Source organism: Sinohyriopsis cumingii, chromosome 7 (genome assembly GCF_028554795.1).
Source record: "Sinohyriopsis cumingii isolate HCF-2022 chromosome 7, ASM2855479v2, whole genome shotgun sequence".
Taxonomy (NCBI): Eukaryota; Metazoa; Mollusca; class Bivalvia; order Unionida; family Unionidae; genus Sinohyriopsis; species Sinohyriopsis cumingii.
This window is the reverse complement of record NC_142967.1, coordinates 91,441,310-91,513,398: the sequence shown is the minus strand read 5'-3', so window position 1 is coordinate 91,513,398 and position 72,089 is coordinate 91,441,310. Positions and strand designations below refer to the sequence as shown.

Below are 72,089 nucleotides of genomic sequence, written 5' to 3'. Positions count from 1 at the left end.
TCTAGACATACGCGGAATAGAAGAAGTGTTATTTGTTCTGATCAAACAACATCATCAAGAACAGCTAGGACTATTGCGGGGGTATTTTCAAGAGTATATTTCTTCCAGTGATAAAATCGCAACTCATAATAAAATTATCATCACGTTAGAAAAACTAAATAAACTCGCATCTATGATGGAAAAACTACATCAACTAGTAATTCAAAATCTTCTTCTTAAAGTTAACATGAAAGAAAGAATAAAATTTGCAATCCTGTATAATATTATCGAGGGTGAAATTCCAAATTTTAAACTTCCTGGATATAACGCACCTGCGCTACGAGAATCAGTCCAAGATCTCATCAATGAATCCTACAAAAATATTCTTGACGCGTACGAGAAAACAAGACCACAGCCGGTTATTCTCAAGCATGACAACAGTACAGCATCCGATGGTAGACATATCTCACCGGGAATTGTAAATATCACAGATGTGGTCGCGGTCAATCTTGTATGTGACGTCATCGACGGTAGCTACAGCGCATCAGATAATACTACGGCGACGCAGGGGTTTATCCTGTATACGTTTACACCAAAAGATCCACCGGGTTTTTTGATTGTGCAAGAACCAATCAATGTGGTCTATCTGCGGTGTAATAATCCGTGGTTGTCAACGATAAATTTCAAACTCGTCGACCAACGGGGAAATTTGTTGGATTTGCGTGGTGAGACTGTGAGCATAAACTTACTGGTGAAATCCTAGGCATTGGGAACTCAAAAGAGTTTCACATTTAAAAAATTGCAGTTGTGTATAATGCACGAGTATATCCATGTCCGAGTTCGCATACATGACAAACAAATTCTCAACGCGGCAATCAAGACCGCATTTGATTTCCCGGAACAGTATTCGGATGTCGAAATAGTCGTTGACGACCAAGTCGTTGACGACCAAGTCGTTGACGATCGCGAAGACTTCTTGTTGACACGGCCGCAACAGGAACAGTTACAGAAGTATCACACGATCACAGTTTTTTGTGACCAAGAACACATCATGAACTATTCTCATTCATGTATTTCCGCAGAAACACTCAAGCAAATCCTGAAACGCTAGCGTTTTCGGGAACTCAAAGAGTTCTGAGAAATCTAAGGACTTGAGAAGTCCCTTGGACTTCCTGAGAAATGCTTGCATGAGAACCCCAATGGGGTTCCCCAGAAACGCTAGCGTTTCCACGAGAAACTCAAGAGTTTCCATAGTAGAATTTCAAAGACAAAAAAAAATAATACTTTTTTTTTACCCTAGAAACGTTAACGTTTCCGGAAACTCACAATGGTGTTTCTGCGGAAATGTGAAACATTTCTCACGCTAGCGTTTTTACGTTAGACTTCCAGGGAAGTCTCTGACTTCTCAGAAATGCAAGCATTTCCAGAAATGCTTAATGTATCCAGAAGTTCATTGGATTCTGAAAAGTCAGAGACTTGAGGAATCGGAGATGAGAAGTCGGAGACTTCCTGGGAATTCTTTATTTGATTTTTTAGCAGTCGTACTCGGGAATTAATTAATTTTCGAGTCTCATACTCGTGTGATAGTGTGCGACGAATACTTTCAACTGCACGCGTCAGTGGAATAAATTCGGATATTTGTTCATTGGTGATCTCGGCAAGTGATCTATAAATGCAATTTTGCAGCATTTTAATGAACCTATATCGGGAAGGAAGAGTATTCTTCTTCGTTGATAGCTCATTCAAGGATTCAAAATCCGACATAACTGTGGCCGGGTCTGTTAAAATATTAAAACCCCGCTGTTTCAATTTTTGAATTTCATCAATTACGATTTTTATGTTTTCGTAATTCATATTATTATACCATTTTTTTTATCTAATACGGAAAAATGAAAACATTTTTGAGTCTAAAGACTTTCTGGAAATGTTTCACATTTCTCATGCAGAGCATTTCTCGTCTTTGACTTCCGAGTTGTCGACGTAACAAAATGAGATTTTTTGTTTTAGTCGTTTTGAAAATGCTGTTTTGTTAATCCCAACTGCGACACGCTGTACAACAGGTGAACAAATATCGTAATACTTCGCGGCGGCATACATCGACGGGAATACTATTTCGTCACCGGTCTGTGTATTATGACCCCGGACAGGTCTTACAGTTTTTTTACCACGTCCTGTTTTACCCGACAGGCAGTTCTTGCTCTGGGTGACCATGCGAAGATTGTCTACGGAGTTATCAAGAGGGTTACCGTTAATGTGATCAACAACAAAACCTTTCTTGATTGGTCCATGAAAACATTCATAGACGAAACGATGACATAAATATCTCTTTCCGGGCGTGACAGTAAACCGACGATAACCATTGTTATCAACTCCACCAACTGGTCGTCTTCGCGTGCAGTGTCGCACCGTGCCATCTCGGTTTGCCTCATAATTTGGAATAGTTGGATGTGCAACAAATTCTTGTTCGGGAACAAATTCTTGTTCGGGGACGAATTCTTGATTCATTATACTATAAGCAAATCATTTGTCTAATTCATAATTTGTCTGAAAACTTATTTATGTAATCACGCTCATGAAAATCAACCGCGGAAATATTATTTTTTTTAGTATAATATCGTTTAAGCTCGCGGTATCGTTTCCCACCGCAACGTGCACATAATTGTGTTTTTCCTTTAACTCCAACGTGGCATCGGATACACGGTATTGGTCCTAAACTTCCATTTCTTACTTGTTGGGCGTGTTGTCCGCAGTATTCCCCCCTGCAGGGTTTGTTACACGGAGTTGATGAATTAAGTCGAAGCCAGCAACAATGGTTCATTATATAATATATTTGTCTATTTAAATACTTGTCGTAATTATAATAATGAGTTTTGAAAGACTATCCAGAATAAAACCTGGAAATCTCCAATTTCCCCGAGGTCGATTCGATCTTGACCGGTTAACCGGCGATGTACGACGAAGAGAGTTAAAAGAACTGCTTGGTGTTATCAAGAATGCCAAGGAAGAGTTTCGTCGTGATGGTGCCGCACACACGTGGTCGACATATAAAATTATCCCCGACGCGAGCGTTATCATTGATGCTACCATGAACGATACAATCGCGCGTAACATAATTGGGTATCTCGACGATAGAAGATATTTCATACAGATAAAATTTATTATCAAAGTGGTCAACGAAAACGACGATGACACGTGGATTATCCGTGATAAAAATGATCCTATCCTTGACATTAAAAGGAAAACTATTTTGTTGAGCAATAATTCTAGACCAGGAATGTTGACGGGGGTTGATATACCGTATTACGCCAGATCGTATCCAGTAACTGCAGTCGTTTACGGAATATATCCGATAAAGAAACCAAGTGTAGATAAACTCACGCCAATGAAAACATCAGTGGTGTTAAATTGTGTAGCTGAGCGAGTAATGGAACATTTTAAAAACGCAGCACGTGGAAATGGTCTAACTGAGATCAGAAAAAATAAAATAACAACATGGGCTAATCGAGTCAAAGATGTAGGGGCGTCAATTAAGGATGTTGCCGCGCTAGAAAAATTATTAAGATTTCCTATAACGGTATTATCGCTAACAGGCGAGGAATTGTATAAATCGAAATACAACCGTAGTGGAGCTTCAATAACAATTATTGATCATAACAGCCACGCCTGGACGGAATCAGTTAAAATATTTCCACGCGATCGTGTTATAAGGTATTATTCCGCGGGTATGTTTGATTGTATTTATCAAATGAGTAAAACCGATCCGGTATCGGTATGGTTGTTTAGAAGTTCTGAAGTTGGTGATTATGACCAGTTCGTGACCCCGAACGGAGAAATATATAGAACTGTGGAGTTACAAAATGAAATGAAAGCGCTCACAGAAAAATATTCAACTGAGCAAGTTGATCAATTACTAACTAATTGTTTTACTGTTCCAAGTGTTGCCGCACATATAGCACGACAAAAAAATAATTGGAAACCAACCATGAAGAGTTTTCTCGAGAATGTTCAGCAGAGTTGCATCGAATACGGACACGGCGGTTTATGGAATAGTGTATTTGTTAGTGATAATATGGTATCGGTGGATATGATTGCGTGCTATCCAGGAAGTTTTCTTGGCCGTGGTGAATGCGCTGAATACTTTGCGCGGTTTGGACATCCCACAAATTTAATGACAAGAGTAGCTATTAACGGACCTTTACCTGATTTTGACCTGACTGGATTTGCTCACGTGGAATCGTTCGAATTTGCAACACGGTTACATCCTATTAATTATGCTTGGTTTGGCAGACATTTCCACGAAAAGAAATGGGTACCGTTTTCGCTGTTGCGATTTATGGTTGATAAAGGAATATTAAAATCTATTACTGTCAGTACGGGGATTATTTGTTACTCAAAACAAACCTCAGTTTGGTTACCAACTGCGGACACGTCCGAGGAAGAGCGCAACTGTAAAGATCTCGGCCGAAGATTGATAGGTAAATTTACTCAAGGCGGAGCATATGATCATAAACGACATCACAGTCGATTAATTATGGATGAGGAAGAATTAAATTTCATTATCGCTGATACTACTGCGAAAGATACATTCTGCTCCCGCGAGGACATAATAATCCCGGACGGAAAACGATTAGGAACAGTTGTTAGTTATATAGACGGTGATTCAGCTCAGTATACTCATTTGAGATCCTCTATGCTGGCTTATGTTTCTATAAATTTACTGTCGATGGTGAATAGAGTTCCCTTCGTGGCAAGAGTTGCGACAGATTCGTTTTATATTCACGAAGACGATTTGACTGTGTTAGATTTGCCAGAATCTGATGGTCAATGGGGAACATGGCGAGTAAAAAAAGAAGAATTACACTCGTACTGCGCATCAGCTGATGTCGAAATTAAAGATGAATATCGGAAATCAACAGGGATGTCATGGACACCTTCATCGGGACCTTCTGTGCACGATCCAATTGCTAGACACAGAACAGTTTATTTGAACGGACCTGGAGGCTGTGGTAAGACAACTCGTGCAATCGAACTATTCCGCGGTTCTGATTTGATCGTGCTAACACCAACACACAGACTTGCCAGAGAAATGATACAACGGGGGGTAAAGGCCTGCACTTATCACGGCTTTTTCAAATACAGCGGCGGTACATGGACTCCTACGCGAATGGGAACGAAGTATATCCCGGAGAAAATCATCTGGGATGAAATAGACACTGTGCCGCTGGATACATTACAACGGTTCCTGACGTGGTTGTTAACGAAAAATACCGCAGTTGTGATGTGCGGCGATCATGGTCAACCACCACCATTTGTCGGCGAATCTCCCCACGAGTGGTTACGAGGGTTTGTTGATTATTACGAGGAAATGCGTGATGACATCAGAGCGCTTGATGACACATTAAAGGAGTTTAAAAAACTAATTAGGCTACAAACCAATAAAGTCCAATGTGAAATAATGCGTGAAATAATTCCAGAGACTTCATTTGATAACTTTTTAACGGCGTGGAAACCAGATGATTTAATTGTTGCAAGTAGAAAATCAGTCAGAGATACACTTCAGCGGCGACTATTTCAGTTACAGCGGCAGAAATTTCCAACGCGGGAAGTGCCGTTATGTTACAGACCAGATGATACACGATTGCAGAATACTGATGTTGATATTCCCGGAAAACCAGAGAAACAAAATTTAGTATTGAATGATATAGTAACAGTTAACGTCGATGCGGTCGAAGATGCATTAGCAATAAATAAATCACCGTGGACACTAGGATATGCTATGACGATTCATTCAGCACAAGGATTAACTATTTCTGATACAACTATTTGGATCGTTGATGACCGCATTGAATGGTCAAATTTAGTTTATTTAGCCGTGTCCAGAGTAAGAAAGATGGCTCAGTTACGAAGAATTGCATTAGATACGTCAACGAAGTCAGCCGTTGTTGAGTTAACGCAAAAAGATCAAATAAGAAAAAAATTAGACAGTTACCGACAAAGCGACAAGAAAAATAATAGAGAGTTTAACCTAGATATCAACGCTGTGTTGTCGTTACGTGAGCGTCAGAATAATCACTGTGCGAGTTGTAATTGTTTATTGCTGTGGCAGTATTCGAAAAACGACCCAAGACAATTTACCGTGGATAGAATAGACAGCAATCGCGGTCATACGCGTGAAAATGTAATGCTGACCTGTCTTGAGTGTAATCGACGCAGAGGTGTTGCTGCAGTTATTTAAGTGATCGAGGTGGTAATTGTGTATCCGCGGGGATCACCTGAAGTTGCTCGCGTGTGAATCCACGCTGAGGAGCAGTCGAATCTAATCTGTAGATTGCGTTTCTCCCAGTTGATCTGGTTATGCTGGATATCTTGTGTGTGGTAACACTCCATGTTGGATCGGTTGCTCTTTTTTTTCCTCCTTCGAGTTCGCCGGGTTCGTATAAATACCTAACGGTGACATTACCCAGCAACGGGGACGCTAGCGTCGTTGGCTGCGTTGAAACACGCTCACTGACGCGGGGTATATATTTTTTTGTGATTGCATTTACAGGTCTCATGTTTGTTGTTCTGGTAATTTCATTATTCAGTGCGTGGATCACGTTTGGCAGTCTTGCAACCCATTCACGAGATCTCGTATCGTAAATGAATTCCCTCGCGTACTGGTATCCGAATAATCTCTCAGCGAGTGTTCTATTAAATCGCTCAACAATTGCCTGATCCCGGTGAATTTCAGTATGTCCTCGTCGTATGGTAACGTTATGCTGCTTTGTCAGTGATGACACCGCGCCCTGAAATTCCTTGCCAGGATCAACTTGTAATAATCGTGGCCAGTTTAGAGGTCCTCGTTGATAAATTCGCGAAAACGCAGAGGCAACTTCGGACGCTGTTTTAGTCGCTAACGGTTCTGCTTCTTTGTATCTACTGGCAACATCAACTACTGTTAGCGCGTATTTGTATATTTTTCTGCGGACAGTATCATGAGGCAGGAATAGTATGTCAGCCTGATGAACTTCATTGGGGGTACTAACATCAAAATGTGCAAAATTGATTTGTCGAGGTGGTGGTAAGTAGATTTGCCATATTGCTTGTTTTGATAGCCAATTTTTGGCAACCTCGCGTGTTACTGATGCCGCGTTGGCGAGTTTATTAATTGCTGCATTACCTCTCCAGTACCCGGCCGGGGAATAATAAATCGCTTCCATTGTTATTAATTATCCAGCCCCGATTACTAATTTAGATTTCATCGCTGATCTTACTAACCAATTAGCGAGTGACTCCTTAAATGATTTATTTTTTATGGCGCTTAGTGCATGAATTAATTTCACATCCGCGATATGCCTGTCTTGTAGATCTTTACTTCGATAAGCAACATCATGTATGTGACACGCTGCGTCGATAGCGTTTATCGGATACTCTCCCGGTTTTGGTTTAGACTGTTCATCAAGTCTGATATCTAGTCGTGTCCCTGGACCGCAGTAATTGTATCCTGGGAGATGCTTTTCTCCGGGATATTTAGCCCAAGGGGTACCTGGAAGTCGTCCGAGGGTTGCTGCGATGTCACCACCTTGTTTTTTTTTTGAAATCTAAATTTTTTTGTGCCACATTGCGCACACTTACCAGAAAGTGCTTGTCTGTTATTTTTTGTTGTAATGGTTGTTATGTCGTTTGTAGGGGTTCGTGCCTTACACTTCACACAATATAGATCCATAATTATTATTCCTTATATACAAATGGAGATCACTGATTTTTCTGCAACGCGAAGGAAAGAACCAGTCAAGCATAATTCAGTGCTACCAAACTCTATTAGGATGATCATCATAGGACCGTCAGGATCAGGTAAAACACAGCTGTTGCTGAACATGATAATGAAGTGGATGAAATGGGACAAACTATACTTGATAGCTCCGTCTGTGGATGATCAACGTTGTTATGATGTTATAAAAGATTTTAATGAGAGTGCAAAAGCGCTGAGTGAAGACGGCGAGGATGTTGTTGAATTTATAACTGATATTGAAGAAGCTCCGTCCGTGGAAGACCTTAACGGGGAAATAAATAACCTAGTAGTGTATGATGATGTGATGCTGGACAAGCAAAAAAATCCTGCAAGAATATTTTCACGAGGTCGTCATAAAAACACCGATGTCATTTATGTTACTCAACGTTACACACAAATACCAAAAGTAATCAGGGATAACTGTAATCTTCTTGCGATATTCAGTGGAGTTGATGTTCACACGCTGAGAAATATTCATCAAACCTGGTGTGGTGGCGATATGGATTTAAATAAATTTAAAAATTTCTTTAGTCGCGCTCAAAGAACCCCGCATGGATTTGTAACAATAAATTTACACGACCCGCGGACACGATACCGTATCGGACTTGATACATTGTATGGTTAACGTGAAAAACTCGAAGAGAGCAGCCCCGGCGGCGACAACAAGTTGAGGGGGGGGGGTCGCGTTTTTTTGTCTCGTTGCTGTTGTAGGATTAGCTTTTTTTTAAGGCTTATTTTATCATTTGGCGGTCTCTAGACCTTTGTAGGATTCGCCCTCCCTGCTGCTATATATTATTTTCTTTCTATGTTTTATCAAATGAATGCATTTCCAAAACTAACAATAAACATTTGAAATAGATCTTTTTGTCTGAATTTTTATTCATCAGTATCATGTACAATATAAAACTCTTTTCTTTGTTGACTTCACATGAGTGTCAAGCTTTGTGTGGCTTTGTCAGGCTGTGTGCTGTATCGGAGAGTTTTATTTCATCAAATGACAATAGTCTTGTATCTGAGAATTCACTTTTTGATATTGGTAATTTATCCTACCCTATTTCAGTTCTTCTGAAAATGAAATGTGATTTAAAGATCAAATATTACACAGAAAATGTTTGTTTTAATATATATATATATATATATATATATATATATATATATATATATATATATATATATATATATATATATATATATATAAAGAATACAAATCATATGGTGAATAACAATCCTTTCAAGTGCACTGGATCCAGCAAGGGATCACGTTTGTCAGGGATTGATTAAGATAAGTGCAATAAACTGACAACAAACAGTGCAAAACTAATATCTAGCTAGCCTGAGTGCTTTTGGCTCTTTAATGAGTCCTTTTCAAAGGCAAATACAAGACATAGACAAGACAGAAAAACCAAGTAGCAACTTCAGGAGAATAAATTACAACTTTCATTTATTATTACAAGATCCGGAGTAATCAAGTGGCAAGGCTTAGAATAATCACTAGGCACTTTAAGAAGTCCTGGAATAATCAAGTCTATATTCACTCTAACATGGTCTGAAATAATCAAGTCAATAATCGGTATAAAGGCCTGGAACAATAAAGTCAGTAATTACTGTAACATGCCTGGAAGCATCATACATGTATTGTATTGGGGGAGGGAGGAGGAAAAGAGAGATCACTCACTGTACTGTGATGGATATTTAAATTTGTTTTGTGTGCTGACTTTTGCAGATGAGTATAAGTTAGGGGCCGTCTATTTAGTACATACACATGGAGGGTGAGGGTGGTTAACCTAAATGCATACACTTGCGTATTGGGGGGGGGTCTACTGATAATATTTGTACGCATAGGAAACGGGTGTGTGTGGTGAAACGACAATAATAATTTGCCTAATACGTAACCTGTTTGGGTTCAGTTGGCATTTGAATTTTAGCGGACACTAGACAAACTTTTTAAAGTTATGCAGTTTCTTTCTTTGATGCAGCCAGATAGACTGTTTTATTAAAGACATTAATATTATTAATCCTTGATCGTTTCTGCATGCATTAAATATAGGCTGTTCCATAGAAGTTTGGTGTGTGTATGTGTGTGCATCAAGCGTATGTATGCAGGTGGGGTTGTTAAAAAGTATGCATGTGTACAGGGAGTGGGAGGGGTCATACTTTGCCAGAGTTTTGCGTACATGCTAAATGGATGGCTCCTTATGTATATTTAATTTCATTGTGATTGACCCTTGCCATAATTGAGGGAAGGAGTTTGGGCATACCTATTATGTATATTTAATTTGCTTTGTTTGTTAGTTTTATTTTATTTTATTTCATGCTATTGTAATTTAACATTGTATCTTGGCCTTGACCTTGTCCAAAATTGAGGTCATTTTTGCTTGACCCAAATTGACTTTTTTATATTTTTCATTGTAAACAACTAATACATAGCTAAATTATTCTCTTTATGTTTGGTTTTATAATCAGTATTATTATTAACAGAAGAAGTAAATATATTTATTTGGGTCAAGTTTTGGAATTTCCTAAGTGAATTGTATGTAATCCAGATTATTACTTTGTAAACACGAGGATCATTCTAGAAATTTATTTTTCATTTTAATGTGGTTTTTTTTAGAAAATGCTAATTGTGACCTGAGGTCAAGTAGAGAACTATATATAATGTAACTGAGAGGATTTTATCAGTTGCTTTTAAGATCTAGCAGACTGCTCCAATGGCCTAGTAGTTAGAGCATCCACCTCGGATGCGGGAGGTCGTGGGTTCGATCCCTGGCCAATCAGGATAATGTGACTGGGTGGGACATAATGCTACATGTCTGTGGCATCATGCCTCAGTGCTAGACATCACTTTAAACTCACGCTGCAGAGATCGTAGCAATATGACTGAATTTTTTTTATTAAAGCTATGTTAAAAATCCAAAGTACACACACAAACGTAAGATCTAGCACCTTGAAATTGTATTATATGTTGTGACCAGTAATTTGAGGCTGAATTTTATTTCCTGAAATTATTGAATTCAGGTTATTATTTTTTCTTGAAAAATAAAAGTGTTCTGATAAAATTCTTGGATAGAGACATTCACTGGAATTTATAGATTATTCAAACATGGAATTATATTTCTGTGAGTCAACAAAAGACTTGGCACATCAATAAACTAGGAGCTGTAACAGACATGTCATTGTCTTCACTTTTTGGATTTATTCTGGACTTGACTGAGTTTTATTTAGGACTTTAAATTATTAGAACATGTGTGTATAATTCTTGGATTATTTTGTGATTTAGTTCACAATAACATATGTTCTTTTTTCTCATTTTCATTTTGTGTTCTAGAGAATTACATTGTTACATTTTACAAGCTTGTTGTCTTTCACTCTTTTCTGTTACTTATTTTAAGAGCATAGACTCATAACCAGTGCCAGATTATCCTAGTAGCAAAAGTAGCATATGCTACAGGCCACACACTTTCAAAGGCCCCATGCTAAATGCTTTCAAGCTATCAATTACCTACATGTAAATAATACTATTACTGAAATGTCAGACATATTTGTCGTATTATCGGGCTGTATAGAAAATGAAAAAATACAATTACATTACTGTGCAAGTTAAAAATTTATGTGTTTTAATATTTATGTGGGTTTTTAAAAATTTAGGACCCCTTTATAACATGTGCTACAAGCTCTGCACTAGCTTTATCTGGCACTGCTCATAACACTACATTACTGTCTTTTTTTATAAACAACATATTACATAGCTAAGTTTTGCCAGTGATTGTAGATTATATATTACTGCCTCGCTTGGCGCTCAGCATTAAGAGGTTAGTGTTATGACTGGTCGGCCTGATGTCTGTATAATGTGACTGGATGGGACATCATGCTACATGTCTGCGGTATGATGACACCCCAATGCTAGACATCTCTATAAACTGTTATTATTTGTGTGTAAACATGTTTATTTGGTTTTGAGTTCTAGATGCAGCCTTGATTCTGACCTCAGCAAATTCTAAAACAAATTTTACAGCTTAATGGAAATTTTTACTAAGATGACCCCCATCTTGGTCCTTTTATTGTGTCTTATATTTTTGTATAAGGGAGAAGTAAACAGAAATTCTTACTTCCTATCCTTAACTTAACTTGTATTCAGTTTTAATTTGAGAGGATTTATTTATTTAAATTATTAACTGGAATTACAAAGTGCTCAATAATACTGTAGAAATAAATTACTATTTTGGGATTATTATGAATGCATGTAGAGACATTTTGGATTATATCATTGTGATACATCAAGACTTAGCTCATCAACACAATTCTAGGCTGTTGCAGGCAGTTGGTACATCAGCACTTTCAAGATTGGAAATCATTTGGAACAGCAGTGGAATTCGTTTGAAAAACTGTATATTTTTAGACCTGTGATATAACTTTTTGGACCATTTGGGATTTAAACCACAATACTGTAAGTTCTTTACAAATTGTAAATTTGTATTCAAGGGAGATATATTATTTCTTGAATTTTCACTCTTTATCTGTTACTGACTACTGGATATATGCTGAATGAAGTACTTGGACAACTTAGATCACCTTCTCATGTTTGATAAAATACTTTAAAGCAGCTTTTATTTCTTCATCATCTTCAAGATACTGATACAAATGATACAAATGATAACAGACATTGAAGGCATCCCCATCTTGAGGATGAGGTAATCATCCTTGAAAGTTGTCAACACAGAATTAGTTTTTTTAAGATATACATATAACATCCACTGGAATAACCCCCATACATGTGAAATACAAGTCTATGGAGCAATAGTAAAATTCACTGTAGACATTTAATATCTTTCTACTATTCATGTTATGCAACATCTCCCCTCTAGGTCATACAAGAGCTTGGAATAGCACCCATAACTGTGAAATGCAAGTCTATGGGGCAATAGTAAAATTCACTTTAGACATTTAATACAGAGGCGTAGCTATGAAATTTTGCGCCCGGGGACGAACTATAAAATTGGCGCCCCAGCCCCCTCCCCTCACATTTTTGAATATTACCCTTGTTTACTTATTATAATGTAACGTTGTAAGCCTCATTTTGGCGCCCCTGTACCTTGGCGCCCGGGGACATATGTACCCCCCTGCCCCCCCCCAGCTACGCCTCTGATTTAATATCTTTCTACTATTCATGTATTGCAACATCTCCCCTCTAGGTCTCTCCTACCTTGAAAATAGTCTTTTTAGAACTAAAATTTGCATGCAAGCATCATGAAACAACTTGGAATAACCCCAGTAAGTTGTGTGGGACCATAGTAACAAGATACTTAGAACTTTAATATATTTAAAATATTCCTTTTCTGTAACAACTGCATTGTTTCCTACCATTATGGTGGTTTTAACATTATTAAATTTCCAAACATGTTTTGCATGCATTGTGCAACAACTTAGAATAACCCTCATAACTGTGAAATATAAGTCTGTGGGGCAATATTAAAAATACCTTTAGAAGTTTAATGTCTTCCAAATATTCATTTTATGCAAGAACTCCCCTCAAGACCTCTCTTACCTTTAAAGTAGTCTTTTTCAGAACTAAATTCCAATATGGTATGAAAGAATCGTGCATCAGCTTGGAAAAAAACCTATAACGTGAAATATAATTCTACATGGCAATTTTTAAAATCTGTTTACCGGTAGATCTTTTACGTCTTCCATATATTCTTTCTCTGCATCAAATCCCCTGAATACCTTTCTTACCATTAGTAAGGGGGGGGGGCCGATTGGTCTAAAGCACTTAATGTTACGGATCACTGCCATCTCACCTTGATCTACATGGGTTTGAGTCTCAGACTTAGCCAATGTGGATACGTGAGAAAGCTTGCCAGTAGCTTCTCATGGGTTGTGGTTCTTTCCTTAGTTTTCCTGGGTTCTTCCTCCACCATTTATACTGACTACCATGTATAACCTATCTTGTGCTGAAAAATGGTGTAAACCTTATACAACAGCAACAACAACCTTTATAATGGTCTTTAAATGATTACATTTCCAAAAATGGTATGCAGACATCATGCAACAACTTGGAAAAAATTGGGGGGAGGGGACAGTACCAATCTGTTTAGAAATTTAATACAGTCCAGATATACTTTACATGAAATGAATCTCTTTAAGACATCAGGCAACAGTTTAAAGCAGGTTTCATACTGGTGAAATTTTTCAATGGGCCAAATAGATCTTTCCTACATTCAAGCTTTTCTTTTAGGACTAAAGTCTGAACATTTCCTTAAGACATCATTAAACTGATAGGTGTAACCTTCATTACTCTGAAATATTTCGCTACCATCAGATATAAAGATTCCTAATTGATTATCGATTTTGCAAATAGTTATGTGCAACATTCTTAAATAAAATGTTTTGATTCAGTCTTTACTAGAAATACAAAATCAAACTTATTACAAATATAATACATATAAATAATATTAATAGTTAGATTTTAAAAAATAGATTAAAATTTAAATATATTATTTTTTTAAATATTTTTCAAACATATTTCATTACAATTATTCAAAAAATTCCATGAAAAAGAAAAATCAGATTAAATATAAAATTTGTAATTAAATATATAAATCTTTGAAAACTAATATGAAAAAATTAGCAGAGAAGTTCTTAGAATTTACAAAGGTAAGAGTCTTTATTATTATACTTAATATAATATCAAAGTACACACGCACACACACACACACTGATTTATTTGGAATTCCAAGTGCCAATGGGTATTCCAAGTTGGAGCCGACGACTATGAAATTTCTCGAGAAAGAGCGCAACAATTTGGAATTCCAAGTTGTTGCGCGCAATTTCTCGAGAAATGGCCTATTCCAAGTTGGGGCCCAATACGTTCATATTTAGCAATGGCTACCAAGGACGTTGTAGGGTTGCATGATAAAGCAAAGACCGATATACATTTTGCCTACTATGAGCCGCCAGCAATTGACTTACTTTTACCTAGGTCGGAAGGAACTAGGGAAAAACTTGTACGTAAAACAAAAGAGAATCCATTTGTTCCTCTTGGTGAGTTCCACGGTTTTCACTCTGTCAAACAAAACGAAGTTTTTTGACTTTGACAGCTGAGAGTCCATTTTATGTTTAAAACAAACAGAGCAATATTGTTATTGATGTTCGTCTTTGATAAGTGCCAAGTAATTCCATAGTTTTCTGTAACTCTGGCGTTACATCCATTTAAACCCATCGCATAAGAGTTGCAATAAGAGCCCCCTTTTTGTGAAGAAAGTTTAAAACTTGAAATTGCAAATAATGAATGCAGACAACAGAGTTTTTACTTTTTCAGGAATCAGGAAGCAAGCAGGCACGGTGTTTGCCCTGAAAATTTCGTTTGGTTTGAAAGAAGACAATACTTTGTAATTGCTTATATAGTCATTAGTGTCCATTTCTTTGTCATTAAAGATTCTGTTCCCTACTTGAACTTTGAAGTTCTGCATTCGTCATTTACCATCGCATTTCACTCAACAGAAATGTATGTCAAGAAAACTTGAAAATGCATTCACTTGTTTGTGTCATGATTTGATTCAGGCAGGAAAGCACACCAGAATCAGTTTAGTCCAACTAAATCAGTTAAACCTTAATTAGTCCTACATGTAAGACCTCAATGGTGATATTTATGTTTTTGGTGTCTGGGTCTTGCTGCCTAACTAAAGGCACTATGTAGCCTGTTTTGATGCTGATAACATCGTAACAAAAGTCGAATTTTCAGGAATATCTCACACAACTGGCAACCAGTAACAACACTTTTCTACAAAGTAAAGACATATTGTTTTAGTCAGATTTTACTTTCTCTGATGTCTTTTCTCACTTGTTTTCTCAACATTTTTATTTTTTGTCTGATATTATCTGGATACTTGATTTTATGCAAGAAACAAACAAACAAGCACCCTGTCAGTTGCAACAATAGAAGTTAAACTGGTTTACCATATTTGTTAACAACCTAAACATGTTCTTTCTCATTTTGTATGGCACCAGACAGTATTAATAATTTTAGACTGGACATTTAAATCAGTTGTTTGTTTACACAAATATTTGCACAGAGACATCAGTCTTTTGAGCAAAGCAAAATGCATAAATGGTAATGCATACTGGAAGAAAAAATTGGGTCTTTTACTGTTTTAATTGAGTTAATAATATTAATACAGTTTTAATTGAGTAAATAGTATAATACACAGATGCATTGCTTATCTGGGACACAGAAATAAATGGATATTTTTAGTACAAGCTTGGAGTGTGAGAAGGTTGTATATGAAGTCCTTTCCTTTTCTCTTTTTAAATGATTCATTACCAAGAATGAATGAAAATGGTGGAACTGGAATCTTTGTTGACTGCTAATGACTTGTGTATTTTTGCTGTTACTGTTTTAGAATTAGAAAGAAAGACACGCTGGAGTTGTTTTGTTAAAATGGGGTCTTACTGGTACTGCTGAGACTGAAAAATAAAGTAATGCCATGTAAGATAACTTCGCCAATTTTTATAGTATCATCTATACTAGGCTGTGTTGGTAAATCAAGAAACTTACAATATTGAAGAGATTTTTGATGAACAGACTAAACAGGACTTTGTGAGGTTTTGAATCTTGCATATATATTCACAATTGTTAATGATATATGTGGCCACATCATAGATGGCCGGATTAATAAGGAACTTTTATTACACATCCTCTTAATGGTCAGTTACCAGTACACTCTTTAGAGGCCATCCATTTAGTACATGTGCACTGAAGGGAGGTTAAAGGGGACAAAAACCACTTCTTTTTCGTTAAGTACAGAAGCGGAGTTGATCAAATGGAAAAGTTGAAAAGTTGAAAATTTTATAGATTTAATAAGTTATTTAGTTGAAGAAAAACAACAATAAATAAAGCCTTAGCAACCAGGGCGAGTTCTCCATAATTCATTATCAACAATGCCAGTGTGTACACAGTGTCTCAAATGATGTCACACCCGCTACTTTTACAGGGGGAGGGAGGCGCATTCTATTCAAGACGGGTTGGGAGAGAAGATCGGTTTTTCATAAATTTCTTCGTAACAAGTAAGAAGAAAAGGTAGAAATTTTCAGAAAATGAACCTTATACATGTAGCAAATTATATATGAAGTTTGCATGAATTTCAGTTTTGCATGTTGGTCCCCTTTAAAGTTCATGCATATGGTGGCAGGGGTAAGACCAATTAGTACATATATAATAACACAAACTATATTATAGCAACCATGAATAAGGCATAAGTGCTTTAGCCAGCAACAAACATCTTACAGTATTTGCACACCTTCTGGTTTGTTTAAACTCTCCTACCAATTTTAAAACTGAAAAGCCTAAACAATTTAAAAATGCATAAAACTTTTGTCATTTCATTCATCAATTTATAATATCTAACCTGATTATCACCAAGAGGTCCATAACATTGTTAACTCGTTGGCATATCGAAGTAAATGGAAGCTGTTGTTGTAGACAACAAATATACAGATTGCTCAGTGTCCTTTCTTGGTTTTCAGAACAGTACATTGCACTCAGGTCTGTGTTGTTTGCAATATTTGCAATATATGGTTTTAATATTTTCCCCAAAAATTTGTAACAAATAAAAAGGAATAAGTTTTGTAAACATTTGTTCAAAGAGAACTTCAGAATTTACGGAATTATTCAGATTATCAACGACAGTGAATAATCGCATCTGTTGCCTGAAAACATAGACTCAACCATGCAAATATGGTATTAGTCTTAATAAAGAAACTCCTGTTTTTACTGTGTTTGTAAACTAAGCAAAAGTGTATGTACACATTGGGGAGGTGGGGTAGAAAAAAGTAAACCATGCGACAAGTGAGAGGGATTTAAAATGGCTGACTTTTGTGTATGTACTAGATTGACAGCCCTTTAAGTCTTTATAAAAATACATTATCTCCCTTTATATTCAATCTTTATTTGCCAATCAAGTGTTCTAAGTAGATATTATGGTTAATCATTCTGAAAAGGGTGCTATCAGTAAATGCTTTACAATTAAATTTTAAATCCAATGCTTGGGCATTTATTAAAAAGCTTTTAAACTATTGCTAAACTTTATTTTAAAAAATTGAATCAGTCTAATGTACTGTGACCAAACTCTTTTAACCATTACTTTACCAGAGTCTCTCTCTGATGATGGTTAATAAATCAAGAGAAAAAATAAAATATTAAATTTGGAAATGAAAGAAAATACATGTATGTAAATAATAAATTTAAAGTGTAAAGTGAAAAAACTGAAGAGAAAACAAACTTTGAATGGTGTAAAACATACTGTTACCAGTTTTATGGTACATGTATTAGACATTGCCCCTGGGTTCAGCCTCATACTGCACAGTGACCCATAATTCAGTTCCATACACTTCACCAGGATAACTGGAGGTTAACCTTCATGGATATTGTGCATGTTTGGCAGCCAGTGATGATACTGTTGGATAGTTTAGAGTCTAATTTACTAAGCATAAAATACTTATTTTGATGCCTTTTTCCTGAGCAAAATAAATCCCAATACAATCACACAGTTGTAGTTATAACTCATGTTGGCTGTTGGGTCAGCATCATACATTGTATGACTATCGGTCCTTCAACCAACTGCCTATCAGTCCAGTGGCTGTTAAAAAGTAGAGAAACTGCATATAGATGTTCACAACTGAATTGCAATTTCTGCACATGTTCCTCCACCATGGCCACAAATACAGTAATTTGTTGGTGGTTTTAATGGGACTTTTAACAGTTTTGGCTGTATTTATCTTGAGCAAATGGGAGTTCAGTGCATGCCCCACTGAGCAACTGACCTGGGATGCCCTGGTCAGGTATAAAATAAATAAACCATTGATTTGGAGACCATACTTGTGAGACGGCAACATGTATTGTTTAGTTTTCAGATTGTTTCTAAGTGTAATTTAATGGACTAAGATTAGTCTTCTAGTATGGTCTTTAGATACATGTATTTTGTAATATCTACCATCATAAACAATACTAGAATGAATCCTCTCAGTATTCTTAGGTATGATACATGGATATATTTTCCAAGGATTAGTTAATCTGACATTGTAAATGGGTTTAATTTTATGTCCATTGACTGTCAGTAAAGTGTAGGCAAATATTTACCAAATATGCTCATTTATAAGTCACTTCCAACTGCAAACAGCATTCATCCTGATCTCCCATCACATAATTCACAAGTAGTTCAGGGTCTATATTGCTTGTTCCGCTGATTTCTCCTAAGAAACAGCATACCACAGACCTAGATTTGCCAGAGCATCATGCAACTGTAGATCTGGGTCATGCAGTTCACAGCTGGGTTTGACTTATAAGCAAAAATACATGTATATGGTATGTATTTGATAAAAATTATTGGATTTTCGGCAAAACATTTATGAAAATAAGTCATTATTTTGAACATTTGCAGCATTTGTGTTAAATATTTAGTATTTAGAGTGAGTTCTGAGCCCTTCTCTAAATTCTTTTTTCTGTTTGTAGGTTTGGGTGTGACAGTGTTTGCACTTGTATATGGAATCTATCAGCTTAGGACTGGCAACTCACAAAAATCTCAAAAATTGATGAGATTACGAGTAGGAGCACAATCATTCACAATTGTTGCTCTTCTGGGTGGACTTGTGTATGAAGCAAGAAAGCAGGCAAGATCAACACCACCATCTTAACAAGTCAGCTGGATTTAGTCTCAAATCAAACTTGCCTTTAAGAACTTAATTCAAAGGAACTGAGAAGAATTATCTTTATTATGTAGATTGTTTCAATGTATTGTTTGAAAATGTGGATTTTTCAGCACATTTTAGATTGGATGAACTAAAACTCTCCATACATTTGGCATAGTGTCTATTATATTTCTCTTGAATATTTTTCCACTGATGGTTTGTACTTGAAACAGTATAAAATGCTTTTAAAAGGAAATTGCAACAATAAATAAATAATTCCTCAAATGAAGTTTTAAATGTCAACATCATTTATGATATGAAATATAAAGAAATTTTTGAAAACATTGTTATGAATATTATTTAAGACAGTCATTTTATGATACTATAATTCCAATTATTATAAATTGAGTGTGTCTTCTACGCTTTGATTGGATGTAAACAGTCACGTGATACTGATCAAGAATTTTTTACACATCGATAAATTCTGCTGGCTACTTTTGGTTCCCAATTACCAAATCATTCAATGTGAAGTTTTATCTATATCAATGCCTTACACCCTAATAATAATAACAACAAGCTCCCACCCACCCATTCCTGTGATTTATGATAAAAAATGACAAGCCACAGCTTAAAATCGACCATTAGAAGTTAAAACAATGCATAGACCTTTCTGCAGTCCTACACTCACCCCTTTTGCCGAAGAAGGCATATGGCAGGCTTTAGAAGCCAATCTTCAGAAATTATTGCATTTCACCTCGACAACATGTTACAGCAGCGGTTATTAAAGGTCAGGGTCATATGTCAACCAAGGGATGTCATTAAAAATGGACACGATTTTGCTTTTGAAAGATCGAAATGCATAGAAAGTAACAAAGACGTTGCTATAACAACACGTGCCATACGCAAACGCAATTTTGAAAAAAAGGATTATTCCTAGTTTAACTGCAACAACGGTTTTGTTTATATTAAAATGTTGATCATAATAGTATATCACTGGCATGATCCACAATGACATTCTACCCTGTATCAATATAAAGAATTGATGAATCTAGGCTAGTGAAGATAGGGCTGTGTATTCTACCGCAGTTAAAAGGCTAATGAAAGAAAATTTTGATGTACATATAAGTGAATGTTTTGTTGGTTAAATCTGCTGATCTGATGTTAGAAAGGAAGTAAATTGGAATTATAAGGCTTAAATGATCATGGTTGGGTATTTATCGATGTGTAAATTTTACCTAATCACTCACAAAGTATACATAAGTCCTTCAGACTTTATTTACTTTGTGAATGATTAGGTAAAATTTACACATCGATAAATACCCAACCACGATCATTTAATCCTATAATAAATAGCCATGAATTGCAGTTCTTATGGAGTTTCTTTCTTCCATCTTATATTATGTAAATTAGTTTCCTGTAGGATTTTAAACTGACTGTATTAACTCTTGCAGATGAAATGTCCAAGAGTTGAAGTTTGAAGATTGTAGACTGTTTCTGGCTGGTTTCTGTGAGGATATAAATAACTAAGTGGTAGATTTCAGCCATAAATCTGTTTATAAGGTAGACCACCTTAAAAATGGTATTTTTGTTCTACCACCAGCAGAAGCACATTTGTGTTAAAGACAGTGGGCATTATTGATAGGTTGTTGTTGTAGGGTTTAATGCCATTTTTCAGCACAAGTTAAGCTATACATGGTGGTCAGTATAACTGGGTGGAGTAAGAACCATCAACCCACAAGAAGCAACTGGCAAGCTTTCTCACGTGCACACATTAGCCGACTATTGATAGGTAACCCAGGCAGTCTATTACCCATTCATAGGTCACATGCTTCACTTTGTACACGAAGTATACAGCTCTTGATAGAAGTACAGTAAGAACATAATCTTTGTCAGAGTAATTCGTGTACATGGGGTATTACCCTGACAGAGATTACCAATTACCCTGACAGAGATTACCAATTACCCTGACAGAGATTATGTTCTTACTGTACTTCTGTCAAGAGCTGTAAACTTTGTGTACAAAGTGAAGCATGTGATAAACACTAATACGGGGTAGGTGCTAAAAGGCCTCTTACTGGTCCAAAAATTCATAAATTGTAAAAAAAATGTTATTGGTCTGATAAATATGAAAAATAGCAGGTTTTTCTCAGCTTGAAGAAGAAATTAAATGGCCCATAATGTAACGAAACATTGTTCTTATCTGGTTTAAAGAGCCCAACAATGTTTAGGACCAGTATCTTTCAGGATTCAGTGTTATTCAGATGATTTAGCATGTACAACTTTTTGCACATAGCAGTGGCATAAGATGTTTGATATATATAACTCTAACCTAGCTTGTTTTCTGCCAAGTATACATGTTTACTTCCTTCCAAATATCCGTCAGATCAAATTCATGATGTATATCCGGGACTTTTTCCCCTTCCTAGGGATTATTTATTTTCAGATAATTTTAAGTGTCTACAGTTGGGCTCATGGCAAGATTAAAGTCAACTGCTAAAATTATATTTTCATAATCTACATGAGATATTGCTCGATATGTCTTTAAAGATGACTGGTATGTCTTTTGTTACACCTCTTTGGTTGTAAACTAAGTAACAAAAAAGAGCGAAAGCCAAAAGTTTTGTAAAATTCAACAAATTTATTCCCCCCCCCCCAAATACGAAGTGAAAATATCAAAAGAACTTACAGTGCATTAAAGCCTATCTTGAAAGACTACTGCAATGTGAAACTACCTGTCTTGAAAACCATATTCTCAATGCATAAATTTATTGATTATATAGTGGTATGACCTGTGATGAGAGACCACCTGTCTTGAGAGACCATAATTCTTTGGCAGAATGGGTGGTCTTTTAAGAGAGGTTCTACTGTATTTTGAATTAAGTCCCAAATAGTCCCAAAAGTTCTATCACAGGTCCAAATGTATGAGGTTCCAACTGAATTCCAGTGGTGTTCCAAATAAATTCAAATATTGAATCTGTTGTCTCAGATGTGCTGATGTGCCAGTGACATGGAATGTGGTGATGTGCCAAGTCTTTTGATGAATCACAGTAATATAATAAAAAAATGTCTTGGTCTGAATTCAATAAAAGTCTAAATGTTTTAGTCTAAGAATATCATTGAGCACTTTGTAATTCCAGTTAATAATAATAAATCAACCCAAATTAAAAACTGAACACAACACTAAGACTGATTCTTCTTCTGATGTTAAGACAAGAATGAATAATCCTAAAGTAAAAAACAATTATATACCCTTCCACTTGACCTAGGTGGCAATTAAATTACCATTTTCTGGAAATACTATGTTAACTTAATGGGAAATTTCCATTCTGGATCGCTGCTTCGGTGGCCCAGTGGTTAGTGCATCCACCTCAGATGCAGGAGGTGGTGGGTTTGATCCCTGGCCAAGTAATAGCAAAGACTTACAAAAATGGTACTAGCAGCTGCCTCACTTGGCGCTCAGCATTAAGAGTTTAGTGTTAGGACTGGTTGGCCTGGTGTCATGATAATGTGACTGGGTGGGACATCATGCTACATGTCTGCGGCATGATGCCCCAGTGCAAGACATCAGTGATGATCGCTATAAACTGCCACACTGCAGATATCGTAGCAGTATGACTGAAAAATTGTTAAAGCTACATAAAAAATCAAAATCACACACTCACACACAGACACAGTCTGGGGCCTGTTAGTGATATACGACATGAACCAAGTAACTGGTTTTGAAGAAAACATGTAGGCTGATCAGCTAATGATTGAACTGACACTATCTCCTTTTCCAATGAATTGGATTTTAAGTAGTGATTGAACTGCCATTAGTTCCTTTTTATTTTCAAAATTTCCAGCATGTGAAAGATCATTCCAACTGATTTCAACAACCATTATGTGTACACAAAAACATGTGTATTATGTCACTGGTTTTTGGTTTGTTGATTAGTCTGGTTCCCAGTGTTATTAAATAGTGTACTAGCATGTCAGGAGACAAAGTAGCCAGAAACTAGACTATCTGTTGATATACCACCAAACAAGGTTCCTTTCTTACAAAAATTAACAACATTTTTTCAAGAGACAGTCGCCTACGTCGAGACTCAATTTTTGTATTGTTCAGTTAGTACAATATTGATGTTGTGATTTTATTGAAAGTAATAGTGAAACTTATTATCATCCTTGAGGATATCTCTAAGTGCCAGTTCAGAAATTCTAAAAACAATTGCTTGCTCACAATAGTCCCTATCTGTGAAACCAAGCTCTTTGTTTTAAAACAAAGTATTTGTTTCACTTGGTTGTCTTGTTATCTTTGATCACAGTTATGAAAGAGTCCTTTATTTAAGGTAGTTTATGTCACATAAACAATAAAATTTATAATTGTGTTCGATTGATCAACTGATGTGAGTTCACCCAACAGATGACCAGGGCCACTAGATTTTAGGTATGCAGGATTTGCGTGCCTTTTAAATTATTTTCATATTCCACCTCCTTTATTTGATTAAAAAGACATAATTAACTTGATATTACAAAGGAGGCCAGCTTTTAATTCAGTGCAACAATACAACAAATACTTCAGCAAGTCAATCAAAACACAATCGGCATTTAATTAGGTTCTCGGAGAAACATTTGCGGACATAGCTGATATGGTAGATTGACACGTTTTACGTTTAAATACACATTGCATTTATGATGATTATGCTTAAGTGGAACTGAAAGATAGAATTAAAACAGAAATTTCACTTAATACAAATTAATTAATTGGCATATAAATATTAATGTACTGCCTACACATGGCGTAGGTGAAATTTTCATTGATTGAGATTTCCTTGAATATCTTTAATTATGCAGTACTGAAAATGTCATTTGGAAAGAAAATGTAACAAATTATATGACTTCTTATTAAAAGTTGATAATTTTAAAATTCTAATTAAAGTTTCCAGGTCATATATAGCGTTTTGACCATAAAATCAATGATATATCAATGTTTCAGTTACCAATTTTGATAAAGATTTTTTTAAAGTTCAAGATATAGGGTTCAACTTTTTGGTATTTTCTGATTTTAAAAAAAGGGATCCATACCGTGAGTTATCAGAGTACAGGTTATCAAGGGAGTGGTGTAGATAACAAATAATCATGGAGAAAAACTAACAAACTTCACAAATTACATATACCGTACATAACACTTTGCGCTATAGTATTTATCAAAGTCATTTTGTGATGCTGAAGTGTAATAGCTAAAATAAACTAATTACTCTGATGATCACCTTTACTGTGTATTTTAAATTCAAAATTATTATTTAGTAAAATAGTGACACCCATAGCATTAGATGTATTTGAACTGAAAAAAAGTGTGTCCTCACATGGACCTAATATTTTTTTCCCAATTCTTTATAAAATGTGTATCTAAACATTTTTTTTTTCCTTTCAAAATGTTGATAACATCTCTAAATATGATCCCCTAGTCTTTGACAATTTATTGTACAGATCTGAATACCTTCCATTGTGCTACTTTAAAAAAACATTTGATTGTGGATATACTGGACCAAGGCGAACTCTAACTGTGCAGCAATTCTGTTAAACAGGATAAGGGAAAGTTGTTGATTAGTACTAGTTAAGTGTGTAATTTCGATAGTAACCATGTACACAAATTTAAATGTGAATTTCATATCAGTTAAGAGATGAGAACAAAGAGCGAAAATAAAGAAGCTGAAATGCATACCAATCTGTTATGACTCTCCGGTCTTAAACAAAATAATATTAAAGAACAAAAACGTATAAGTTTTGTAAAATTCAATAAACAATTTATTTCCTTACAATACAAAGTGAAATGTAAAAAGAATAACTCATGGTATTGCAAATTAAATCTGAAAAAATCTTAAGATTTCTAATACTAGTCCTAATGATTACAGTTTTGAATAAACTTTAGTGATGTTCCAAAATAAATCAAACATTGATAATGTTGATAGTGTTGATTTACCTGTGATGTCTTAAATTGTAATGATGTGCCAATCACAATAATAATATCCAAGAATATTCTTGTGTTACTGTTTATTCGAGCCTAAACAAGTGACATAAGACCATATAAATATTATTACAGTACTCAGTAAGATAACATTAATACATTTTTAATTTGTGCATTGTTGCACAAGCCATCTACCCTCCCTCTTCCTCAGTAAGAGTGTGGGACAATGCATTATGAATATGTAATCATTGTTTACAGTCCTCATAAAGATACCATTGATAGTTTACACAAGTGTTTATAATTGATCATGGTCCTGATATTATTGTGACTATTGTTATTATTGCTGGTTGATAGAGATTACAGGCACCCAACATGTTTCAATAATGTTTTATAACATTACTACATGTCTAACCCAACAATGATGATCTTGTGTTTATAATTTGGGATGGAAATAAAATGAATTAACATTGATATTCTTGTTTTTCAGTACAGATCATTAGTAAAGAGTAACTTGAAAAAGGCTGACATTACCTTATTTTTTTTAAAATCATACTAACATTTTTGTTTTCAGAACTTTTTTTTACAGATGTCTTAAATGGTTGGTTGTTGTTGTTGTTGTTGTTGTTCTAGGGTTTAACGCCATTTTTCAGCACAAGATAGGCTATACATGGCAGCCAGTATAACTGGTGGAGGAAGAACCCTGGAAAACCCAGGGAAGAACCACCGACACACGAGAAGCTACTGGCAGGCTTTCCCACGTACCCATGCTAGCCGAGCCTTGGACTCGAACACACGCAGACAGAGGTGAGATGGCAGTGATCCGGAATGGTGAGCACTTTAGACCACTCGGCCACTCGGGGTCCCTAAATGGTTGGTAAGTGGTGGAATAAGAAGGGCCCATAGGACTCACGCATTTTGTATATTGTGCACAAAATGTACACAAGTGGGTAGGAATCCCATTTGTTGTGAGCTAGCAAGAGATATTTCGTAGAAGGAAGAGCAGAACCATGCTTAGACAAGATAATGTCATTTAAAAAAAGAAAGGCAGTTATCATTAGCTTGTTGTGCCCAAGTGCAAATCCCCAGACTTTAGGAGGGCATATAAACTGTGATGTACAACTATAATTTCTGTAAATTTTATTCATGACTGTAAATTGTAGTGATTATCTTGAGTTGAAATTTTGTATTTGCATAGGTTCTATAAATAGATGCTTAGTACGAGTTTACAGTTACTAATAATAAAATTTTTAGTAATATGTTGACACGTTTCAGGCTTTTTCCCAGTGGACAGGTAAGTCAGGTAGTATCTAGAAGATTTAAGTCAGTGCCCACTGGATGGGTTAGATCATGTGAGTTGTTTTACGATGCTGGAAATTTGTAGTTTATCACATAGAATTAGTGACAATATGCATTCTTTACCCTTTCACCTTATATAAGTAGCTTGGACTGGACAGTTTTCTCATCCTTATTTTTTGCGCTCTTGTAGCGTCAATCTGCAGATATCTTGCATTTATATATTATTTGAGAGGAAACATTTGTTTGGATTATTTATTGGAAATAGAAAGTGCACATTGGACAATAATATCATTCTGGGACTATTGACAATTATTCAAAGGTGTTCTGGAAAATGCCATTGTGACACATCTGGGCTGTTGTCGGACCAGTATCCAGATCTGAAATGATTATGAAACATTTCAAGTTTTTGGAGTTTAATAGAACATTTTCAGGATTATATTGGATTCAGTTCATAATACTGTAAAGCTGCTCTTGAATCTCCATTTTATAACATTAATAATTAAATTGTTTGTTATGTTTTGCAAACTTGTTGGCTTTGCTTATTTCTGTTACTTAGTTTAGAGTTGTAACAAGAACCATCAGTGGGAGTTGAACTGAGCCCTAATATGGAGAAACTTTGCACCTCCACTGCCTTCTTCCCCATCAAATGTTCCCTAAGTTCAAGTGCTAAAGTGAGATTAAGATTCTCTCTTGCTTAAAAAACTTTGAGACAATGCCCAGACTGCTCTTGCTTCTGCATCCTCACTCTAATGGTCAGAGAAGTTGCTCAGTAGCTGAGCAATGGTCACAACTATCAATTATCCAGTCATTATTTGTTTTGAATATTGATCTGTTTTCCATCACACTGTATTAACCTTTAATGATGATGGCTTCATATGCTGACGTGTTGCTTTGCATGGTCTATTAGAGGCTGCAGCTAAGACTTTTAGACCCAATTGTCTATGGCAAAACATTGTCAGTGGAATTGCTTTACCTCCATGGAGATGAAGGTTTAGATTCTTAAAAGCTTCTGCTTGCACATAGCAGAACTCTGATGCCACACCCCTATATTCTGAGACCTTATTTGTCAGTCTCATTCCCACAATTGCCTCTCAGAATTTTAGGGACCAACAACCTAGGTCCCTTGAACTAGTTGCTGGTCCATCAAAACTGGCCAGTACTTGCACACAGTTTGATCAAGCCATAGGTCAGCCACAGATCCAACAGAAAGGTATGCAACACAATAACAATGTAGCCAGCACCCTCCCCTCCGTTTGCTACACAATAGAGTAACTAAGCTGGGGCAAGGCAAAGAAGTCTTCATTTGTCTGTCTTTCTTGTACAGGCAAGAGGAGGGGAAGGTGGTCTATAACGACATATCACCTCATGCAGTGCATACCACTTCCTTTAATAGACACGTGCTCGAATAGTGCTCTTGTCAGGGATCTGATCATACATAACAGAAGATCAGTGGGTCCTGTCTATAGGGAAGGAGGGGTTATGTCTTCACTTCACAGAACTCTCTCCTCTTAGATGATGCCTATCTTGTTTCATCAATCAGATGTCTTAAAGTTAATGGAAGAAGTGCACTTTTTTTCTCTCAGAAAGTCACAGTGGGATGGTTCAGTACAAATAGTCACAAACTATCTTCTCCTGGACATTTCTGGTCAGCAAAATTCAACTGAAAACTGAAGCTTATTATAGATTATACTCCCCATAACAGATTTTTGCTTGAGGATCATTCAAGGTGGAAACTGCAACTTCATTTCAGAATGCTGTCAGACATGCTGACTGGGCAGCTTCCATTGATGTGTACTTGAACATTCCGACTTTTCCTTGGCACAAAAAATATTTTCAGTTCTTGATTAAAAATGAAGTATTTCCTTTCCGAGTGATGCCATTTGGTCTAGCCACAGCACACAGGAACAAGGGAGTAATAGCATGTCACTTGAGGTACTTTTAGATTCCACTAATGCAGTTTTTCAATGACTGACTGCTACACAACAACAACAAACAGTCCATTTTAAGTCACACTACCTGCCGTTGGGCTTCATTGTCTCAGGACTGATTCAAATCAAGAAAAATCTGATCTCATTCCTTTTCAGGGTTTCTTTTACATAGTAATTAATTTTATGTCCTCTCTGTACCAGGTTCATGTTTCCCCACAGAGGATACACAAAGTCTTTGAACTCTGAAGGACATTACAGACCAAGAATTGTTGTCAGCTCATCTTTTCCTCTCTTCTGGGAACTTTAATTCTGTGTTGGACCTGCTATCTCTAGTGAGACCAAGGATACATATTCAGTTTCTCCTGTTGGTTGTTTGGAAATCCCACAAGAATGCACTATCAGATCAAATTTCTTTAGAGTCAATCTTTTAGTACCACCTCAGGTGGTGATCTAATCAAGACAATATGTTTCTTGTGAGAGTTCCTCTGCATTTCTCAGAACCCCACTCATATCTGTACACTGACACATCAGATTTACGAGGGTGGGAGTTGAGCTTAATTAGAGCCCGAAGGAGTCTTTCTCCACAGCCATTAGTCACAGGAAGACAGTCTCCTCAATATCATATCAACAATTTAGAGATGAAAACCATATTCTTCTGAAAGGTGCGTAGAACATGTCAAAGGGCATTGCATCAAGATCTCATCAGACAAGGCGTCAGATATTGCATATCTCAAAGAGGTACTTGTGCTCCTTCTCTCTGCTTAACATCTTCGCAAGCCAAGGTTCCGATATGTTAACCCTCGCTTCACCTTGGCAGATCAAGCAAATATGTTAAGGTTTTGCCCAAGAGACATCTGTTAGATTTCATGAGTTGCCTGCCTTAGTATGCATCGTCAACTAACATGTAACGGCGGTGCATTGTACATCGGCCGAAAATGGTGTTAGCAGTTGACTTCAAAGAGATACTTTTTAAGTTTAACATGGAAAATATGACTACAAACCAGAGAGAAGCCAATACAAGTGTATTTGATTAAAATGGTTTTGTATAAACACAGACCAGCAGTGACAGTTTGTTTATCCATGAATTCATTCAGGTTGTTTGCTCCCATTGTTTCGATCATTTAGGAATGGTGTTCAAATTTGATCAACCTGATTTTGATTGAATGTGGTAGCTTACAGCCACATCCAGTGAAATTCACAGACCCAAAGCACAACTATCTGCTCAGTCAACCAAGGTAGGGATAGAGTTGACCTGAGGAGGAATGTTTACGCTCCCACAGGAATTACAATTCAGTTTCCTTGTGATGTTAACAGGTTTCCTTCCAACCCAATCTCCAGATTTCATAAATATTTCTGTTTCTGATTAAAATCCAGTCACAGTCACATCTGTGCTGGTGATCATTAAGATATACTTATTTGCCCAATCAGAGAGTTAAGATTTTATTAGCAGCTTAAGAGAGACTGATGATATTTCTGTATCCACTATTTTGCTATGGATTCTCTCGTCAACAGAGCTTATCGGTCTCTCACAGAGACTTATCATTCATGAGGAGACAAGCCCACGAAGTCAAGGCTTTTATTATTTCATGGGCATATTCCGGTAACTCATCTTTAGATGATATTATGATGAATGTTATTTAGCAATTGCAAACAACTGTCTCTTTTGTGATTTCTGTCAACTTGTTCCAAGGTATCTGCCGTCTGGGCCCGATAGTAGCTGTGGAATAAGCATCCCAGACTATTGCGACATAAACGGTAGTTGACTGCTTCGGCTATACGGTATTATTACAAATTTTACTCCATTTTACTCATCCACCCTTCTTGCTGCCATATTCAGCTTGATAATGGTGATAGTTAAGCTATTTTTGATAACAGACAGGATATCAAATACATAGGTTATTTTATTGCAATGCAAACAACCCCGTAAACTTGACTTTGGTATCATTTTAGTGTGCCGATTTTTTCTTCTGAAGTCGGCCGACAAAAGGAAGTCAAGTTTGGTTCCTTTGGATTCTTTAAGTGTGCCGATTTCTTTCATCTTTTTTTTAATATAAAGTCTGCCGACACAGGGAAGCCAGCATTGATTCGTTTTACCTGTATTAACTGGAATTTTCAAAATAAATTGAAACAATGGAACAGTTTTGAAAGCGACACAATCTAGTGCGTCGTACACGCATACCGATATAAGGCTGAACAGTAAATTAGTTTTCATTAGTTTCATCTAAATATTCCCTATCCATAGTTTATAGTGTTTTATTTTTCGACAAAAAGAAGTATGCACCTCGTCTTGTAGGGATAAATGTACCTCATTTCCGGTTGGCGTCCTCTATAGGTGGGAAATCGTAACTAAGGGGAAGTAACAGAGTTGAATACTTCTATATCGAGTAATTAAATTATTATTTCTTCTTTACACTTGATAATTTTTTTGTTCTGTTTGTGCGAGTATAACTATTTTTAATCATGTAATGCAAATCTGATATAAATAGGAAAATGTTGGAGTATGGCCGGTGACCTTTAAAAAATATAGAAATATGAAGATCTATTAGCTGGATTTGCAGGTGCAAGTTATAGTTACAGAGAAAGATGCTTAAAACCAGAGCATGATACACCTTTAAGTCAAGAAACTTGGTATAAATGAATATGTGGGTATAAACGGATATATCGTATAAAATACAATTTAAAAAAAATCAGCTATATCTAGTTATGTGATACTTCAAGTATACCTCAATGAAATAGAAAAATATATTTCAGCTATTCGACGTTCTTCTCTGTCACAATGACAACTTCGTCATCAACAACTTCCTCAGCCTCAACAACAATCTTCTTAGCAACGACTACAACAAGAAAAAATAGAAGCTAGATATATATTTACTCCTGAAGGTCTTATTTTTTTATTATGACAATCCAAACGAATTAATTAGTATTGCCGTAAATGAAAATAATCTAAAAAGAAAATATTTAAAATCTGAATATGTTACAAGAGTAACGCCTGAAAACTGGGCTATTTTGATATATTTTGCTGTAATAAAATTCCAAATGTTGATTTGAATGATCCAGGTTACATTAAATTTCAATAAAAAGTTGATGAATATAAAAAAGAAGATAAAGAATTGAATAAATCATTATTAGGAACACCTGCTGCTCGGGGGGAAACCTGACGAACCTGACCTAAGTGCTACTGGAAGTTGTCTTGTTGACAAAATCCACAAAACAAAAGAAAAACAAAAACGTTTTAAGAAAGTTAAAAATCTACAACCAATAACTGAAAATAGAAGTGATTTTGTTAATTGTCCTAATAAGGTCCTTGCAGATGTCGAAAGACTAGAAATTTTGACTGGCGGAAAACAAACAGGTAATAATTCCCCAGAAATTATTAATGAAGCATCTGATATTTGTTTAAGATTATTTACAGGCGGTATCATGGACATTAATGTTTCTCGATCTCTCATCGATGAAATCGTCGATTATTATTAAAATGAATGAGAATAATTAGATGCAATGACTAAAAATGAAATGATCATTAAAATGATCACCTTGGACCAGTAATTGTTTAAGGTTTACTTAAGAGAATGGCTCCAAAAGCAATACCTATTGCAAAACAATTGGGAATGAAAGCTATTGACGTTATTAATGATACAAGTAGCAGTGCTGTTGGTAATATTACCAATAAGGAATTCTCGGCAATCAAGGACAGACTAGCACGTCTAATACGACGTAAACCACAACCAGTAAAATTACCCAGCACTGAAGTTATGCCTGCAAATGTTAGTAAAATAATAAATCAGGCTGCAAATCAAAAACTAAAAGAATTGGCTGGTGAAGCAGAAACATAACTGCTAATTTAATAGCAGGAAGTGTTCTTTGTGTTAGACGATAATGATTATAATAAAAATGTTTAAACGTATATCAGATCAAGCATTTGTCATGGATGCGCCAGTCCTTAGATACGAATCTGTGCGTGATTATCAATATTATTCGTATGACGCACGACAGCCAAATCAGACAGGACGAACTGAACTTAGTCTTTTAAAAACATATGATACAACATATGGAGTTAATGATCAAGTTGGCTTTGTTAATAGCGGTGCACGATATATAGTATTCATGGTCTGGAAACTGAAGTTTGTCATAATGAAGTTGATGTTGCTACGACGATATTTGGTCTAGCAAGATATTCAGATGATTATTTAAGAAGAGTTGGTCCGTCAATAATGTTTGCAATAGATATTACTGACCACGCTGATCACTGACCTTATCCTTTAAGAATACCAAACAAAATACTGCAGATGCAGACGCTGATGTTAAAAATTTACAGTTCTCAAATATAAATTACAATCTGGGATTTGCAACACGTAAAAATGAAGTTAATGCTCGAGGAAGTTTTAGCTGTGTAATATCACTGTCGCATATCTTTGGTTTTTGCAGAAATGTTAGAAAAGTTATCTTTGGGGCGAAAGATACAGTTGTACTTTTTAGAAAAGAACGTGTCAATGATGCAATATGGCGTGATGCTATTGTCGCTGATGTTGGTAATGTATTACTGACAAAACTGTCGTTGTGGATGCCAGTAATGACTCCATCACTCGCTGAAGAACAACGGTTGCTCTCTTTCATGGATTCAGGCGGTAAATCAACATTATCATGGTTGACGATGACCACAGATAGTGTACAAAATAATGCTGATGATTTATTTACATAGCAAAATCGCATCATAACAAGGTGTTTCTGTACCACGACGTATATTTATAGCTTTTCCAGATACTGTATGATTTTGATCTCAGGAACATAATCCAATGGCATTTTACAATCTTGGAGAAAGCGAAGTTTCTTTAAGAATTAATGGACATCAAGAACCATCTAAAGAAATGTTGTTATATTTTGAAAATAATCATGTAGCACGTGCTTATCATCGGTTAATGACATTCATGGTGCGCGATCAGCGTGTTGATTCTGGTTTGCAAATGTCTCAGCGGGATTTCACAAATTTATATCCGATTTATTACTTTTCGCTGGAACATCTTGATTTAATTAGACAATCAGTCGTTGACATACATTTTCAAGATCGTGTGAATAAAGAAACTGTAGTTATATATAAAGTAATTGCAGTAATTCATTCAGACACAACAATGTTATTTGAATGCACTGGTGGACGAATGAGAATTATTGACGCTCCAGTAGAAAATATGTCATTAAATCGCTCGTGATAATTATAATGTCAGATCATGATGTTAGTGTTAGTCTGACTCCTACTCAGATTAAAAATCTTCAAACAAAATTATGTTAAAAAATTGAGGATTATAAATTTCACTAAAAAAGAACAAATCGAAGGTGATCAAAGAAGTATCATTGACTGAACGTCAACTTGAACATTTTAATAAAGCCAAACATAAAATAGAAGTTACATTTGTTCTTTCTGCTGGTACCATTAAAGACACAAAACAGACTGTATAATTCCGCTTCTTGCATCTATACCAGCTTTAATAGCCGCTGTGGCTACAGCTGTTGAAAAGCGGCTGCACTTGGTGCTGTTGGAACGGCACGGAAAAAAAGCAACTGGAAAGGGAATTATGCACGCAGAAAGCTTAAAAATAAGATCAAGACGGATACAACACGGAATACGTCTAAGAGCGCCAAACGTTCCGCAGCCTGGCCGATTAAGATTATCAGACCCACGATACGGCCGCGTTCTAAGATTACAAGGAACTCCTCATTCATACAAAAAAGGTCAGAGACTTCCTAGAACACTTTAGATCCAAATAGTCTTCTTCCTATGTCTATTTTGATTTACTCGACGCCGCTAAACAATTAAATATAAAAAAATTCAGGTGTTTTTATGTGTGATCAATTACCAAAACAACCATATAATATTGAAACAGACACAAATAATTTTGATAAAAGTTCTGCTCCAGGTACTCATTGGGTTACATACGCATTTGATCCACGTATAATTGTTTATTTTGATTCGTACGGATTAGCACCACCAATTGAATTTGTAAAATATATTAACATCGCTGTACAAAATATTCCGATTTGATTTTCAATATTACCAGCACAAACAATAACAGATCCGTCAATTACGTTGTCGTGAAGTAATTTCTGTAATCAACGCTATACATTAGCGTCTGGACAAGCATTATGGTGACCACTCAATAAATCTTTCCAACATCGCGCTGAGGTTACCGGTATATACAGGTTCTCAGTACCTGGCGTTACAACATTTACAATATCCACCATAATACCACGGCGTTATCCAAAAACTGGATCTTCTGGATCTCTGTCATTGATGCTGTAGCGACATGACGAGGAAACATTTGTAGTGAAACCCGAAGAAGAAAAAAACTCGGCTTGATTTACTATTGGTGTCTTGAATTAGTAGCTAAACTAGCACCGACTTTGAATATAATGAGCATTCCAATTAACGCTCAAGGTTGTATTTATAATCAAACACGTGAATGGCAAACAAAACCAAAAATTATCGTTGACGAGTACACAGTAATAGTATTAAAAAAATTCGCAGACATGTAGTTTATTTTTAACATAATTGTTTATTCGGCGTCTGCTGTTATCTCTGGAACCGGCATATTATAATCAAGAATAACAAAGACATCGCCAAAAATTGTAACAATTTGCACTTCAGCTGCAGCAACAATTCCTGTTTTTCTTAATATTATTGCAAAAAAAATATGTACATGCACAAATACAAAACTGCATGAGTATATAATAAAATCACACACAGTGTCGCTAGCATATTCCAAATTATCTTCATTGATATAATCAAGTCTCAGCGATGAAAAAATATCAGATCTTAAATTCACGGAAACGATTAAGATTCACAATGAAGTAATGACCGTGATAGAATCTATGCTTGATTTAGATAATAATAATAACAATAATAATAATAATAATAATGTCAATGCAGAACGAGTTACTACAACAGATTGTCTTTAATACAACTCTGTCAAAAACTACGAAAATATCGGAATTTAGCGTAAGCTCAACCAATCCTGAATTTAGCGTTAAATTTCCAACAGCAATTCCAGTAAAATAAATAGCGCTAGCACAATTACAAGTATATCACAGCTGGCCAAATATCATAACAAAATCATTTGGTGGATTGCCAGCAAATAATTTGCTGGTATTTGCAAATAAAAATAAACAAGATGGGACTTCTGATTGGCAAGTTGCCGGTATTCCCACAGGCAGTTATCAGATTGAACAAACCAATTAAGAATTTCAGCGCAGAATTAAATCTATCAGAGGAGGAGAGTCTAAAATAGCTATAACTGTTCACGAACCAACATTATCAGTTGTGATAGAAATAATTTCACAAGCTTTCATCGCTGATATATACTCTTCATCGATCTGATGTGTTTTAGGATGGCCTGAAATTTCACCAGTTTCTCAAAGACCACCAGAACAAAAACTTGCTGATTTTACTACAGATAAGAGAATATTTTAAAAATATCCAGAAAATAGAAAAGAATATCCCTGACGTTTTCTTGACGGACACAGTTACGATAAGTCAAATTATTTACTGCGTCTGATGGTGAAAGACTCCCCCAACCAGGAAGATTGCTCTATTTTAACGAAAATAGAAAACATTTTATCTTTATCAATGAAAAATATTTTAATTCATTTTGCAATAAAATTAAATCTGATTACTAATGAGTATTCGGTGATCTACAAAGTATATTTTCCAGTATCTCACAATATTACAATAATGATATAAAGCAACAGATCATTGAAACTATACAACATCTAAATCAAATTATATCAGATCTCGATTATGTCAATAAAATTTTCATCGAGCAGTGATTGCTTCCAGTGAAGAATATAGTGATATGTTAATTGATATAACCTAACGACCTCAACTAAAAACCCACTTAGGCAATTATTTCTTAATTGTTATAAAATAACAAAAGAACAATTAGCAAAATTTGTAATAGCAGGATTTAACACTGATGAACTAAATAAATTATCAGTCAACGATCTCATCAATGAATATTTTCCTAAAATCGTCGAGTCATGGAGAAAAATCCTCCTGCAGGTATTCTCAGACATAACAATGATTGGTATGGTGGTGGTCGTCATGCTACACCAGGAATTGTAAATATAACTTCAGCGATTGCAGTTAATCTTGTGTGTGATGCAACTGATAGCAGTTATCAAATAGATCTTGAAAAATCAAGTCAGGCTCAACAAGGTATATTTTATCTACATTTATGCCTCAAGTAACTCCTGGATATTTGATCGTGTAAGAACCGATCAATCCAGTTAATCTGCGATGTCATAATAATTTATTGACATGAATGAATTTCAGACTCACTGATCAGAATGGACATTTACTTGATCTGCATGAAAAAAATTTTGATGATAAATTTATATGTAAGGTCTTGATAAGTTTTATTTTCAGTTTTCATTATTTATAGTAAAAGTGGAAAAGTAAAAATAGAATAATATATACACCACTCCCTCGATAACTCGCGCACATCGGGGTCCAGAAACATCGACCGCACTATAAGCGAGGGGCGAGTTATCGAGGGACCTATAAAATAAGCCCAAAACCAATAAAGTGATTGACGACATAACGGAAAAATGGGGGGGGGGGGGTAGGCAGATTATACTGTTGAATATTCACTTTATAATCGTTCTGAGATTAACTGTTAATAAATATCTCTTCATAACGGTGTACTTTATTATTTTCTCATAGGACAACATTAAAAATTTCAGGATAAATTACAGTATATTGAGGCGATCATCGAAAACATTCCACGTGGTTTCCGTTCGCTGAACATGTGTACCACTTCACACATTGTGTACTACGTCACTAAGTTTTATGTTGAATTTTGTATACATTCTAGTTTTATTGTTTGAGCCAAATTATATTTTTTTTTTACACAAAAGATCGACTCTTTTCGAGAAACAGTGTCGATCGAACGATAGATAGATAGATAGATTTGAATGCGATAGAAGTAAAATGGAAAAAAAAACAAAAAAACAAGAGTTAATCAGTACTAACATATTTAATTGGTCTCAAATTTAAAACAACGTAAATTAGAACAAGTTAATACTTGCCGTTTGTGCCACGCTTGACAAATATCAATTCACTTTTTGAAAAAATCAGTTAATTTTTTTTGTGTGTGTTACTCCTTGGTTTCTCTGCCGCCGAGCAAAATCCCTCAGATTTCTCAACTGCATGAGCTTTACGTAGTCAACATTTTGGGTCTCCAGCCACCTTATGGCAATATCAAAATATTTGCTTCCTGTGCAGAGGGGTGGGGGTGCAACATCTGTGTCTGCATCACTTTCAACACTTGTGTTATTCCAGTTAGAATCGTCTTCTGCTGCAAATTTGTTCTCTATAGAAATAATTATAGTTTCATCTGACATGTATGCGGCTGTAGGGCAATCATTGTCAGAACAAATCCACTCCTCCATCAAGAGAAACGCCCATCTCAGGACCATGAGTCTGTACTAATTTCTCCCAAACAGCCTCGGCATTAATGACATCAGTTTCACTGAAACATTCGAAGTCACTATCGTCTTCGTTGTCTCTGTTACTGTTTTGCTTTACGTCAAAGGCAGCTCCAAGACCCTTAATCCAGCACCCGAGGTCTCTTGTAATCGATTTTTTTTAATGCAACAAACACTTCCCCAAGTTGTTGATCAAAACAAAGCCGGCATGTACATGTAATTAGGTTCTCACAGAAGTACTCACGGGTTTCGATGTGACGGTCGATTGACTCTTTTCATGTTTTCAATGAACAGACTATGTTGTAATTATAATGTTTACACTGAAACGGAATTAAAGGATTAGAACGTGACTTTCACACAGGAAGTCGTTTAATTGGTGTTTATTTCATTCTCTGTTGCCACCTGTTAACATTTACCAGAAGTTTTCATTGATCGCTATTTCACCAGACTGTTTATTTACAGTATAATGACAACTATTTATCCTAAAAACTTACATAATATATGATATCTTTAAACAGAGGTCTCGCTAGGATTTTAAAACTGGGTCTTTCTGCCTCTGAATTCAATCACTAAATATCAGTATATTTTTTTACTCGGCCTCCAAGTCAAAGCCTTTGAACTAGCCGCCTAGCTGTTGCATCATGTTCTTTTTTTTTTTTTAATGTACTCTTATGAAATAGCAACAGTACATCAAAGAGTCTTTCAGTCACTGAATTCTGTCATTGTAAATATCAGCACAGTAAACTGATCAACACATTTTCCCACAAAGCAGGTGGCTGAAACAGGACCGGCAAATCTTTGAATTTTCCCGCGCACCTATTACATGCGTGCGGAGGACTCCCGCCTTTTCTGCGTCCCAGATCAAAAATTGGCGTCCAAATACGCGTAATTAAGCGTTTTCGAGATCTCTGAAATTAATTCTTCTCTAGAACTTGCAAATTTCAAAATATGGATTATATTTGTATGGGCATTAATCACCATTTTCGATGATAAAACGAGCAATGTATCAAGGTTTAATTTATCAATTCTTATCGTAATTTTTTTCATGTTCAGCATATTTTAAAGATATTTTAAATACATTTTCTCTGGAAAAAATCGGGAGCCAAGACGGACACCGCGTTATAAGCGGGATCGCGAGTTATCCGGGCGCGAGTTATCGAGGGAGCGGTGTATATGGAAAAGTAAAAATGGATGAAAAAAATGTAAAAATATTACCATTTTTATTTTGTGCAGATGTCTTAATTTCTGCGTTTTTACTATTTTTAACATCTACTTTTATCTTTCATTTTTACCATCTATTTTTACTTTTCCTTTTTATTTTTCTACTTTCTTCCAATAAATATATGCCTTGGGTTCCTACATATTTGTCTATGGGTGATGAAAAAATATAATAAATTTGCGTGGAAATGAATCTCCACCAAAATTTGCCAAAATATATCACATCGGTTTAAAGCATCTGCACAAGATTTGGGAAAGATCAAATGAAACTAGATTTCCAGTCGGTATCCCTGGAACAACTAAAAATAAAGATCTTACTGAAAAAATATAGAAACTTAATGAAGATGTTAATGCTGCAAGAGATGAACTTAAAAATAAAACGGATTTACATAATGAAATATGTGATGCAATTAAAAAGCATGAAACAGATCTATCCAATATTATTGCTAAATAGCAAAAGTTAGATAATGCATATAATGATTCAAGAAATAAACTAAAGGATTAAAAAAATCATATAACGAATTAAAAGCCGCGAATGAAAATCTTGAAAACAAATTATATAATGTTATTGATAAACATAAATTAAAAAATGAAATCAACGCAATAAAATAAACACATTTTATCGATCATTATTGGATATTATTACTGATTCTCTGGGAGGATGTTAAATTCTTCTATTTCTATTAAATCTCTTAACAAAATTGCACGATTATTATTTATTTATTTCATATTCTTCAGGTAATGTCTCTATAATAGTTTAATCATACGAGCAAGATTTTTTAACATAGGAAGATCATCTATTGATATGTAAAGCTAACAAATCTTTCATCGCATCGTTAAATTTATTAATAATAAGATATTCATCTAATGTGTTCCTATTATTACTTTTTTCTATTTCTACCATGCTAAATTCATCTCTGATAAAAATAGGATCAAGTATTTCATATGGTGTTCCTTCACCACCTTTCTTAGGTGTTGGTTGCAATAATCTTTCAGATCTTAATTTTTCGACTTCATTTATAATAGCATTAATGTTTGTTTGATAAATATATAATATTTCAAATCTCTTAATTGTTGTTGTATATCATAACATATTTCAACATAATAAAATGATATCCACCGATTATATTTTTTTTGGAAAATGTAACATGATTAACACCATTGGCAACACGTTTTATTGCGCATCAGTGACTATCAAAATATTTAGAAACTGCTTATACTGAATGACATTTAATTTCATCTATTTCAATACTTGCAATATCTGGTCATTTTAATTTTTTAATTTGTTTCCTTTGATATCATTTTTGCCATATTGACAATTTTGAGTTTGAGTAACAACTCTCAGATTAAATAAATTATCTTGTGGATTTCAATTAATGTGATCAGTTACAAGACCTTTTTCAATTGATTCATTAAAACACTCATAAATAAATCTATGAGAAAGATATCTTTTCTGCCCAGTATTGACCATAGAATAACTAGTAGTATTAATAACATTAAGAATATTTAGTTTTAATCTGCAATTCCTCATAAATCCATCATGAGATGCTTCATAATTTTTAATCGGATATTTTACAAATTTGTTTTCTTCCATTTGTTATGAAAAAAGATATTCAATTTTTCTGCTTGTTTCAGAATTATTATTTTTAAAAAATCTTTCCTTGTAACGATAGATAACTATTTTATCAACGCTTATTATTAAGCTATTGTGCATAAAAACAAAAAAACTAACGGAATAATAACTCATGAAAATGTGATTAAACAGATTTCATGATACTGCATTCAGAGTCGGCAGGGATTCATTTTATATTCATACAGAAAATACAAAATTGTTACAACCATTTAAAATAAATGATGATGCATCATGGGGTAAATGGAGAATAAAAAGGGAAGAAATATGTATTTATTCTCCATCTGCAGATGTTGAAATCAAAGATATTTATCACAGAAAAAATTAAATATCACAATTGTCATCTACACCATCAGTATATGATCCTGTGGCTAGACATAGAATAGGTTATTTTCATGGGCCAGGTGTTTCTGGTAGAACAGCACATGTGCTTGAATTATTTCATCATGGCTTTTTAAATCATGTTAATATGATTTATGTGTCATAATACTCCAAATAGGATCAATCACTCTCTTATACCACTTTCAAGTTTACCAGGTTCATATAAATATCTGACAGTCACATTACCTAGTATTGGTTGTTTTTAAAAGTTTTGTCGTTGTATTGGTGTTTGTTTTTCTGTAATTGCATTAATGGGTTTTATAGAAATTGGACAAGTAATTTCATTATTTAACGCAGTTATTACATTTGGTAATCTTGCAACCCATTCAAGAGATCTCTTGTCTTTCTCAATTATTTCCTTTGCATATTGATATCCAAATAACCGCTCAGCAAGTGTTCGATTAAATTGTTCAACAATTGCCTGATCGCAATGAACTGTGGTGTGTCCTTGTCTAATTTTGACATAATGTTTTTTCATCAGAGATGATACTGTACCAAGAAATTCCTTGCCAGGATGAAACTGTAGTAAGTAACTGTGGCCATTGCAAGGGTCCTCGCTGATAAATTCATTCAAAATCAGATACAACTTCAGCTGCTATTTTAGTTGATAATGGCTAACCTTCTATATATCTACTTGTAATGTCAACAACAGTTAACACATATTTGTATGTACACGATTGATGTCTACCAATTTTAATAGTATTGTGTGGTGAAAATAAATTATCTGCCTGATGAACTACATCTGCAGTGCTGACAACGAAATGTGCACATTGAATTTGTCAAGGTGGTGGTAGGTTAATTTGCCATATTGCCTGCCATGCTAACTGTTTTGCAGCAACAGAAAGTTAACATTTGCTGCATCAGCAAGTTTATTAATTGCTGATCTACCTTTCCAATATCCTTTTGGGCTATAATAAATCGATTCCATTATTTTAATAATTGGATGATTAATTACCAGCACCTAACACTAGTTTACTTTTCATTGCAGATTTTACTAGAAAGCCAGCAAGTTTTTCTCTGAGAGATTTAATTATTATGGAATTTAATGAGTGAATCAACTTCACATCTGCAATGTGTTGTTATTTTTATAAGCTCCATCATGAACATGACATGCTTGATCAGCCGCATTAATTGGATATTCGCCAGGTTTGGGTTGATCTTGTTTATCAAGTCAAATACCAAGTTGAGTTACAGAACCTCAATACCTATATCCAGGAAGATGTTTTTCATCAGGATATTTGCCCATGGAGCACTTGGTAATTTTATAATGAATAATGAAACAGAATTATTACTTAATTTGATAATGAGATGGCTCAAATGAGATAAATTAAATCTAGTGGTTGTTGATGATCAGAGATGCTACGATGTGCTTAAATATTTTAATTAAAATGCAAAATTGTTGGATGAAGATGTTACTGATTTTATTACCGATATTGATGAAGCTACATCCATTGATGAACTCGATGGATATATTAATAATTTAGTAGTGTATGATGATGTAATCTTGGGCAAACAGTCAAATCCGGCATGAATATTTTCTATAGGAAGGCATAAAAATACAGATAGTATTTATGTTACACAACGATATACACAAATACCAAAAGTGATTAGAGATAGTTATAATATTGTTTTAAGAAATCCCATCAGAGATAGTTATAATATTGTTTTAAGAAATCCCATCAGAGATAGTTATAATATTGTTTTAAGAAATCCCATCAAGGTGTTTAAATGCTAAAATAATATGGTACTACTGTGTGTCTCTCTCTCTGTTAATTAAAGATATTCATTTATAGTAAATGAAGGAAGTGATTATGCCTGTCTGTACATGATGACTTTAAAAACAAAATACGTTGGTATTATATAGATCATTGATGGGTCCCTACATATTCACAGTTGTGATATAAGTAGATCAGGGTCAATGTCATTTGCTGCAATGATCATCAGAGCAAATAATAATAATAATAACTTATTTGCTAAAGCATTATATAAGTTTTAAGCAGTGGGATTTGTCTGACTACTGTATGTTATCACGATGTTGACAGCAATTCCTTACATGCTCAGGAAATTATTCAAACTACAGCGACTGTATCATCATTTCAAACACATGAAAACCTATTACAGTGATACTGAAATGTGACCTGTCTAGACAGGAAAAATTTCATGACAAAAAAAAAAAAAAACAGGTACCAATGATCCAGATTAATTAAAAAGGAAAACTTTATCCACCATTAAGCGTTGACAGGAAGTTATGATGATGAGCTACAGAATGCAATTTCATTAGCTGATCATGATGCTTGGTGCTATTTTTAGTAAGAAAGGGATTCCACAAGATATGAACTGATCGGAACCTACCGGGTAGTTGTGTTTAATGGAGTTGATACACATACTCTGAGAAATATTCATCAAACTTGGTGCTCAGGAGACATGTATATAATTAAGTTTAAAAACTTCTTTTCAAGAGTGCAGTCAACTCCGCAGAGATTTATTATGATAAATTTCCACGATCCCCAATCAAGATATCGCACAGGTCTTGATAAAACTTTTGGATAAATAACAAAGATAAAATTAAAGATAAAAAAGATTTTTCTTTTCATTGCATTTCTAAAATAATTGTTCTTGAAATGTTTCAAAAAAATATTTGTATTTGAAATAACTGCTTCAAAATACATTTGTAATTGTTATGCATATGTGATTTAATTTATATCTGAGTTAATTGTTTGTAATTTTAAAACCTTTCTATTTTTTTAAATTTTATTATATGTCAAAATAATGTATTTCTGTTTACAAGGAACTCATGCTTTTTCCAGAAAATGGTTTGAACTTTACTGTTAATTTCTGTAAACATAAGGCTGATCTGGTTTCCGACCTTAATTCAGATTATTAACAGTCACGTCAACAAGTTCTTTTTTTTAAATCTATTTTTACTGTGGAAGTAATAAGAGTCAGATCAAGGCTGTATTGGATACATGACCCAAGGCTTGCAAATAGTTTTAGTGAAGTAAACAACTTTTATTCTTAGAGTAAAATGACTGGCTTTTATCAAGGTCATACTGGGGCCACATATGCTCGATGAGAACTTGATAATGAGAAGAAAGAAAAAAAAAAAATAATCTAAAGGAAAAAAATCATACAGAGTGACAAAAATGCCTTAGATTACCCATGACCCGTTCTGACATAGGACCCTCTCTATCATACTATATAAGAGTGAAGGAATGTAACTTCCAAATACTTCGTTCCACCCATGACCCTCGATTTCCTTCAGCTATTTCCATCTTTAAAGGCACACAACCATACTATATGGCTTGTTTTACTTCAGAAAGAAGAAAGAGAGAGATGCAAATGCAGTTACAAGAAAAACAAATGCAGTTCAAATTTGAGAAAGAGGAGAGAGAGAGAGAGAGAGAGAGAGAGAGAGAGAGAGAAACAAATGCATTTATAAGCGGAAGAAAAAGATAAAGAATGACAAATGCAATTACAAAAAGAACAAATGCAAAGAGACAAGGAAGAACGAGAGAAAGAGATGAAATATCAATTTAGAATAAAAGAAATGGAGCTGGCAAATGAAAAGCATATTCAAAATTCAAATACAAATTTATGTTTTGATCTTGCAAAGAATATTAGATTAGTGCCCCCTTTCAGAGAAAAAGAAGTAGACAAATATTTCACTTGTTTTGAAAAAGTTGCTGAAAATAGGAAGTGGCCAAGGGAGCATTGGACTCAATTATTATGTGTAGACACTGGCTATACGAATAGCAAAGTGCAATGCATGGAGCATACAAAGCACAGAACCAATGGTTTTTCTCCAGTATGAATCCTTATGTGCAGTTTTAAATGTCCACTCTGACTTAACATTTTATCACACACTATACAGTGATGTGGTTTTTCTCCATTATGTATCCTACTGTGCAGTATTAAATTTAAACTCATACTAAATATATTATCACACACTACATACTTAAATGGACTTTCTCCAGCATGTTTCCTCCTTTGTAGTTTTAAATTTCTATTTCAATTAAACATTTTATCACACACTTGACACGTTAAAGTTTTTTCTCCAGTATGAATCCTTATGTGCAGATTTAAATGTCCTACCTGACTTAATATTTTAAACAAACTGCTCACTTAAATAGTTTTTCTCCAGTATGCATCTTCATGTGAAGTTTTAAATCTCCATTCTGATTAAACATTTTATCACACTTCACACTTATATGGTTTTTTCACCATTATGCATCCTCATGTGCCGTTTTAAACCTCCACTATCACTAAATTTTTTATCACACACTTCACAGTTAAATGGTTTTTCTCCAGTATGAATCCTCATGTGCATTTTTAAATGTCCACTCTGAATAAACATTTTATCACACATTCCACACTTATATGGTTTTTCTCCAGTATGTATCCTCCTGTGAAGTTTTAAATCTCCACTCTGATTAAACATTTTATCACACACTTCACACTTATATGGTTTTTCTCCAGTGTGCATCATCATGTGAAGTTTTAATTCTCCACTCTGATTAAACATTTTATCACACATTTCACACTTATATGGTTTTTCACCAGTATGCATCCTCATGTGCCGTTTTAAACTTCCATTATCACTAAAAAATTTATCACATACTTCACAGTTAAATGGTTTTTCTCCAGTGTGAATCCTCATGTGCATTTTTAAATGTCCACTTTGAAAAAACATTTTATCACACATTCCACACTTATATGGTCTTTCTCCAGTATGCAGCCTCATGTGAAGTTTTAAATCTCCACTCTCCCTAAACATCTTATCACACATTTCACACTTATATGGTTTTTCGCCAGTATGCATCTTCATGTGCCGTTTTAAACTTCTAGAATCTCTAAATTTTGTATCACACACTATACAGTTAAATGGTTTTTCTCCAGTATGAATCCTCATGTGCATTTTTAAGTGTCCACTCTGATAAAACATTTTATCACATATTCCACACTTATATGTTTTTTCTCCAGTATGGCTCATCGTGTGAAGTTTTAAGTTTTCATTCTGATTAAACATTTTATCACACATTTCACACTTATATGGTTTTTCGCCAGTATGCATCTTCAAATGCCCTTTTAAACTTAAGGAATCTCTAAATTTTGTATCTCACGCTTCACATTTAAATGTTTTTTCTCGAGTATGCCTTCTCATTAGTCCTACATGTAAGACCTTGACGCTGATATTTATTATTGGGCTCAGGGTCTTACGGCCTAACTAACAGCGATGTGTAGTGTGTTTTGATGTCGACTAACATCGTAACGAAAGTCAAATTTTCAGGAATATCTCACACAACTGCCAACTAAAATAACGGCGCTTTTGACAAAGTAAAGTTATCTTTTTATGAGACCTTACTTACCCTAATGTCTTTTCTCTAATAAATTAAAATTCTCACAAAAGAAATGGACCTGTTTTCAAGTTTGGTTGGCCTACATTTCTGTTGGCTGGAAAGCGATGAAAGCCGAGAATGCCGAAATGGGCGCAAGTTGAAATATTATTCTGTAACGAAACGAATAAAAAATATCCTATGCCTATTGGAACTGTAAAGCAACGTTTCGTTTCGTTCAAGAAAATATCTGCCAGATGAATCTACTTAAATATACTTCGGCATTCCTCGACCACCTTCGCATTGCAACAAATTCAACTGTATGTCAACGGAACATGAAATGCGTCCATTGGTAGTGTCATATTTTCATTACGCCAGGATAAAGACAACACAGTAAGTATATTAATTACACATAATTTAGTGGATGAGTGTCGATATATGCTGCTAATTGTGTGCAATACTCCTGAAACTTTGACTACTCGTTCCGATGTCAACGACATCGGAACACGCTATACAAGCCCATTACTTGGATAGTAAGACATAGCACTAGGGTCGCCAAGTACAATTCAACGTCTCATGAATATGATTAATAATAATAATAATAATAATAATAATAATGAGGACTTTGCATAGCGCCTAATCTTTAGAAGCTCTAAGCGCTTTACAACATTAGACAACACCTATAAGATAAAAAACATATAATGATATGATTACAAAAACAAACACCATGAAATTAGAAAACATTAAAAAACATACTGAGAATATTTAAGGTAGGAAACATTATTAGGTCTTTAAGTTTGTTATTGCAGTCGAAATAAGTGAGTTTTGAGAGCCCTCTTGAATGTGATCACTGTATCTAAGTTCAGTGGGCAATTCATTCCACGTTGCTGGGCCCTGGTATGCAAAAGAACGCTGTCCATATGACTTTGTTTTCATAGTGGGAATAATGAGTATACGATTGTCAGAAGATGAGCGTAAGTATCTTGCTTGTGTGTACACATGGGTGAGGTCGGATAGGTATGTTGGACTAGAATCCGACAGTGAAACGTAGCACAGAGAACAAATTTTGTGTTTGATTCTGGATCGAATGGATAGCCAGTGTAGGGTACAGAGCAGCGGGGAGGTGTGCTCTAATCGTGATACTCTAAGTATGATCCGAGCAGCTGTGTTTTGAACTTTTTGAAGTTTCTGGAGCAGATATTGAGATGAACCAGACAGAATTGAGTTACAATAGTCCAGTCTTGAAAGTACTAATGAACACACAAGTGTTTTAGTGGCATCAACTGAAAGATATTTGTGAATTGAGCTGATGCGTCTCAGCTCAAGATATGCAGCCTTGCACATGTTCATAACATGTTGGTGCAATGTGAGAGTACTGTCCAGAGTAACACCTAGGTTTCGTAATGATTGCTTGAATTTAATGTTGGTGTTGCTGATATTTATTGTTTGAGATAAAGGATGTGAATGAGAAAGTCTTTGTGTTGTGATCAGAATGGCCTCAGTTTTATCATCATTCATCTGCAGCTTGTTACATGTCATCCATGACCTCTGGTCTAGACAGTTGTGATGCTTATATCAATGATGTCATCATCCACAACATCACCTAGAAAGAACATTTAGCAACAATTCGGAAATTCTTTGACAGACTCACTGATGCATGTTTGACAATTAATTTATCTAAAAGTGAGTTCTGCCATGCTAGTGTAACTTTTCTTGGACATATCATGGGATATGGACAAGTTAAACCTATGGATGCTAATGTCAAGGCTATCTATGAATTTCCTGTGCCTGTAAATAAAAAGCAACTGATACGATTTTAGGGTATGGCCAGATACTATCGAAAATTTTGTTCCAATTTTTCTATAATTGCTGAACCCCTGACAAATTTATTAAGAAAAACAAGTTCCTTGGACTGAAAAATGTCAGGAGGCTTTTGACTAGTTGAAAGCCATACTTAAAAGCACGCCAGTTCTTACAACTCCAAATTTTAGCCAATCATTTAAATTATCTGTTGATGCAAGTGATATTGGTTTTGGAACAGTTTTGATTCAAGCAGATGAAAATGGTATTGATCATCCAGTGTGCTAAGAAATTAAATAAGCACCAAAGAAATTATTCAACAATCAAAAAGGAATGTTTGGCTTTGATATTAGTATTACAACATTTTGAAGTTTACCTTAATTCAGCTCCTTCGTTGGTTTAGTGACCACAAAACCCCCTTACTTTCATTGGCAAGATGAAAAATAAAAATAAAAGACTTGTAAGGTGGAGTTTGTTGTTACAGGAATGTAATCTTGACATCAGGCACATCAAGGGAAAATATAATTTAATAGCAGACGCACTTTCCCATGTATAACAATGTTTTATTTCATGTACACTTTGTGTAATTCATAAGAGTTTTTCTTCAATCTATGGTAAAAAGAAAGCTGTATCATATAAATCTTTGTTTTTCTTTATGGAAAGGGGGGGGGGGGAGTGTTACAAATATTTGATTTAATTTGTATTTGATTTGATTGTTTGTGTGTGTGTGGGGGGGGGTATTTTTATAATTTTTACATGTCAATATAATGCAATTTTGTTTACTAGGAATTTGATATTTAGACTTAGTTCCTGGCCTTGATAGAGGGTCAAGTAAACAACATTTTTCTAGGAGTAAAATGATTGGTTCTTATCAAGGACATACAGGAGCTACGTGATTTTTACAGGTAAACATGGCCACACATCATGCTCTTTTTTGCAATTAGGCATTTCCAAAATTGCAAAATACTTAGTATTAATAGTGATGTTTAGAGAGATAGAGATCTCAGAAAGAGTTTGGGCTCTTAAACACTTGATGTCAAGTTGTTTTCTTCTGTTGTGACCAGTATTGATGTATTGAAGATTTTGAGTTATCAAGTTATATATTAATTTTTTTTCAGAGTACTTGGACTCAAAAAGATTAATTTGTTTCTCCAGAAATATTATCGTATTCATACAGAACTCTTGAACAAGGACATTTCAGCCAAAAATTTTTGGATTTCCAAAACCGGAGGATAAATTATTGTGTTTGTACAAGAAACTGTAGACATCAGCACAGTACAGACTACAGCATATGTCATCGCCTTTCATTTGGATTTTTTTCGTCAGGACTCGAACTTGGAATCATTAGAACATTTCAATATTAGGACTTAAAAAAATTTTATTTGCGGATTATTCTTGTATTATTTTTGGATTTGATTCTATAAAACTTTAAGTTCATATTTTTTCATTTTTGCAGAATTTTTCCAGGGAAATAAATCATTTTTTATATTTTTCAAAGCTTGTTGTTTTCACTCTTTCTTGTGTTACTGTTTATTTGAGCCTAAACACATCGCGTAAGAACTGGCAAAGCCGCTTACTTACAGGACCCTGAGAAAAAATATATATAAAATATATTAGGATGATCTTATCGTAATGTTTTTTAACCAAAGTCTTGTCAGTCAAGATTATTGACTGATCTGCACCTTAACTGTCATGAAGAAACTTCCAGATGAAATGTAATCTATCGCTGTCGAATGTAACAATTGTGGCAGAAATAGGCCCCCCCCCAAATGAGCATCATATTTAATCATCGCAATATGGGGTAATATGAATGTTTTAGCACATGCATAGCTTTAATTTTGACATCACAGCATGCAACATTCAATCCAGATCTTACTTATCACACATTTAGGTTGATATTGTCCAAAAATATACTTTAACATAGATTTTGCCATGTGTACTTCTTGGTGCATGTAAATTTAGGATCCAGTGAAGTGAATAACTTCAATTTAAATATATGTAGAACCAAATTCTAAAATATGACACACATTACCGGAATACTTGGTGTTGAATGCGTATTAGTCCGATAAATCAGCCCCATAAATCTGTGTTGATACTGATGTACGATATTGTGGGTATGATGTCACCTATTCATAGAAATATGGTTGTGCTATTCCAGGTGGATTTACAAGTCACCAAACATATGATTTGCTTTGGAAATATAATCTGCATGTCACCAAAAGAACCCTTCAGCTGACGGTAGCTGCACAGCCATGAGAAATACCGGTAAGTGTATAACATGTACACCGATATGTGCAGCCAAATTTGGATGCAGATAATTGCAGCTTTTAATGAATCGGTGATATCAGCCCCTCACCCGGAAATCAATATCATCATGGGTGAAGGGATGATTTATTGTCCAAAACGCATGCATGCCCAGTATAAATTTTGCTACCAAAAATATGTTTTACAAATGTGATGCTCCTCCACATAAAATATAATGCATACACAACTTCTCAGAAATCACTGCACCATTTCATCATAATTGTGTCCTTATACAGACTATTTTTTTAAAAAGATAGAATTATATAAACAGCTGAATATATTGATTTTTTTTAGAGCATCCAATGTTTTCAGATTCCTTTGCTAACTTCACTTGCATTTTGTGTTAACATTTAAATTAGGTGGGCAAACTCAACTGCAGTGACAACATTAAGTAGAAGAGGAGAATATTTGATTTTTTTGCCTTGTCAGATTTCTGAAAATGTCTACTAGTGGAGACAAGTGTTCCATAACCTTGTAACATATTTTATTGTTCAAAAGTTGTTGCATGGGATTTATTTTAAAAGTAGGTTAGTATATGTATGGGTATCATGTTTTTAACAATACTAGGACTAAGGAGTGCAGTAGAGTTTCGTTGTTTTGAAAGAGACTTTCAGTAAAGAATTCAGCAAAGAATGCATTGTCAGGTAGGATGGGTAAAATCCCTCTCTAAAGAGCTGTGGGGTGCTGAAAACAATTTGTAAATTACCAGTAGTTGGAGATGATACTTTCTAATACATTTAGGAGACATATATATTGCGCCAGATGGTGAAGATGATGGATGGCTTTACAGGCACACATTAAAACATGAACATGCATATCAAGAATTGGATGACAGAATGAAAGTTTTTGCAGTAAATGGATGGGATAATAGTAACAAGACTCTAAAAGTAGGTTTTACTCCTAGAATATCAGTTGGATTTCATTGTTCTTGACAATATTTCTTTTGTAATACTATTATCAGTGTTGTCTCTTTTAATAAATTAGAGGGACCTTCTTATGTGTACCCAGTTGTACTGATAATGAAATCGCTTATGTACAAGGCAAAATGCAAAAGTGTTTTCAATTAAATCTGTGTTAAGTAATCAGTTTATGGAATGTAAAAATTATGGCAACATGTGATAGGTATGGATTTAATGGTGGTTGATTTTGGCAGAAATTTTGGTGTGACTGACATATAGCAGTGACCTTCCATTTTTTAAAAAATATTCAAGATGTATGTTATATATGCTGGTTTATTCTCATATTATGCCATTCAACTTTACCGAAATGCATGGATTTGTTTCAAAGAAGATAAGCAATAATACAGTGGGTTTCATTGTTTTGTCTAACCGCAGAACAATTTGGCCCTTCATTGTGAAACTATCATGCTCAAACAAGTTAGTGTTCTGCCTTCAGTGTAAAAAACAACATGTGCACAGGGTGCAGAACCTTATTACCGACAGTTTGGACAAAGACATGCTAGATAGTGTTAATCATATACTTGAACTGCTGGCATAATAAACCAGAATAGAGCCAGTATATGCTAAAAGAAGGATCTAGAAGGCAAATTCCATTTAACCCAAATGAAAATATAAAAACAAAACTATGGCAGAATCCAAAAAATTATTTCCTGCAGTTGATTGTATCCCTGAAGCCATACCATTAGATTTCCATTGCCCTAAATGCAGTGGTCAACTCCATAATGAGTGCATAACTGAAAGTCATTGAGATGAGTAACTGTTACTTGTATATTTTATGTTACAGCTTGAATATCATGTATAATAAATACTTATACAACTAAGGAAAATACTGCACACAAAATATTACCAGGACACCTCAAAGCTGATGGACATTCTGTTTTGAATTCAATTATTAGCTAAGCAACTCAAGTTACAAAAAAAATACCATCTCTTCTAAGAATAACTGAAGGATCAATAAAATCATTATTTGTGAATCATTTAGCTTTTTCTTCAAAACTACAGGTTTTATTCCTTGTGAATTGGTATTAAATTCACAATCATAACAACAGTGTATTCTCATTTATATAAACGGCTTTCATCTGACAATTGGTTTTATAGAATGACCATTCAGAAACCATTCTTTGAAATATTTGTAAATTGCATTTTTATCAAGCACATATTTGCTGCAGGTTTTTGTCAACAACAACTCAGCACTGGATACCTCAAATCTTATTCTACGTAATTATACCTATGGATTGTGTTTTTTGCATGGAAGGATATAATGATCATAGATGACCTTTCAAAATAGAGTTAAAAGTCAATCTCCTTTCATTGAATCACCATTTGAATTCTTGTGATTAAAAAAAAAAATCATCTTGCAATAAAGATAATGATGGCACCTTTTAGTAATAACAATACCACCCTAATTGAATAGTATTAATATTATTTAAATAGATCCACTTCTGTGAACAAGATCCAGATAGTCCTAATAAAATAGACTCTCCTTAGCATAACGTTTACAATAGAATAAACTCCAGTGTTTCAGTATTATTTTCTTCATGGTACAAATCTCTTGTCAGTAGGCATGTACGAAGAGCTTTGAAAATTAAATCATACAAAAAAACACACATTGAATATGAAATGAAAAGCAGTGTTCTAATTCCATATTCTAATTTGACAATGCTTGTTTGAAAACATGAAAGACATGTAAGATAGATGTTCTAGGGCTGTTCTTTAATAGCACCAGTTAGTTAGAACCAATGTACATAGAAATAATTTGGTTATTTCAACAAAAGCGGGTTGTAGCCTTTATATGTTTGGAAATTCTGAATGCCAAATTATATACCCGGTAGTCATTTACAGAAAGCAAGATGTTGATATTGGGCTAACTGTTGCTTTATTTTATGTGGTCATTTGTTATCAGATGATGTTATTAATGTTAAAAAACAATTGGGCAATAGAGACAGTTAGTGGTGTAACTATATCACCATGGACATCACAGCAAACTTTTATGTATTCGTCCCCCCCCCCCATTACTGTCAATATTTTTTCTTTCTGGGCCCCCCAGGACTACTGGGCCCCACAGCATGACTGTACCTGCTACCACTGTAGTTTTGCAATTAGACAGTTCTTAGAATCTTATATCACACTGACCTTAGCTTCATTCATTTTTTCATTTTTTTTTGTTTCAGGCTATTTTTGATTGTGCTCAATTCCAGATTGTGATGGAAAGCTTTCGTATGATGGGCAAACTGAAAGTGTACTCAATATGGGATGATTCCTTGTACAGTATGATGGGCAAACTAAATGTGTACTCAATATGGGATGATTCCTTGTACAGTATGATGGGCAAACTGAATGTGTACTTAATATGGGACGATTCCTTATACATTATGATGTGTTGAGATATTTCATGTTCCGGTTTCTTTATTCTAGGTACATATTACTGGGTCATAATTATCTATATGTTTGATGTTTGAGGCATTTCTTTCCAGATTATTTGCAAATTAGGTATTTCTGTACTTTGACACTAAGGTGCTGGCATGGTTGTAAGGAATCTATCATATTTTTTATCATTAGACATTATTATATCAGACAAAAATGGATTTTTACTCAAGGACACTGAGCCATATTATTTGTTTACTGCTTATCTTTTCAAGTCATTATATAAAATATGTATTTATGCAGATGCAATCATCTATACAAACATTAAATGGAAATAATTTTATATTTGGATTTTGTCATTTTTATTTACAGTTTTACATTCTGGGCATTATACAATAACCCAGTGGTAATATATTTCCAAGCATGATGAAAATATGTTCACATTTTAAATTGTTGATCCTGATTTATCAATATTTTGTTGTTTAAGATAGTTATTATTAATTAATATTTAATTATTTGTAATAATTTATAATTGCTACGTAAGAATTTGTATGATTTTGTACATGTTTGTTGCACACTTAATTAAGAATGTTGTTTCCTGAATTTGTAAATAATTGTATATTTCAGATGCACCATGTATGCATCTTACAGTGTGTGGGCTTTGCATCAGCAGGATGGTGGAAATGTTGACTTTTGTGGTAAAATGTTTCCATGCACATACTTTAGATTTAGTTGGTTTTCATTTCTTGGTCTTAGATGTTGACTATGAAAGATGGCTTCATATGCATGAATGACGTGTAGGAGAGCACCAAATGTTTTAATATGTGATGGCACCTCACTGGTTTACAGAAAGATTCTTACTGCTGCCAATGATGATTACCTAGATGATAATGGGCCCATTTTATCTGGCAGATGAGTATCACATATTTGAGGAAAACTTAAGTATCATGCTAATTCTTGTTGGTATGTATAATGTTGATCATTTTAAAACAAAATACCCAACAAACTGCTCCGGTGTCCTAGTGGTTAGAGCGTCCGCCTCGGATGTGAGAGGTCGTGGGTTCAATCCCCGGCCAAGACATACCAAAGACTTACAAAAATGGTACTAGCAGCTGCCTCACTTGGTGCTCAGCATTAAGAGGTTAGTGTTAGGACTGGTTGGCCTGGTGTCAGGATAATGTGACTGGGTGGGACATCATGCTACATGTCTGCAGCATGATGCCTTAGTGCTAGACATCACTATAAACTGCCACACTGCAGATATCATAGCAATATGACTGAAAAATTGTTAAAGCTACATTAAAAATCTGAATCACAAACACACACTTAACAAATATCACAGCCTCTAATTCAGCTTATTTATAGTATGTTATTACAATAGTATTGACAAAAATTACAATATTGAAGAGATATATTTTTCATCATTCCTGTTATGCATCAATCATTATACTCTTCTTAGATCTCATTAGCAGCAAATATATGCTATTTATTATCACTATAAATAGAGAGCCATAGTATCTCAGTTTTTAGAATTTGTTTTTTGTAATACAAGGGTAATGTGTTTCATTACCTACCCAGGCCACACTGGGCTTGAATTTGGTTCTTGTAATACAAGGGTCATGTGTTTCATTACCTACCCAGGCCACACTGGGTTTTAATATGGTTCGTATTATACAAGGGTGATGTGTTTCATTACCTACCCAGGCCACACTGGGTTTTAATTTGGTTCTTGTAATACAAGGATCATGTGTTTCATTACCTACCCAGGCCACACTGGGCTTGAATTTGGTTCTTGTAATACAATGGTCATGTGTTTCGTTACCTACCCAGGCCACATTGGGTTTTAATTTGGTTCTTGTAATACAAGGGTCATGTGTTTCATTACCTTGCCAGGCCACACTGGGTTTTAATTTGGTTCTTGTAATACAATGGTCATGTGTTTCATTACCTTGCCAGGCCACACTGGGTTTTAATTTGGTTCTTGTAATACAAGGGTCATGTGTTTCAAATCCTACCCAGGCCACACCAGTTTGAAGCATCTGTACGTCCTTAATAAAGGCATTTTGCTCCCATTTCCTCTGCATAATATAGCCATTAATATGATAAAAGTGCCATAACAAAAATACAAAAGATCTATTTCCTCTCAGAATGCTATATATTGGAATGAGAAGTGTCTCAGAAAAAGAAGATTTCAGATCAACAGATTTGTGAAAGTTCAAAATTATTTCTATTGTTTTCTTAATTGTCTGTGCACAAGTATTTAATTTTTATAACATATTTATAGCTTCCAATTATGTTTATACATAAATGATTTAAATGTATGAACAAAGTTAAAAATTATAAGTAGATATGTCTTTTTCTTTCCTGCAACATCTCTGAACTTAGTTATATGAACTGCATAATATTTTGGGGTCATTTTGACCCTTTGTTGAGCAATAGACCTTGCTCTGCAACATATAGAAAAGAACCGTATTTCAAACTGTATCATCTTCTCCGACTCGCTATCAGTACTCCGGTCACTACATAATAGAAAACTGGAGAACCCATTATTGAAAAACATACTTGTAAAAAATACCGAGTTGAGTGTCTCCCACAATATAATATACTGTTGGTTACCTAGCCACATTGGTATTAAAGGTAACGAAAAAGCAGATCGCGCTGCTAAAATGGCCCTTTCTCAAGAACCATCTGATTTTAAAATACCATATACTGATTTTAAACCTTGTATCAGAAAGTTCTTACGTCAGAAGTGGCAGGCATCATGGAATGATGCTGTAAATAACAAACTTCACGCAATCAAACCAACTCTAGGAGAATGGACTCCTTCCTACAGAACCATTCGTAGGGAGGAGGTAGTCATTGCAAGAATCCGAATTGGTCATACTTATATCACCCACACCCACATACTAAAAGGTGAAGACCCACCAGAGTGCGTTTCTTGCAATGAACCATTCACTGTCAAGCACTTTATGATAGAGTGCTTTGACCTACAACCTACGCGCGATCGTTATTACATTGTGCATGACATGAAAGAACTTTTTGATAATATAAACATCACTCGTATTATAGAGTTCTTGAAAGCTGTAAATATTTACTCTAAACTCTGACTTTTATGCTATCACCTTGTGCAGTTTTATGCAATATATGTACCGTCCCATTTAATACCTATTCATCTTTTTTACATCTCCCGTTGATCGGGAAGCTTTATTTTGCACCGTTACCATCTTACTGTTTTTAATTTCAACCATTTGTTCTTTTATATCGCTGGTCGATATAGGACCTTTTATAAGTTTTAAAAGATTATACAAATAACACTTTGTTTGGCGCTAAATAGCCCAAAAGTGCTGATGCGCCGTTAAAAAATAAACAATCAATCAATCATTGACCCTTTGTTTATTTATCATGGCCCAACTTTACTCATTAATTGGCCAGACCAGTCCCAACACTAACCTCTTAATAGCAAACCCAGTCTAACATGGACAAGATGACAGTTTACCTGGAAATCTGATGAAACTTTTGACCTAGTGTAGAATGTTTATTGCAGCATCAATACATATCATCTGATTGCAACACTGTGATTTTATATACAGTAAAAGCTAATAAAATTATCTATAATAGACATATTTTCTTTTTATATCTGATTCTATATTAATGGAATTATTATTACTTTATAATCATCGAAACTGACAGATTTCACACGCCATTGGAAATAAGCGCTGATCATGCCACAGTCGCATAGCACCTCTCTTCTTTGTTACAAAATGCAGGTTATTAAAACGTCATGAATATTCATGAAATTTTCAATCCTATCAGAGGAGATGTAAACAGTTTGGTCAGTGGTTGTAGCATGTTCCTGCACAAAGAAATAATCCCTCAACTTTACGTAGATTTGATCAAAAGTTTGGCAATTTATATAAATGCATCATATATCATCAAAATCGGCATATTCCAAACTTTATTTTGCTACCAAATTTATATATCGGAAATGTTTTTAAACCAACCCCAATCAGCATTGAATTTGTAAACATTTGAATCTCTCCCTGTCGACATTGTCTGCCATATTTGAATTTTCTAACAGCTGATAACAATGTTAACTTTTCCACAACTGATGTTCCAAAACTAAACTTATTATTAATTTCATAGAAATTTGTGTACCAAAAGAAAATGCCAGAATAATTTTTTTAATGGTTTAGACAGTATACAGTCACAAAATGAACATGCAGAGCATAGATTTTCGTCCACTATAAATAGGCTTAAGTTGTTGATGCTGTAAATATCTGAACTGACAAACGATCATCTGTTTTAAAAATATGTTCAACCTTATATTCATTATGTTATTGCATTTGTTTATATTTTGTAATGGGATATAGTCTGATGAAATAACGATAAAAAATTCACATCACTATCAGACAAATGCAAAGTTTTGGTATGACAATTTTTTATTTTGACGAGTGTAGCAAAGTAACTACATGCACACTTAAAGTGTGTTCTTAAATTCCAAATGCATTAATAACATTTGATATGATCAATAATGTTTTCAAAATACAAAACAAAAAATACAAAGTCTGAAAGTGATAAATTATTTTGCAGGTATATGATTTAAAACATTAGTTTTAAGTGAAAGATGGCAGCAATGCCTGGTCCATTCTGCAAGGAGCTGAATATAACATCACAGGATTTAGAAGATGAAACCAACTTGAATCCAGTTCATAAAATTAGGTCTTGCAACATTGTTTCAATGACAATTATGAATAAACATTGCATTTTTTTGTTTTGTTTTTGAAGTTGTATTACATACAGTATGAACTATTGCAAACGTGATATATTTGTATTAAGTTAAATGTCATAATAGTTGTGAAATGTTTATATGCTTTTAATTTGTAAATGAAAATATTGAAGTCGGACAACAGATTTAATGAGAGCAATGAATTCAGCAATAAAAATGCAATCAGAATATCAAATTTCATAATAATATCTCAACAAAAAAGAAAGTTATAACATTTTTTATGGAAAGAACATTTTACTTCCTTTCCATGACTGCCTCATGATCTGAACACATTTATATAAGACACAAATTCTAGAAATGTGTAAATATTTTGTAACTTAAGAGTTGTATAACTTTAGTTGTAATAGAGATATTTAAAAATATCTAACTGTTTTGGAATGCTGTTAAACAGATCTATATGAAGAAATCAGGTCTTTGCAGTTATTTCCATATCAGAAAAATGACAAGTTGCTATTCTTAATGCTAAGTACCAAGTGAGGCAGCTGTATGTACCATTTTTTATGTCTTTGGTATGACTCGGCTGGGGTTCGAACCCGCATCCAAGACAGATGCTCTAACAATTTAGGCCCCCTCAGCCATCCTTCAGTGCAGTGAGAATATTTTGTCAGTAATTCAACTGAGTGCTAGTGCTGACAAAAGGTAAATAATTTTCCTTATAATGGGTTCACAGCCCTGTAGATAAGGATTAAGGATGTTAATAGTGATTTCAGTCATAAAAGGAGTCTTACCAACAACACGTAAGCATAGCCAATATTGTGGATATTAACACAAGAAAAAGCACTACTAACATCCTTCAAATACAGTACTTGTGATCTGCGGTCTCACCACAATACATACATGATAGTCTTTTAGCATTTATATGTATCAGATGCTTCTGTTATATAAATGCCCCCAGTTTCTTTAATCTATCCATATTTTATTTTGCACAATCATCTGTCGAATTTGTAATATGCTGTTTTTTTTCTCAGGTGTTTGCTATGGGTACCAGATCATGAAATCGATGGAGTCACAAAATATTCCATTCACATTCCATAAAGCAAGATTTGAAGGTTCTTAGCCAGTCTGATTATACATTCTGATTTCAATCTTTGATGTTTAAGATAAATTGTTGTTGTTATGGGGTTTAATGCCATTTTTCAGCACACGATAGGCTATGCACGGTGGCCAGTATTAATGGTGGAGGAAGAACCTGTGAAAACCCCGAGAAGAACCACTGACTCACGAGAATCTAGTGGCAAGCTTTCTCACATACCCATATTGGCCAAATCCTAGACTTGAACCCACGCAGACAGAGGTGAGATGGCAGTGATCAATAACAGAAAGCGCTTTAGACCACTCGGCCCCTTGGGGCCCCTTTAAGATAAATACTTTTCTTAACAATGTTGGACTTTGTGGTGCATGTATTGTATCTGAAAATTGGAATGTTTTATTAAGAGTATTTGATGATATATCCAACCCACAGGAGCAAACGTTCATTTAAATTACATTGGTCATAATTAAAATTTATTACAATTGGACAAGCTTATAAGTAAACAGGCTTTAATTATGTTGAAAATACAATGCGCTTTAGTTTGTTTAACAATATAATTCGTTATCACAAAGGTAAATTAAACAGTGTTGAAATATAAGAGGGCACATGATGATTATACTGAATCTGAACTAAAAAATGACTAAAACACAAATTTCCATTCACGAAGCTTATTTCATTCTTATTCATATTTTTTAAGTTGTTCCAACAGTAGGCATTAGTGACATTTTCAATGATCAAAAGTTTTCACATGCTGTCCCTTCCTTGTATTTTTTAGATTAATTTGTCTACATTGAATAAATGCGACAAATGGTTTTAATGATATTAATATGTCAATAGACTACAAGTTTGTTTATTATGGTGATTGCCTTCTGAACTCTGTTTTAGGAGGTTGTGGGTTTGATCCCCAGCTGAATCATACCAAAGACTTATAAAAAGACTTATAAAAACGGTACTAACAACTGCTTCGCTTGGCGCTCAGCCTTAAGAGGTTAGTGTTAGGAATGGTTGGCCTGGGGTCAGTATAATATAACTGGGTGAGACATCACTATGAACTGCCATGCTGCAGACATCGTAGCAATATGACTGAAAAATTGTTAAAGCTGTGTTAAAAATCCAAATCACACACACACACCTACAACATACAAAGCATACTTCTGAAAATTATATGCCACAATTTGGAATACATTATCGAAAATACATGTCTGGTGTTAGGGTCATGGTGATAAATGTTTCTGGTGATTTGGTCAAGGAAGTAAATATGTCTTGTTCAAAGATCCAGGAAGTGCATAAACCTGATTCTAATGTCCAGGAAGTACATAAACCTGATTATAATGTCCAGGAAGTACATAACTCTGGTGCTCAGATCCAGGAAGTACATACATGTATATTGGTGGTTAGTCTAGGACATACAAATGGGGAGACTGCCCAGAGCTAAGGTCCAGGTAGTACATATGTCTTGTGCTAAGGTCTAGGAACTGCATACATTAAGTGTTACTCTATGAAGTGCATATACCTGGCGCTAAGATCCAGGAAGCACCTACATCTTGTGCTAAGGTCAAGGAAGCACATATGTCTGGTGTTCAGGTCTTGGAAGTACTTGTGTCTGGAGCTCAGCTCTAGGAAGTACATATGCCTGATGCAAAGAAATCCAGGAAGTACAAAAATCTGGTGCTAAAGTCCAGGAAATACACACCTCTTGTGCTCAGGTCTAGGAAGTACATACATCTGGTGCAAAGTTCTAGTAAGTAGATATGTCTGGTGCTAAGGTAGTGGAAGTACATACCTATGGTGCTTATGTATAGGAAGTACATGTACATACATCTGGTGCTAAGATCCAGGATGTGCTTGTCCCAGGTGTTTGGACTCTATGGTCACAGAAAGGAGCAAAATCAACAAGTTTTGTAAAAACTTAACAAACAGTTCAGTTATCAAATCATAATTGAAAATGTGAGAGGAACTTACAGTATTATGAAATAAATCCAAACTAATCCTTATAAAGGTCTATGAAAGTCCTAAATGAATGAAAACTTCCTTATAAATTTAAAATTCAGAAATGTACTGGTCCTCCAAGAACCATGATGTCATCAACCGTAACCCTAACCATATCACAGTTCCAGGATAATATTATAGTCCAAAATGAACACTTTCTATTTCCACTGAGGATTCCAAACAAAATTTCCTCTTGAATAATTTCTAAGTACAGCTCAAACACATCTGCAGACTTTGATCAGGAACACAAGAGAGAATGACTCCAAAATCCGAATGAATCTGATTGCTTAATTCTTTCCTTATAAACACCATCTACTGCGACTGTATTTCACAATAGACCCCATGTGGCAGAATACACTACTCGTGTTCCATGAACATTGCCTGTAAGATTATTATTAATAATTGTCAACACATACATAATCATCAATTTGTAGATCATATGTAATTTGCATTCTTAACAGAGGTCACATACACAAATTTATATTCTATACAATTTACAACTATGAATAAAAATTACAAAAAATAAAATAAGGTCTGGTAAGAGCATATGTCCAATACTAAGGTCAAGGAGCTAAATATGTCAGGTGCTAGAGTTTTTGAAGTACATATGTCCTGTGCTTAAGTCTAGTAACTACATACTTCTGATCCTAGAGTCAGTGAAGTATATATGCTTGGAACTAGACACATCAGTTTCTAAGGTGCAGGAAGTACATCTGGTGCTAAGGTCTATAAACCACATGCATCTGGTGCTAAGGTCAAGGAAGTATGCAAGTCTGGTGCTAGGGTCAAAAAAGTATATGCATATGGTGCTAATGTTTAGGAATTCATGTCTGGTGCTAAGGTCCTGGTAGTACATACATCTAGCAAGTACGTACCTTTGGTGATCAGGTCTAGGAAGTACATATCTCTGGTGCTAAGGTCTAGAAAGTGTACGTGCCTGCTGCTTAGGTTCTGGAAGTATTATAATTCTTCTTCTGCTTGAGTTAGTGATGTACATATGACTGGTTCTATGGTACAGGAAATAGATACCTCTGTTTCTGCATATACATCTGGTGCTAGGGTCTAGGAAGTACGTAAGTCTGGTGCTAGGGTCTAGGAAATATGTATGTCTGGTGCTAAGGTCTAGGAAGTATGTACGTCTGGTGCTGTTGTGTAGGATGCATAGACATAAGGTGCTAGGGTCTAGGAAGTATATATGTCTCGTGCTAGGGTATTGGAAGTATATACATCTGGTGCTAAGGTCTAGGAAGTATGTATGTGTTGTGCTAAGGTCTAGGAAGTACGTATGTGTTGTACTAAGGTCTAGGAAATATGTAAGTCTGGTGCTAAAGTCTAGGAAATAAATACATCTAATGCTATTGTGTAGGACACATATATGTTGAATGCTAGGGTGTAGGAAATATGTGCATCTGGTGCTATTGTGTAGGATGCATATACATCTGGTGCTAGGGTCTAGGAAGTATATATGTCTGGTGCTAGGTTATTGGAAGTATATACGTCTGGTGCTAGGGTCTAGGAAGTATATATGTCTGGTGGTAGGTTATCGGAAGTACATGTATATACATCTGGTGCTAGGGTCTAGGAAGTATTTATGTGTTGTGCTAAGGTCTAGGAAATATGCAGGTCTGGTCCTAAGGTCTGTGAAATACATATGTCTGGTGCTATTGTGTAGGATGCATACACATCTGGTTCTAGGGGCTATGAAGTACATTATGTCTGGTGCTATTGTGTAGGACGCATATATGTCTGGTGTTAGGGCCTAGGAAGTATATATACGTTAGGTGCTATGGTCTAGGAAGTATATCCATCTGGTGCTAGGGTCTAGGAAATATGTACATCTGGTGCTAAGGTCTAGGAAATACATAAGTCTGGTACTAAGGTCTAGGAAGTATATGTGTCTGTTGCTAGGGTCTAGCAAGTATGTATGTCTGGTGCTAAGGTCTAGGAAATACATAACTCTGGTGCTAGGGTCTAGGAAGTACATTCGTCTGGTTCTATTGTGTAGGACACATAAACATCTGGTGCTAGGGTCTAAGAAGTTTATACGTCTGGTGCTAGGGTCTAGGAAGAATGTACACTGGTGCTAAGGTCTAGGAAATATGTAAGTCTGTTGCTAAGGTCTAGGAAATATGTACGTTTGATGCTACTGTGTAGGACGCATATACATTTGGTGCTAGGGTCTAGGAACTATATACGTCTGGTGCTAGGGTATTGGAAGTATATATGTCTGGTGCTAGGGTCTAGGAAGTATGTACGTGTTGTGCTAAGGTCTAGGAAATATAGAAGTCTAGTACTAAGCTCTAGGAAATACATGTCTGGTGCTATTGCAAATGACTCATATGCGTCTGGTGCTAGGGTCTAGGAAGTATATACATCTGGTGCTAGGGTCTAGGAAATACATACATTTGGCGCTATTGTTTAGGAGGCATATACGTCGGGTGTTAGGGTCTAGGAAGTACCTATGTCTGGTGCTATTGTGTAGAACCCATATATGTCTGGTGCTAGGGTCTAGAAAGTACATATGTCTGGTGCTATTGTGTAGGTACTGTATACATTTGGTGCTAGGGTCTAGGAAGTGTATATGTATGGTGCTAAGGTCTAGGAAGTGTATATGTATGGTGCTATGGTCTAGGAAGTATGTATGTCTGGTGCTAAGGTCTAGGAAATACATAAGTCTGGTGCTAGGGTCTAGGAAGTGTATATGTATGGTGCTATGGTCTAGCAAACATGTATGTCTGGTGCTAAGGTCTAGGAAATACATAAGTCTGGTGCTAGGGTCTAGGAAGTATATACGTCTGGTGCAAGGGTCTAGGAAGTATATACATCTGATGCTAAGTTCTAGCAAACACATATGTCTAGTGCTATGGTCTAGCAAGTATGTATGTCTGGTGCTAAGGTCTAGGAAATACATAAGTCTGGTGCTAGGGTCTAGGAAGTATATACATCTGTTATTGTGCAGAATGCATATACATCTGGTTCTAGGGTCTAGGAAGTATATACGTCTGGTGCTGTTGTTGTTGTGGGGTTTAACGCCACGATAGGCTATACATGGCGGCCAGTATTAATGGTGGAGAAAGAACCCGGGAAAACCCCGGAAAGAACCACCGACTGACGAGAAGCTACTGGCAACATCTGGTGCAAGGGTCTAGGAAGTATATACATCTGATGCTAAGTTCTAGCAAACACAAATGTCTAGTGCTATGGTCTAGGAATTACATATATTTGGTGACAGAGCCTAAGAAGTACATACATCTGGCGCTTTTGTCTGGGACGCATATATGTCTGATGCTAGGATCTGGCAAGTATATATGTCTGGTTCTAAGGTCTATGAATTACATATGTCTGATCCTAGGGTCTATGAAATATATATGTCTGGTGCTGAAGTCCTGGAAGTATATTCAACTGGTGCTAGTGCCATTGATGTAAAATATGTCAGTACAAAGTTCCAGGAATTAAATATCTCCTGTTCTAATGTCTGATAAGTGCATACATCTAGTACTAAGGTCCAGGAAATGCATGAATCTGGTGCTAAAGTCTAGGAATTACATATGTCTGGTGCTAGGGTCTAGGAGGTATATATGTCTGGTACAAGGGTCTAGGGTGTATATACGTCTGTTGTTAAGGTATAGGAAGTACATCCATCTGGTGCTAGAGTCATTGGACTTTATTTCTGTTGCTAAGGTCTATGTATGGTGCTAGAGTTAGTGAAGGATATTTGTCTGGTTTGAAGGTCCAGGAATTAGTTACTTCTGGTTCTGGTACTTATGTCTAGGAAGTGAATTATTAAGTATAAAAAAAAACACCTGGACTCCCATGTAAACAGAGATGTTGATCCTTACCAGCAATAGAGGTCATGTAATTGGTATATCCAATCAAAATCACTCTCTTACTGATTAATATCACTACTATGTTGCCTTGTATCAAATTAGAAGATATTATAATTGCTGACAATGAATACAGTTTGATTGTGTTCAGATTGGTTAAAGTGTATATACACTGAGGTAGCAGCAAAACTTGGCTTGTTAGTGTTTTGAAACCAGAATGTCCAGTTTTCTCATTTTGTTAGTGTTCATATCTTTTCTAATCATTTAGTTGTGGAAGAGTTGGATAGATGTCATAATCCACATCCGTAGAAATTGATCGGGCTCTCAGTGGTTTTGGGATCTGTCAGATCGATATCCTGCAGAAGGTCGCCTTCAATTACGATAAAATATTAATTGTCTTGCATCAATCATTTGGCTAAAACAATGGATAAAATATAATCAAAGATTACTATGTTTTAAAAAAGGGTATAAACAAAGAAATGACTAGGAAACATGTTTGAATTTTATTTAAATTTAAATTACAAATGCTTTGTTTTCTATATTGTACATAAATAAAGTTAGTTTTTCTTTGTAATGGTAATAAGCATAAGACTGCACAAGAGATTTTTCCACTATGTTTGGAATATTATAAACTGTCGAATGTATTTGGATTGGGTCACACAAAAATATCCATATCTCCAATGACTCTATTGTTGGATGCAAAGAGGACATAAATTGAACTGTGGTATATTTTATAAAGTTTCTAGATGTCTTCCCTTTTTTGAAGATTTTATTAAAGCTTTTGTTTAAATATTATTACTATACATAAGACCCATCTGTATTCCATTTTGATGTGTAGCAGTCATGATGCAAATTGACAATGTTTAAGACATATTCAGTAAAATGCTAGGGTAGTCATCGGAGGAAAACTTTTCCTCAGAAGTGTTACATTCACTTCCAGCAATTAACTATGGGACTAGAGCATCTATACCTCTGGTTCTAAGATCTGGGAATCAGTACATAAATCTGGTGCTAAAATCTAGGAAATAAATAAGCCTGGTGCTAAGGTGTAGTTATATGTCATGTGATAGGGTGAAGGGTCAGGAAAGGATATATGTCTAGTGCAAAGGTCAGGGATTATAAAAGTGTGTGAATACATTTCAAGATCATTTTAATGGGCATAAATGAACGATGAACAAAATTCACTTGATGAATTTTATTCCAATTTTACATTGAAATTAACCACACCCCATACCACTTGTTGTTGGTCTTCTTTTAGTCAAGGGTTATCCTGAAATATATGGATTTGATAAATGTTATAGTTGGTAGTAAACTAAAGAAAGGAACATTAAGCTGTGTTATGTCTTTCTCCCTGTTATTCTCAAGTCATTTATTATAACGATATAAAATATGCATGTATAAATAATCATTCATACTGACATTATTAGACAGAAGGTGTAGAATATGATGGATAATTATAATTATCAGTGGTTTGAAAATAAAGTATAATTTTGTACAGACCTTTATAATGCTATAGAACATATCCATTTTAATTATACATAACACCATGTCACTTGGCAGCAATACATACATACATACATACATACATACATACATACATACATTGATAGTAAAGATTATACAACTGTAATTAAACATGTTCATTTGACTGCAGGTTAAGGCATGATCACCTATGATATTCAACTGCTTTAGTTTATACCAGGTAACTGGTTATCTTGCATGTCAAATGCCAGTTATTGAATATTAATTTCTGCAGAATTAGAAACAGATATATGTACTTCAAGCGTATGACAAGTTTATTTGACATGTAAAATGTCTTGATGAAAACACATTTGACTATTGACCTCTTATACCTATCTTTTGTGATGCTAAGGATTAATTTATAAATACAGTGAAAACCCTCAAAATGAAACATGTTATACCATATAAATATATATCTTTACACCTATGAAATCCTCAGTGAATGGAAACCTCAAAACAAAAAATACTTTGGGTTTATATTTTTAAGTGTTTTAATGCATCAACCACAGTGTAAAGATTGTAAAACTTTTGTAGATTTATGTTACATTTTGAAGTAAATATAATTTAGGGATTCTGTTAAAAAATAAATTAATAATGAAAGAAACTGAAAGCATTAAAATTAAAAAAGTGTCACTATTAATCATAATCAATATATGTAAAACAAAAGCATGAAAAGGCACACAGTGAACAGCATGAAAAGGCACACAGTGAAAAGCATGAAAAGGCACAAGGGAACAGCATGAAAAGGCACACAGTGAAAAGCATTAAAAGGCACACAGTGAACAGCATGAAAAGGCAGAGAACAGCATGAAAAGGCACACTGAACATCATGAAACAGCACACAGTGAACAGCATGAAAAGGCACACAGTGAACAGCATTAAAAGGCACACAGTGAAAAGCATGAAAAGGCACAAGGGAACAGCATGAAAAGGCACACAGTGAACAGCAGAGGTATAAACTGACAAAACGGAAAGACAGAAAAGGGAAATGATCAGTTACTTTTGTAATAACCATAATAGTCAAAGTTATTAGTTTCTTATTTTCTTGAGTTGCTAATTTTATCAGGAAAAGAAATGGGGGTGGGGTTTACAAGGTATATATGAACAAAAGGATTATAAAAGAAATTATTACAGAATTATTGTCCCTGTAGATTCTGGGACCTTATAAAATGTGTCCCAAATCACAATATGTAGTAATTTTCATTTTTAATTAACAAGAAAGCAGCAGAATAAATATTTGGAAAAACAGAATTGCAGAACAATTATTAAACCATTCAAGTTACAAGGTTATATAATGAACATGTATGTATAGAATTAAATCAAATTTTAGTTCTAAAACTAAAAATTAGGCACGTTTGTATTTCTGACAATTTTTCTTTGACCTTGAAAACTGTTCTGACATAAATTCAGCTGAGACACAAATATATACCCAGCTTCACCATGCTATTTCAGATTTCAAATGTTACAGCCACAATAAGAAAGAAAGAAAAAACATTGTAATGTTGTCAAGTTTTGTATCATTCTCAAGAAAAATGTAGTAGTCAAGAACGTGTTGCTTGCTACATCAAACACTAATACGTAACCACACCCAACCACTAGTATGTAACCCCACCCAACCTCTAGTATGTAACCCAACCCAACCACTCTCCAGCCATCAAACACTTGAATAACAATTGGGTTTTGCTGTTAATCTGGCCTCTTCTTGCAATATGAATGTTAACAATTCTTCTGGATTGTCGGCATCTGGACATTTCTGTCACACTTCTTCTGGGCAGAAGCATCTCAAGCAGCATCCTCACATCATCAAATGATGAGAAACCTTCTGAGATAAGCTAAGAAACAAGGAAAGAAAGATAAAATACATTAATACATATGTATCTTTTGACAAAACTTTACATAAATGTATAGTTAATTGCATCAAGAACATGTTTCCTTCACTAAAAATAATGAATGCAATGTGCCACATATATAGGAAGTGAAGTGTTGCTCAGAACCTGATTCAATACAATGACTTGTTAAAAGGCAATATACAAAGATGAGCAGAGCATAAACTGGATGAAATTTATCATAAACTATGTCCGTTAAAATTATAATATGATGAGTGCTTAAAGATGAATGAGGCTAACATTAAACAATTTGTGTCTTCACTTGTGGTTGATGGCCTCGATGAAAACAATTTTCTTTCCTGAATTGACAGATCATCGTAGCAACAAAAAGTATACCGTTTTGTTACACAAATGTAAATTTTCAAGTTCTTTTTGTGTTACTGATAAGTGATGTATACACACTTAACATAAACATCACATACAACAGTCAGAGGTTTATTTTTCCTATGCCAATATTATCAGGGATTCCAAATTTTGGAGTAATAATGTATCAAAACTTTTTCTGTTATTACTTTGCTAGTTTTGCTAAATAGCTACACCAAATACAGGTCTCGATAGCATACTAGTACTGTTAATAATAATGCTTACAAAATAATAATAATGCAGATGCTATTCAGTTCATAGAGCATGCATAAGTCGTGAATCTAAAGTTTTTTTAGCAAAACCTGCATTCAATGGTCACCTGTTAAGAAAGACTACTGTGGCCTGTTCCCTGTTCCCATGTGTTTGTTGTATTAAGGTTTGACTCTCTCTCTCTCTCTCTCTCTCTATATATATATATATATATATAGACAGACAAAGAGAGATTACAAATATGTACCAGACAGAATTGAAATTGTTATCATTGGATTTTTACAGAGGCATGCAGGATAATACAAGCAGATGTTTTATAAAATGAATAAATAATATTATCATGCACATTACAGACTTTTTATTTGGTGTTCTACAGCAATTTGAACCTGACTCGGTGGGTCAACAGGACCAACCCACATACCATCACAGCCACACATATAAACATAGACACATTTTTGGGTCAAAATCAGATCAAAATTGTGGACTCATCTGTGTTAACCTATTAAGACAATGTGATGTAAAATCACCTAATATATAATAATTATATCATGTATTTCATTGAGCTTTCCCAATATTAGTATTATCTTACAAAGTTTAATTGAAATCAGAGGTATAGCCTTCAAGTGGTAAGTAGTAATAGCTAATGAACAGACAGATACTCTAGACTATAACAAAACTTTGAGAAAAACAGGTGTTAGCCTATCTGCACTTACATTCATGCATTGCAAAGGTACCAAACAATTACTGCATATTAAATACATATACCTTTTCATCTCCAATGAGGGGACTGGAATTTCACATTATCAGGCCACCAGTCTGGCCTGTAAATCGAAATCCCCCAAAAATCTCAACTGACTCCATGCTTCAAAGAAACTAGTATTGAAAGAAAATAATAGCTGAGAAAATTACTAAATTTCTTTGATAATAATAAAAGATTTTAAATATATGGTACAAAATACTGTTGCTGAGTGAAAGTCTACAATGAAAGAATCATTTGTAACAGTTTGATAGAAGGCTCATGAAACATAAAATGATAATGCTCAAACTGTAGCAACAGAAAATCTGGAACCAAAAATGACGTATCATTTGCTATATTTCATAATTATGTATATAACTGTTTTCATTCTTGTTATGACGTGTGTGTGTCTTAGTGATGAGAATTGGTCAGAATTTCACAATCAATAATTGGTTCCACTTAACCAACTAATAATCAGTTATAATCGGTTACTAAGAGCAAATATTAATGCTTGTTTACTATAGTTATATATTTGCTCAAGATTTCAAAATATTCATAAATGTACAGGAATAATCTCTTTTCATGACACACATACTTTAACCTGATAAAAAAATTATTAAAAATTCTATTGTGTTTTGTTATCACACAGTCGGTATAGTTTTCCTATATTATGTACAGTTTCATATTTTAGATATTATAACGTGAACATATCACTGTATGTGGTTCTGATTGGTCCAAATAAGACCATTAAATTATGGTGCAGTCTTATATTTACTAATCGCGATTGTGGGAAAACTCTTTTTAACTCCACCTTCTGGAATTTTTTGTGTTCAATGAACATTTTTGGCCGCCATTTTTCGAATCGACTCACGAAAGGAAATTGAGGGAAAATGGTCTCCTGTTTCAATATGGCTAATTTGGTTTGTTATGTCAAGTATAACATATCATAACATGGCTAAAAACCCCAAGACATGAACAATAACAAGTAAAGCTATTGGTATTGCTCAGTTGATAGCATTGGTGGGTTGGGGGTGGAAGGGGAGGTATATCAGTTGTAAGGAATCCACCCTGCAAATTGCCTACAGAAATGTCATAACCAGCAGTCTGGTGTCCTCTGCAGTCAATGGCCATGTCTTTCTTAACCAAATAATGGTTTTACCTTGTCTTCCGTTGATCATCAGCCAGGTTTTTCTTAACCAAGCAGTGGTCTGATCACCCTACCTTCCACTATATGTGTGTGTCTGACTGACTGTGTGTGTACAACAATTTTTAAAAATACCATCATATACAGGCTGAAGCTTTATCAAACAAAGTTTCAATAAAGTAGCAATACGCTGCTCATTATCAATAATTATTAAGCATTATTTTCCAGTTGTATTAATTCCCACCACATGCCAATTAGCACGTGATTTAAAGTGATAAAATAATGTACCATTAGAAGATATCGACCATCAGAAGAAATGCAACATTTCTTGTTTTTGATTTTCGTTGGAAGATCTACGTACGAGCTGCCGCGTATTACATTGTATCCCATTGTGTGAAACAGATCTTCGGAAATTGCTTCAAATTTCCAGCCCGAACCAGATGCAGTATATTCATCAATCTTTTTATTTATTTCTTGATGAATTTCGTCTGACAACGCCGCAAAGTTAGTTCAAAGCAAAACGCATTTAGATTTCGT

General features: G+C 34.8%; 2 protein-coding genes and 2 long non-coding RNA genes across 5 annotated transcripts; 2 read left to right on the top strand and 2 right to left on the bottom strand.

Moving 5' to 3' along the window:
* The first annotated feature begins 14,605 nt into the window (after positions 1 to 14,605).
* LOC149795704 (HIG1 domain family member 2A, mitochondrial-like) lies at positions 14,606 to 19,775 on the top strand. Its single transcript, XM_089965588.1, has 2 exons — positions 14,606 to 14,788; positions 19,254 to 19,775. Exons 1-2 carry the CDS (start codon positions 14,629 to 14,631, stop codon positions 19,433 to 19,435), a joined length of 342 nt encoding a protein of 113 aa, XP_089821714.1. The 5' UTR covers positions 14,606 to 14,628; the 3' UTR covers positions 19,436 to 19,775.
* A 5,393-nt stretch (positions 19,776 to 25,168) lies between these two features.
* On the bottom strand, positions 25,169 to 46,751 carry LOC149795702 (uncharacterized). Its single transcript, XR_016422391.1, has 3 exons — positions 46,670 to 46,751; positions 31,324 to 31,434; positions 25,169 to 27,049 (listed from the first exon to the last, which is right to left on the bottom strand). It is a non-coding gene; the product is annotated as an uncharacterized LOC149795702 (long non-coding RNA).
* Positions 39,251 to 46,742, bottom strand: LOC149795703 (uncharacterized). The gene has a single exon (XM_089965586.1). The coding sequence runs from the start codon at positions 46,372 to 46,374 to the stop codon at positions 45,508 to 45,510; it is 867 nt and encodes a 288-aa protein (XP_089821712.1). The 5' UTR covers positions 46,375 to 46,742; the 3' UTR covers positions 39,251 to 45,507.
* A 192-nt stretch (positions 46,752 to 46,943) lies between the features above and the next one.
* Positions 46,944 to 54,783, top strand: LOC149795701 (uncharacterized). Of its 2 annotated transcripts, XR_016422139.1 has the most exons (3): positions 46,944 to 47,029; positions 50,595 to 50,701; positions 53,871 to 54,783. It is a non-coding gene; the product is annotated as an uncharacterized LOC149795701 (long non-coding RNA). The 2 variants fall into 2 exon arrangements; XR_016422138.1 differs by lacking the exons at positions 46,944 to 47,029; positions 50,595 to 50,701 and adding an exon at positions 51,484 to 51,627.
* The last annotated feature ends 17,306 nt before the right edge of the window (positions 54,784 to 72,089 follow it).

Excerpts from the sequence above, each read along its gene's own strand:
- LOC149795703 (XM_089965586.1), bottom strand. The coding sequence starts at position 46,374 with ATGCATACTGGCGAAAAACCATATAAGTGTGAAATGTGTGATAAAATG.
- LOC149795704 (XM_089965588.1), top strand. The coding sequence starts at position 14,629 with ATGGCTACCAAGGACGTTGTAGGGTTGCATGATAAAGCAAAGACCGAT. Across the intron at positions 14,789-19,253 it reads GAATCCATTTGTTCCTCTTG|GTTTGGGTGTGACAGTGTTT; the intron begins GTGAGTTCCACG and ends TTCTGTTTGTAG.